This window comes from Centroberyx gerrardi, chromosome 5 (assembly GCF_048128805.1).
Source record: "Centroberyx gerrardi isolate f3 chromosome 5, fCenGer3.hap1.cur.20231027, whole genome shotgun sequence".
In the NCBI taxonomy this organism is placed as follows: domain Eukaryota; kingdom Metazoa; phylum Chordata; class Actinopteri; order Beryciformes; family Berycidae; genus Centroberyx; species Centroberyx gerrardi.
This window is the reverse complement of record NC_136001.1, coordinates 30,042,193-30,114,281: the sequence shown is the minus strand read 5'-3', so window position 1 is coordinate 30,114,281 and position 72,089 is coordinate 30,042,193. Positions and strand designations below refer to the sequence as shown.

The 72,089-nt window shown below is 41.2% G+C and overlaps 1 protein-coding gene across 1 annotated transcript; it reads right to left on the bottom strand.

The window, feature by feature from the left end:
- Positions 1–23,898: 23,898 nt before the first annotated feature.
- Positions 23,899–52,321, bottom strand: cntn6 (contactin 6). Its single transcript, XM_071919953.2, has 22 exons — positions 52,254–52,321; positions 51,405–51,409; positions 49,959–50,082; positions 49,486–49,661; positions 48,245–48,340; positions 46,252–46,455; positions 45,571–45,673; positions 45,206–45,390; positions 44,077–44,219; positions 43,611–43,740; positions 43,121–43,271; positions 37,336–37,463; positions 36,572–36,744; positions 35,268–35,385; positions 33,212–33,370; positions 32,420–32,569; positions 31,516–31,586; positions 30,880–31,114; positions 30,641–30,756; positions 26,316–26,496; positions 25,423–25,535; positions 23,899–24,150 (listed from the first exon to the last, which is right to left on the bottom strand). The coding sequence occupies exons 1-22, from the start codon at positions 52,319–52,321 to the stop codon at positions 23,899–23,901; spliced, it is 3,081 nt and encodes a 1,026-aa protein (XP_071776054.2).
- Between the last annotated feature and the right edge of the window lie 19,768 nt (positions 52,322–72,089).

Here is a 72,089-nt window from a genome sequence, read left to right as displayed (position 1 = left end):
TGGTTGGAAAACGTATTCTCTTTTTTCGTGCACGGAGCATTACTTGCATTTTACGACATCATGTTCATTTCACGAAATTTGGGCAAACCAGGCCCGCCACAGTGACAATTGATCTATTTTGGATAAATAAAGGATGTAAAAGATTTTTTCTACAGTATATGCAGATACCTGAAGAGCTCCTGTCACTACCTTTTTCAGAAGCCATATTTCTAGTTGTTAATTATCTTGATGTATTCATATTATAATTGATATTGTTTTCAGGGTGTTCTTGTCAAGAATTAAGCTACAGGCAATGATTACAGTGTCTGAGCTTGCTAAAACTTTTACTTAATTTACTGAGTTGACAAACAGGCAAGGCCAATTAACAAAATCCAAAAACTCCTTATAATATACAGTATGACTGCAAACTAAGCGGTCAGCTTATCTAGTAGCATACATCAGATATATAGACAAAATAAATACATCAAGCTTTGCTCTTAAAATTGAAGCAGATTGTAGGACAAGCCATGGAACCTTATGGAGTGTTTTATGTCTTTAATTGAAGTTTTCCATCTCCCCTGACCTTAATCAGATAATAAATGATATAACATAAAAATGATATAAAAACATGAAAAGGGGCGCCCCGGTGGCTCAGTCCTTCCCGCAGCGACCCGGGTTCGAATCCGGCCCGCGGTCATTTGCTGCATGTCCTCCCCTCTCTCTCCCATGCCTTCCTGTCTCTCTCTCACTAACTCTGTCGAATAAAGCATAAAATGCCAAAAAAACATGAAAAAAAATCATATAATAATGTTACCCATCACAGAATAGAAATACAGCTGCCAGTGCTGCTGATCCTTCAAATCTCCTGCTGTGTCAAGTTAAGAGCATCAAATGATGCATTTATTATGGCATACTGTGTGTTCAGGCCTTTAGAGCTGAACCGACTGTACTGTAATTCACAAACTGACTTCAAAAGGCATGTAACAAGAACGACACTGTTGGCTACATTAGAATGCAGCTCATGCAGCCAAGTCATTGGATAGACTTTCACACATTCATAAAAGTAAGGTAAAAAAAACAAAGAAATGAAGCTGGCCGTCAATTAGGGATGTGCATCTATATGGATTTTCAACGGTGATTTTCCATATTGCATTATGGAACGTCAATAGATGTCAATAAATAAATTTAAAAAAAAGATTTAGATTCATGTGTAGCCTCAGAACGCATTGCACATTTCAGTGTGTTTAGTTTGTAAGTTCAAGATACAGTAGGTTCCACTGTACAATATTTAAACACTTCAGTTACTCAGAGAACAACATATTCCAGTCACTTTATGTTTGACAAATCAAAGTGTTTATCTGTTCAACTTTCAAACGCATAAAACTTGTTTAGAAGACATTTAAAGACATGGCTATTTTTATCTAGGGCACATCATCCTTTATGTCTCAGAAGTTATATGATGAATAAGTGTCATTTTGATAAGAACATGTGACAGTATACTTTCCCATGCCACTGTAGATGCTAGAGCTTTTTCAAGAGAAATCTTGAGATTTTAGGGCCAAAATATTTATATAGTGTATTAAACTTTCACACTGATAGCTGCTATTGATGATAGGGGACATATTGATAGTGAACACTGACATACATGAAACCCATAGGTTGAAACAGCCCATCACTGGTGTTAGCCCCGTGCTGCCAGCAAAATAATACTGCCAAGCTTTAGATGTGGTGTGACAACTTTGTCCTAAAAATGTCAATTCTCTGCTGGTACCAGCTTGATCAGTAATGCTGGCCACAGATGACAAGACTTTTAAAATTCTAACAGACTGTAGAAATGGACATTTTACTCTAAATGACGGGTCTTAAGGGAATTTTTTGTAACGCTGTCTGAAAGATTTGTGCACTTGACAATGAGGCAAGGATCAAAGATTAAACGGCTAGATCCGTGGGGATTCCCAATACAGCCTCTACATACATACAATTCTGTTAGTACAAGGCAACCGAAAACAGGAAAAAGGATGTGGATAACCAATAATTATATATAATCATTTATTCTTGACTTACGTGCGAACACCCAACGCAACTTCACACACACACGTTCACACCTGTAGGCATGAAGACAAGTTTTCTTTGGTCTGAACTGTAGTGGAAAAGTTTTACTTTGTTGCATTTTTGTGTTTGGTTCGTTCAGGTTCGCACGGCACAATTACAAGTGAACCAGGGCTTAAACAGAAGTCACATGACCTCACTAGTTTATTGGACAGAGTTTTGGTAACCTGTCATCCCATGAGGCAAAACAAATTGGATTCCAGTTCCTGAAACTTTAGCTAAGCGCAATGGACTGCTCTGTGCTCTTTGCCATAATTTACCTTCTCTAGTGTTCATACATTGAAATACCAGAATATGAGCATTTGTCATGACTACATGTTTTGGGGTTATTTCCTGTGGTTGGTTTGGATTATGTTCTCACTTCTAATAAACCATTTGCTTGGAGGAGGACTGAGAGCCAAATTTCCAGGTGTTTCAGTGCAGTTATTTTGTGTCGCCTAAGTTCAAATGGTGTTGATCTCACCTGCCCTTGAACTGCACTAAAGGAGTAAACACTCCAGAGTTTGATTAAGCTGCTCCAAACACGCTTGGTACTGCTAGGAGCACTGGTGTAAACTGGGGGCAAGAATTGGTATGGGACCGCCCTATCCCGTAATGCCCCCTGTACCCCAACCTACCCACATCACAAAATGGACCGAATGCCATTCACTTTGGTGAATAATGAGTACCAATTTTACACTATTACACTTTCCGGTACATTACTACTAAAACAACACATATACTGAACAAAAATATAAACGCAACAGCTTTGTTTTTGCTCCCATTTTTCGCGAGTTGAAATAAAAGATTTAAGACTTTTTCTATGCACACAAAAGGCTTATTTCTCTCAAATTTTGTTTACAAATTTGTTTAAATCCGTGCTAGTGAGCACTTCTCCTTTGCCAAGATAATCCATCCACCTGACAGGTGTGGCATATCAAGATGCTGATTAAACAGCATGATTATTGCACAGGTGTGCCTTGGGCTGGTGACAATAAAAGGCCATAGAAGATGTCGGAGAAAAAAGAGGTAAAGTGAGGAACAGCCACATCTACAATGCCCTTAACACGTAAAGACGTTAACAAGTAAATCATGCATAACCAAAATGTAACATAGGCTATTTGTGATGTGGCTGTTCCTCACTTTACCTCTTTTTTCTCCGACATCTTCTTCTTGATGATTCTGCTGCCAAAAATTTATTTTCCTACCCCATTTTCTGGAAGACCCGCCCCTAGTCTGCCTCTGATTGGTTAGGTTTAGGCAAAGGAGTGAGATGTTATCCCCGCCTCCGAAGTCTCAAAAGTCAACTTGACGAGTGAGCGAGTGTTGAGCAGTTGCGAGCGCGTAGGGAGGGTCGAGCGAGCGCTCGTCACAGCCCCGTGCTCGCGGGACCGCATTTGTGCACGCGGAGCAGAAATGCTCCCTCGCGAGGATGCTTTTCCGCTCGCGGATACTGTTCTGTGCGCTCGTATCACATGCGCGCGCCTGGGTTTTATGTGCACGGGTTTTGAGACTAATTAAACGCCATACTTCTACCTCATGTCAGGCCGAGGGCTGGCAGTCAGTAAAGCATGTGGAGAGCTGATGCTAGCAGCCACAGCTAGCATTGTTAGCATCAACTTCAAAACGTCCCTCTGCTGCTCCTCCCAGGTGGAGCTGACGAGGAGCTCAGGTTTTTTTTTTTTTTTTTGGACACCGCTTTTGTGATGAGGCATCTTATAGCTAATATTTTCTTAAGACTTCCAAGCTAACACACACACAAGTTATGTTTTTTTTTTGTGAGTGAGTGAAATTGGCAATCGAATACTATCTGACCTGTTACCTCTGCCTAATTTCCTATCTTTCTTGCTGCTACATCATGGTGACAACAAAGAATCTCAATTCTGGTCAGTGCATTTATGCCGTGTAATTTTGCAATAAAGTTGAATAATCAAAATTGTCTTTTTCTTTTTTTAATTTCTACTAACAAACAGTACAGACAAAAAGCTACAATACAGAAATAAAGGACAACAAAGAATACAAAAGTATACACCCCCACATACAAGCTTATATACATACAACACTGAATATACACACGTAGCTACATAAACTTAACTTATAGGCTGTTTACCTACAGTACAAAGGCAGGATTTTACAAAGATTCATGAACTTTCAACTGCATCATTTCCCAGGTGCTTCACACCAAGTCAAGAAATCTCTGAAGCAGTAGACTAGTTGTCACTTCCTATAAGAGGTGTTGTTTCACCTCAGGATAAAAGGTGTTTTATTACTATGCACCTCTCGCTTTTTCCCCCTCACTTCTGACTCCCAGCCTTCAGCCTCAATAAACTTTTCCCATTTTTCAAGATGTCCCTGAGTATTATACTTGTTTGCCGTGTAGACATTTTAAAATCAGCTGATATTCAAAGATTCTAGTGAATGATCAAAATTTCCTTTATATAGTGCAGATACTTTACGAACTACGCTCATCAGTAATTCACATCTGAATGCCAGGAAGCTCCTTCTGTATTTAGGGGACCCGTAATGCAGCCCCCCCCCCCCCCCAAAAAAAAAAAATATATAGTATATATTTAAAATGTCATGGGATTTTAAAAGTGGAACTTTGGTAATTTATGAGGGTGCGCCAAACTTGATAGTTGACACTGTAACACATCTTTTTGAAGGTGTATTTACACTTAGACAAGTGTGACTGCGAGCGACTACTGTACGTGTCTATGAGTGACAGTTCCAGAGTGAAAGTGAAAGTGAATCCGTGCGAGCTTGCTAATAAACGCAACTAACAACCAACAGCATGTGTCAGTTACAATTTCGTATGGCCAAATATGCAGCACTGCCGGGTGAGGGCAACAGTTCAGTGGGAAAGAAATGCCACAGGCCTCTGTCAGTGTTAAACATGAAAAGATCTAGATCTTACAGTGGCTCAGACTGCGTAATGGCAATGATGTATTCCTCAAGTAGGTGGGCAGGAATCCTGTGATCCGGTCTACTAAATTGTAGTTTTGAAGTGCAGCTGCTGTATGTACCTTTCCTAAGAGAGACACACTTACCAGTCTCCACTTACCCATTCTCACCAGGGAATGAAAAAGTCCAAATCGGCTTATGCTGTAAATTTTGTGGTAAAAGCACACTAATGGCAGACTACATCCAAATCTTGTAAATTCATGGTAGATGTGCCACCTGCTGTACATGACAGACTCAAAGCAAGATATGCCCTATGCAAAAAATATGTTTATAAAAATAGCAGTAGTGTATGTATGTGTGTGTGTGTGTGTGTGTGTGTGTGTGTGTGTGTGTGTGACAGTGTGTCTAGGGGCTTGCACTTACAGTATAGGAGAGCATGTTAACGTCATGTTGTCATTATTTTCTATCATTATTTTAATACATTGGGATGGAATGGATGGGTCCTCTCTAGCATTTTAGCAGCGATCTCTGTGTGGATGCATCATCTATATTAAATAAAATAAAAAAAATTATATATCCCTATAATGGCCAACTACTGACAAATAGCCACTAAGACATATGTATGTACTATATGAACAGCATTACGCACAGTGTAAATGAAAGAAAGTTTGTTTTTCACAAGATACTTAAAATAATATAAATATAAATAATATAAAATAAGGCTCTTGTGGTCCTGGAAGGGCTTTCCTTGCGACAACAACACTATAGATCATTATGTCCTGACTTGCCATCCAGCACTGGTGAGAAATGTGCTGTGAGGGACTGAGGCAGTCACAGGCTGGACATTTTTTAGCTTGTGAAAAGATGGAATAACTTAATCCATGTACAGCTATATCCATATACATACATCTCGAGTCCACTTTGTGCCACGGTATAATTGGCCGATGCATTCTATAACAAACAGGTTCCCCAGTAATATGTCCGCACAACTTCCTGACGGCATAATCTTGGGTTGGTTCACTTTTTACCTTCCGTATAATCCCCAGGCTCGAGATCAGGAAGCAGCCACCTAATAACTGCTATTGTACCCCCACCTCCAAAAAAAAAAGAAAAAGTTCAGGCCATCAAGTTGTCATATTGTTAACGGTGCTTTTCCACATTCCTCCGAGTAGAAACGGCACTAACAGGTCAATGCTACATTGTGACATGGACTTAAAAAGTAGACTGCCTGGGAGATTCGCCCCAGGTGACAGGGCCGGATTCCTCCCAGCAGCAGGGGGCTGAAATCCATGATGGAGGACTTGTCAGAGCTGAAAAGGGGCTTCATAATGATGTCCCTGACAATAGACTGCCTGACAGCCAATGAGCCACCGCCTGTCAGTGGAGCACATCCAAGAGCGATGCCATGCAGGTGTTATGCACACCCTGCGTTCCTACTGTAGGGGGAAGAAATCTGAGGATGTTAAGCATTGTAAGATCAGGGTCCATATGCCCAGAAACCTCTGCCAACACCCAAATTCCAAGAGTTGACTAATTCACTCCTACTAATATAGCAAATTCCTCATCCATTCCTTAAATAGGGAAAAGTAGTATCACTGGGTTTTTGCATATGGGCTCAAACTGACTAAAGTAAGTCACTTAATGTCTTTGGCTTTCCCTCGCTTTCTTTCTTCGCCCCTGAGATGGATAATAACCCCGCGCTGCCGTTCCTGTGATAACACACCCCAAGTTCATGGCTCTTCCCTGACATTATTATTGCGCAGTGCCAAATTGGAAGTGTCTCAGGAGGTAGGGATGACATTCAAATATCCTGTCCAGTCCTATTCATTACAGCCTGTCTAAGTGTTCCCACACCTGGCGAGCAACTCTTCTGTCAACTCTCACCTAATCAGGTCTCTGGAGAGATCGGGCCTCTGAAGGGAGGATGCCGTTGTACGGACGACGCTCGGGTCCCGTTTCATTTTCATTTACTAAGGTCGAACCGGTTAAACCGAGTCCAACTAAGTTATTCGTCTAATTGCTCCACAACTCAGCCACAAGTAACAACCAGTCAGTTTTGGACAGAGACGTATCCTCTGGCCAGTATTTTGCTATGCTCTTTCCGTTATACTTTCTATAGAAATAGGAGCTAGTGACAGCAATTCAATAAATATCCACTTATGTTTTTTTTCAAGTGGTGTGATATTACCCCAAGGTGCCATGGCAGTTGTGCAAGTTATTGACTGTGTTTTAACAAAAGTGCTTTCTTCCTCTACTTATGTCCCCCAGAACTATATTCTATAACTTGCAAACATGGATGAAATTTCATTTTTGTTGAAAGAGTATACTTTTTATGCCTCTGTATTGTGTCAATCACATAAATGACCTAAGGTTTTGGATCCATTTTTAGGCTTTCAATTGCCTTGATGCAAAATCCCAAGCGGACGCGCTCAGCTCATATTTCCAAATTAGCGTGTCCTTTTTTTAACACAGAAAGGCACACTAAGAAACTAAGCGGAGGTGGTTAGAATGCAGAAGAATCGCCCGTTTCCTACTGAGGAATTATTGGAGCGTATCCCGTGGCTGGCAGTGTAATAAGTGGGCTGGGACACTATGTACTAATCAGTTGACAGTGAGCCCGAAAGAAAAAAGGGACACAGGAAATTTGCAAAGAGGAGGACTACTTTGACCTCTGGAGTCCCCGGGAAAGGGCCGGCATGTGTGAATGATTCAGACTGTGTGCGTCTTCAGCAGAGAGGGAATGGCTATGGCTATTACTGTATCTCTTGGGGGTTTTAACTTATATGTTGAACTTCTCTGTACTGGCCAGATTTCTAAACCTCATTCCCACTCAGCGTGCTGAAAAAAACCACAAGGAACCGATGTATAGAGTTTGAGATGTTTAAAAAACCAAACTCGATATGAGAATGTGGACATCTCTTCTACACAGTGTGTGCACCATGTGTTTTGAAGGTGATTTCAGTGTTGGATGTGGACACACTGAAGGATCTACATCTTTTTACTGCACTGTAGGCCTATTCATAATTGTCCTTATTTAGAGGCGTCTTTAGAAATGTGCTCAAATAAAGTTTCATGATGGTGATGCGTAAGGATGGAAATACATGTTGGTGTTAGTAGCGTGTGTCTTGATGCAGTAAATTTTTACATTAAAAATAGAAGGTACAAAATTGACTTAGAGAATGATTCATTACACGCCTGGCCTGTTGCTTCTACATTCACATACTTTCACTTCATGGGTGTGGTGCTGTTTTTCAGGCATCTCATTTGCCAAAACTTGCATTGAGAAGAGTTGAAAATGTGAAAGTTACAACTAAACCACAATTAATCGAGCACTAACATATGTGGCAATATTGAAATCACTGCCATTACGGTATGCTATGTTAATGCAAATGCACATTTCACACAGATTTTGGCGAGCCAGTGTATTTAGATGTTATTATGATTTGACCTTGATGATGTGCACACTTCCTTTATTACTACTTCCTTGCCATTTAAAGGATTTCCTATGATTAATAAAGCCAATGCCCGAATAACACACTCTTCTTTCTGGACTCAGAGCAAACTTTACCAACAATGATAAACTTTGGGGAAATTCATCTGGCATTTGAACAACCATTTATTGCCAGTCGTGGGAGTTGAGAGTGTATATAGCTTGTTCATGCTCCCAGTACTGCAGTGTTTGTGATTTATAAGGAGAACACTGTCATTGTCATGCAGATGTCACAGCAGGGCAGAAAAAAGCCGCGTTCAAGTTCAAAATAAAGGCTTAACTCTTAATGTTTTGGACTTATTGCAGCCAAGAGCAGAGAAATCTGACGTGATCCCTACACAGAGTAAACGGGCGACTCCAGGCATTGTTGTTGAAAAGAGGCAGCCGTGTCTGTCCTCTAAATATAGTTGAAATGTGCACCAGCAGCAGATTCACTCTGCATTTAATGAAACACACACAAACATTTCATATGGGGTCTCAAGGTGATAACAGAATTTGATAAGTATTGATTTACCCAAGTAATTTTCACCCCTCCTACTGTACATCAAAAGTCTTTGACATCACCGTTATTTGTCTGAGATAAGGTTATCCATCAAGAGACACCCGAAACTGAAAGCCGAAAAAGATTCGGCAGAGATTTTTAAATAAATAAGTGAATCCTATTATTTTCTCCTCCAGCATGGTTTTGTGACTCATCACGCTTTGATCCCGGCGTAATTCCCCGCTTTTTCAGTCTCAGCAGTCGTGCGAGTTTTCCTTCCCGTCGCCATTGTCTCCTTTTGTGGCGCGTTTCTGCTGAAGTTGAGTTCTGGCTTGAGGGAGCAAAATTAACTCCAAAATTCAGCATGTCTCCAACAATTGTGCCTGCCTGCGCCGCCCTCCTCCCCCCCGCCGCCGCCGCCTGCCGCCTGCCGCCACCTCCCCCGTTCCCGCCGCACACCTTTGACACAAACTACAACAACATCATGTAATTCCACAGAGTGCCCCTCCAATGGGACTACCCTATTTCATATTTATACCTAGTGAGGAGATGGTGTACTTGGCTGCGCTTTTGAGCTCCAGATTTCCCTGGCCTCTCACAAAAATGCTGCCACCCTTTAAACATTCAAGTCATGGTTCAGTAAGGTGCCTGCTGTCAATTTTATTTATAAACCTCCCTGGCCTAGTCTTTCATTCAGACAGGCGCACCACCACCCCCCATCCACCTCCCCGTATACAGCCATAAGAGATGCAGACACCACCTACTAGGCATCCTCAAAGGCAAAGGGTAAACATGGCTCACAACAGCACTTAATGCAATCACTAGGCAAAGAAACACATGGCTCAGCAACATCGCGGTGCAACACAATTCGGGGTGTTAAGGTGAATAAAAATGCCTCAGTACATCCCATGGCATAAGAAGTGTATATTTCTTCTGAGAGCCACATCCCAGAAATTACCCTCCGTTTCCTTTTGGCCGTTCCATCGCCACTCGTGCAGCAGACAGTGGGGCTGTGAGGCCGTGATCACTCCCTGGCTGCAAGTCAGGGCGCTCTGACAATAGGCTGTGATACTCACAAGCCCAAATGATAGTTCCCTGCGTGGGGATGCAAAGAGAGAAAGCCGTGATAAAACAGATGCCCTGGAGAACGCCAGAGGAACACTCAAACTGTGGGATTCCAGTGACATAATGAGGACAGTTGCATGCATTTGCTATTAATTTGCAGATTCGTTTTATGCAAGAAGAAGAAAATTTAGCATGCGCGTCCGTGATGCTCATACCGAAAGCAAGACATTGTCTGCTGCACAGAGGTAGCCGTCACAGAGGATGTTGTTCAGGTCTCATTTACATTTATTGGATTTTTTTCCACACAAAGTTCCCAACTGCACGGTTCCCAGTTGTACCTTGTTTTTACCGATACAACCGCAGTTGTTTTGCTCTCATTCCCTGCGTGTCACAAGGCTCACCTCTGCAAAATGTTACACCATGCCCTGGGTGAATACTCAGCTCTGATTGGCTGGAGGCGCTCTATAATTTTTTTTCTAACCTTTATGCTGCCGTAATGATTTGAATAAATGGGCTTCCAGTTGCTGTTTAAAAACAACCTTAGCTTTGTGAAGACAGTATTCCTTGGAAATGTTCGGTTGAGATGTTACAATGGAACCAGTCTGATCGATCGTAACGTAGGATACATAAACATAACGGTGCAGTCTACAGGAAGAGCTTTCTTAGGTTTTATAGGTAATCAAGTGTGATGGTAACAGTTCTGGTTCCCTCTGCTAGCAGTAGAATGTGTCATCACAACTAATTTCAAAGCAATGTATAGGAAATTCTGTCTTAGTTAGTTAGGCCCCTCACTAGTTAGCAAACAGGTGAGGTCTCGAAATCGAACCCTTATAACTACCATGCTGTTTGACTGATTAGCATGGCACTTGGTACATATCTATATCTCCTCAAGGTGAACAACTTTGCCAATAGGACCCATAAGCTCTGCATATATATATTTTTTTGGAAATAGCTTCGAAAAACTTATTTTCATAAACCATAAGTCAGATCGATACCCAAATTGGCATGCGTGGTCCTCGGACATGCCTGAACTTAATTGCAAAAAGCTAAGCGTTCGGGCAAAAAATGCCCCAATTATTCATTTTTAATTAGTGTGAGAAAGATGCTGTTTGTCTGCAGTCAATCCCTCAGTCTGTCTTTCTGTCCTTTGTTGACTGTTTGAATTTTTGAAAGTTTGAAGGATTTCATTACCCAGAATATAGAAGTCAGGTCAGTAAACTGCACACTCCTCAGACCTCAAATGCCTCTTCTTAGTGTCTGGTGGAGAAGAAGTTCAGCCGTTGTTGACGAGTTCTACTTTCTCTGGTCGGAGCGCTCACACACTGTTGTTTAGGAGGCAGCTGTGTATTTCAATTCGTCTTTTCCTGTGCGGCGAGAACTTTTCCCGCCAGTGTCCAGACGTCGGAATTTCATTCGGGCAAACAGGGTGAATCTGCAGGGTGTTAATTAGCCGGGATGAGATGCTTTCCTCTGTTGCAGCCCCAGTTTGTGATTTAGACTGATAACAATACTTCTACATAAACATGCTGCCTGGTGCAGCTTTAACAAGACGAGGACCGGGCGCACCTATGTTTGGATGGAAATGCACTCCCTCCCATCTGTTAAAAATGCCTAAAAACGCTGATCAGTCTGTGAGGGAGTTTGACATAGCGTCTCCTGAATGTGAAGCCCCTCTGGCAAGTGAGACTAATCCCCGGTTTCCTGGAAATTCAAAAGGAGGTGTAGCAGCAAACTGGGCACATATTATCATGGCTTGTGCGTCAGGACAGACCGCCCTGACTTGAATGAACTGTGCTGCTTACTCGGAGATGGGCACAGTCGGATTCTGAGATTGTGGAACGGGTCTTACTTGGCAAGCCCCTGGATTTGGAGTGTTGAATCACCATAATACGGGGCGTAATTAGAAATGTGCTTCTCTTTGCATGATAAAATCCACAGAAATGCATTTACTAAAAAACGGACACTTTTCTGCCACCGGTCTGACATACTCATTTCATCCTTAAATCTGAGGAAACAGCCAGAACAACATACACAGAGCACACTTCAATGTTATTTGTATGCGTTTCACAGATTCACCATCACAGGGCTATGTAAAAGTACTGGGAAAAAAAACATCTGCAAAGGTGGTTATTATTGAATTGTCCGATTGTCAGTCACACACTGAAATGATAACATATTCCCATTTTCAGATCTTGTTTGCAAATTTCATTCATTGCTAAAGCAGGAGAGTCTTCTTCTGCTGCATCAACACCCGTCCAGAATGAACGCCGATGGTTTCTTGTGTAGAACGGTTAAAGAGTGCAGTCTGACAGGCTGACAGGCTCGCCCACATTTTGAATGATTACTCACGGAATACAGTGAGATGGGACAACAGTAAGAGTCTGCCTCGCTCACGTTTGTTTCAACTCTTTCTATAAAAATACACGGGTCTCCGCTTCTATTACGAGAGACTGGAAGTATCACAAATCCAATTTTATCCAACCATTCCTCTGGATTTTCGGTGGAGCATAGACTGTATTTCCTTGAATAAAATAGCTGTGACTTGGTTGGATGTATTTGCTCAGTGATGCTTCAATAGCATTTACTGCCCTCGCAGATGGCTGCTCTCCTGTAGCCTGGAGGAACACGGGCAAGTCCGAGCCGCTTCTAATTGTAACCCAATAAGTTGGATTCAGTGGTGTTAGTATTACAAATGTCTCGGTAAACGGCCTCGCAATATTCGTAGGCAAATTTGAAAGAGGGAGTGCTCTGAATGCTTGAAAAATCAAAGTCCGCGGCAAAAGAGACAACGCATTCAAGGCACTACATAATAACGGCCTATTAATGTTCTTCCCCAGTTAATAAGACGTGAAAGATTGTTTTCAGCGTTTTGCATCCCAGATCTGTGCTCTCCTGTTTCAAGCCGGGAAGCTCAGTCGTGTGGCGACGCCGCGCGCTTCTCCACGAGCGAGATGATGAGACTAATCCAGAACTATTCAATCAAATGAAACTTTTCGTCCGAGCTATTTTTCAGTGTCACATTCCTTTATGTTTGATCCACGAGGTGAGCTCGTCCCACTGGCATCATCTATCATCATCACGTCATGCTAGCGGGGCTCTCCTGACCACTGAGCAGTCGCTCTCTGGAGGATGGATGCCTCCGAGGAACATCTGTCAATCAAAGGCACGCGCGGGCTTTCGCTGCATTTCCATCTTCAATCAACCACAATGAAACTCATGAATCTTATGAAGTGAAATATGCCAGTCTCGGCTCTTGTGCGCACGCATTCATGCAATGAATGCGTGCGGTGTTTAAGTGCATACGTGCGAGACGAACTGGCACGCACACGCATACCACACGCATCCCCCGCCCTCACACAGTATGCACTAGTGGCTCGAGGCTGTATTGGAACTGCAGGTAGTTTCCTTGTCATTCTAGTTAGCCATAGAACGGATTCCACATGCTAGTCACAGATGTGATGTCTTTGCCAGCTTTGCTAAACTACGGCTCCGAGCCAAGTTTGAAAATTGAGCCCCTTGGAAGAGACTGTCTTAAAGCCAGGAGTGTAAACATTAATTCTACTTAGTGTTGGCACCTGTGTGCGTGCCTGTGTGTGTGTGTGTGTGTGTGTCGGGTGAGAGGAGTGCTATAAAATATAACAGCATTTTCCATAAATCTACTTTTAAAAGGTTTGTAAGCTAATGGTTCACAAACCAAGACAAAATCAAACTACTTCAGTCTGTTGTAGGTGTGGGACTGGCAGTTCATGCTACGATACAAGAAGCATTTTTGAGTGGATTTGAAGGATAATCAATCTAAATACAAAGAGCACTCTGTTTTAAGCAGTCTAATTAGCAGAACATATCACAAAATGTCTGAGCTGCTTACCTACACGGAGCTGGCTGAGCCCTTGAAATATCAACACATTGAGCAGCTGATTATGAAGTGCTGGTGGAAAATCACAGAGTGAGAGAGTCCCCTAAAGAAAGGCAGACGAGACACACAACAGATTTCGGGATGTTTGGGGTCGCCAAAGGTCGAGCACTTTTCAGACACCGAAGATGACAACGTTAATTGGGGTCCCACCTCTGGGACGTACTCTCCTTTCAACGCAATTTTCTTTGGAAGATGATTTGCCCACAGGATCAGCAGAGAAATTGGAACAAATGAGCCCATTTTTCTTTAGAGATTTAACAGTGAATTGGGAAAACTGGGATCATTTCATCAAATCAGATCGGTGTTTACACACAGTATCCTCTCTTGCCAACAATAATAAGGACTAGTTGCCAAGTCGCAAAAACCATGTCATTAATCTGTTGTGTGCTACACTCAATTACTCCATTTTCTCCGAGGAGCAAAGAACATACTGGGGCCTTAAATGTGGTTTCACATCCATAATTAGAAAAACAATTATTCAATTCCACGATAATCATGGTTGCAGCGCTCTATAACACATGAATCACACCCTTTGTAGCTGCAATGTCAAACTGCTGTTAGCGCACTCTCTATCGCACTGTTCCCTCTCACCTTCAAAGTTCACTTGGGGCTAATGAACACAATTCATATAAGAGCTACATGCTCCCCGAGGTTTAAGAAGATATTTCACTTGTTTATGCTCACCATATGGTTGGTGCATCTTTTCAGCAGGGACCTGTGAATGGGGTTACCTTCACATAAGACCTCTACACACAAACTGCATGTTTAGAGGCAGCCTATCTCTTTGCAGATAGAACCAAGTATTTCAAATGGTATTGTTGAGGCTGTCACTGCTCTTTTCACTGATAAAAATTATCCTAAACAGTTGAAGACTCTTCAGTGGACCCTAGTTGTGCGATGCAACAAAATTGCCAGAGACCACACAGATAAAGTAATTACATAAAATGCTCACAAACACTGTAAAAGTGGCAATAAATGGTAACATGAATATCGTGAGACACAAAGCAGAGCAAAGGCTTCGATAATTCAAAGCATAAAGAGGAATCTCTGCATGCCAGTTCATCCTTAACTGTGTCAATCATATTGTTTTTATCAGCTTTCACAATCTGCATGCTTTTAAAGCTCCTTGCACGGTAGATGCAGACTTAAAAAATGCAGGCAATGAATGATGGAATATAAACTCATGTTTCCCTGATCAATAATTTACAATGGAGTGAATGTTCCTGATTGACAAGGCAGCATCCTGACCCCAGGGGATTCTAAGGTTAATGGCATACATGCATTAATGGGCTGAAATGCTAGAGGTCGCTTGACAGGGTATAACAGATAAGAAGGTATTATTGTCCTGTACTAAATGACTGAGAGCAAGCAATGCGCCCCCAGTATAGTAAGTTGATGAAGGTCAACTAAAAAGATAAACGTTCAAAGTGCAAAACATGTAACAATATCACTACAGGGGAGAGTGAGGCTAGTTGTCACATGGGTACGTTGTCTCAGTGGCTTTATTTCTGAAACTAAATATTTTACAGCCAAAAGTCCAATTACACAAATGTTAACTTTCTTAATAAGAGGTTACTTACGTTGAATACAGCAGTCTTTAATATATCATACTGCTAGAAATTGTATCAGAATTTGTGTTTGTCTGTGCATCCCAGGATGGGTGAGGGAGGGGTTATTTTACCTGGTGTGTGGTGGGTGTCGATTTCTGAGATGAAGTATGCTGTTTTCAATACAAGATTGTATATTTTTCATGTTATTATAGTATATAAATATATATACTTCAGAGGAAATTAAGTGCACGAACACAGTACACTTGTCTATGTGACAACATGCCCCGGTCTCCCCTACTATACTATACTATACTTACATAAACCATAAGTACTTTTTTAAGGTGGATTTGTCGGTTGTTTTGCTGCAACCGACAAATCCAGCCATGTTACAGCCATGCCGGTACAATGCAAGATTGACACACTAGGCACAGGATAAAATGTATCAGGACCTGATGCTCAGTGCAGTCAAGACATACTGCACTATATGACAGTAGACTAAACATAAATGCACTAGAAGAATACATTCAAAACCTAAGAATTGTATCACTGTTGCAGCATTGCCATCGTTGGTGGCAGCATTGGCACAGTTACAGATGTGCAAAACAGGCTACATTCACACCACAGGCCTTCATGCTCCATTCTGAATTGCTGCTCATATCTGATTTTGTGGATGACTGTTCATATCTATTCTAGGATGTCACCCATATCCAATACCAATGTGAACTGACAGCGATGTCAAAAAGACACGTGTGTGCAGAGTATCGGTAACAAAAGATGTCACACTTCTCCTGCTTGTTTTGAATACATTCTGGTTTCGGTATGTGCCTTCTAGTTTTGACTGAATTGAGGCGTCTCCGCAAAAAATACCAGTCAAGCTGGCAATTTCACTTTCTTTCAGTGGTTGTGTCTCGGTGTCCTCCATGCTAACGCTGGCTCGGCCGAGCTGACATGGCACCAAGATTATGACAATTGTCTCAGGTGAATGATGTAAGATTTTTATTGGGTCACACTTTATTTGGACACACAAAATCTAGAGTTTCAGGTGATACGATAGTGTGAAAGGTACAGTAGTTGATAGATATTTAATGTGTGGGTTAGGGTTAATCTTAAGGGTGGGGAATAGGGCCAAGTGATAACTGAGTATCAACACTGGACTGGCCCAATAAAGTGTTACCACTTATTGTCATGGCAATGCTGACAAAATCTGATTTGAGTGTTCAAATACAAGTTGCATGTAGGTCGCATGCCTCAGGATCCGATTTTGTAGCACATATCCCAAGAGGTCGAGATCAGAATTGAAAAAAATGTGAAATGAATTTCATGAAGCTTTTAGAAAACATCAGATCTGTGTCATATATGAGGGGAGAAAAATATCAGAATTGGCATACTTTCAGCTGCAGTGTGAACATAGCCATGCAGCAAGGTTACCAGACAGCCTGAGTAGCTTCTGTCAGTGAGAACGACCAGGCGTGACACTCTCTTCATTAAAAAGACTTTTCATTTTGGCAGTACATTAATGCAGCACTGATGCGCCGCTGTCTTCAACAGGGCAGGATGTCAAACAGTTGGATCCACAACAATCTTCTCTGTCCTTTTCCTTTCTCTGGCATCATGCAGAGAGATGGAGCTCTGCTGAGTGTGTATCACAGGAGGAGACGTCCCTTTCCAGCTTGTCCTTGTGTTTGGATCCGGTGAGTCTTATTGCCTTGTTGAGGTGGCGATACAGAGCTAGCAACAAAGCAAAGTCATTTTGAGATGCTGGCTGTTTGTGCATACAGTGTAAACTACAATGTAACTGTAAATTCCTAATCTTATCCCTATTATTTTTCTTCGCCAATGCGGGCAGATAATTCCACTTGTTTACAATTCAAATGAATTTCCTTTCCTCAAGTGACATTATCTTGAACTGCCTTATTCCAAGGTATTCTGAATAATGAAATGAAAAATGCAAAATGCAAGATAAAAAATGAAAAATACGTACCATGAGAAAGAAAAATGAATTGCGATATTTTATTCGGCTGTAGTAATCACAAATGAGACGGCTTGCCCATCACAATTTCACAAGCTCTCCATCCAAATTATATTATTTACACTTTAGAATGACAGTTTTAAATTGTTGTTTACATTCTAGTAAGCGAATACCATCGCTAGAAAGATCTGTCTCAGAAATAAACATAATTCTGCATAGTCAGACTTTGTTGTCAGTGAACTTTTATTTATTACATCGTATCGTGGTTGTACTGAATCGTGAACCCCATATTGCATATTGAATCGTGAACCCCATATTGCATATTGAATCGTATCATGATATAAACATATCGGCCCATCCCTAATAATAACGCTGACTTTGTAACAGTTACAGTCTCCTACATCTTTAGAAATGAGCTTTTTTCCATCTGATTTAGGATTTATTGACATTTTATGTGGCACTAATCAACTAGGTGTACATTAGAAACGGTGTCATCCTCAAGACGTTATTGTGTCATTTCCACTCCTAATGCTCTTGATAATTATGATTTCTTGATATTACATGGAAAAGGTTTTATGAAAGCCGATAACACCCCAGCCGGCGGAGTGGGAAGGCTCCTCCACACACCTCCTTTCAGAGCGGGGCTGTGTCGGTCCACGCCTCCAGCAGTGGTCTTCCACAGTGAACCTGGGAGGAAGAGCTCTGCAGGCTGCCTGTCAGCTGTCCCGTGGTGCTTGGAGAAGGCTCATGGTCTTTTTAATTCCCAGCCAATCTTCTGTCCATCACACCACTTTATCCCTACTTTAGAGCTCAGCTCAGGTCCACACACTGTCACTTTCTGACATATCTCGCAGCCTACACCTCGACAATACCAGAAAATATTGTCAGTTACCCCCCCGCACCACCTTCCCCCGCCCCCCTCCAACTCAGCTTCAATATGAACAACAAATAACATTTTCAAGCTGAATGTAGGAACATACCCCCCCCCCCCCCCCCTCCCTATTCCCCTCTATATTTAACTTTGCTCAGCAGCCTGCGTGCGCAATGTGGATGAAACCATAATGGGTCGAGGAAGAAAAGAGCTCCGGGTTTAGTTCATGATAGATCACCATGTGCTTATCAGGTGACCCGAGCAGTTTCTTAGGATGGCGCCGCATGAGGTGTCATGTGATGATAATGAGCCGAGGTGGATTCAGAGCGGCGCGGCGTGCGCGTGCCCGGCGAAGGTAAAGGAGCCGTTCCTTGAATGATACCGTTCTCAAGAGATTTCCATGAATAAAGGATTAGCTGCAAGCCGTGAGTCAAGCTCTGGTTCTTCCAATTGCTTTACATATTTAAGTCTGAGTTTTGCACTACCAGAACAGCCAGCTTAAAGTCAAAGGAGATTGTGCAGCAGTTTTGCAAAGTGGGAATGACTCTTGCAAGACTTTATTGATGTTCGTTGCTGAAACTCCAACAGTCATTGGCTTTATCGAGTCCTCATTTGAAATGACATGACAAACAAGGTGGGCTGTGGTATGGATGGCGTGCAAATGTGCTGATATAGTGCAATACATGTATATTTGCAAAACCAACTCATTTCATGAAATTAGAAGCTGATATAACACCGCAGTGTACCGCACATTTCAAAGTATAATTTACTTTGAAATGTGTCATAAACGATGTTTGCACATCGCCCAATTTAGCATATTTCTTATTACTCCAAAATGTCAACCCAAGGTCTAGATTTGCTTCAACACACCAAGCCAATTCCCCGAGGCTATTAATAGCAAGAATACTTGGAACACATCTTTGAGTTTCTCCTTGTAAATTCATAACCGGCAATGTTTGTTTGTAGTTTTCAAAAGCCTTAGTTGTATATACCGCAGTGTTGAACATATTTACAGTAAATCAATTTATTTTTGACATAGTGATTATGAGCCAAGATCAGAAAGGTTCCAGTGCGCTCTGAGGAAAGTCATATCTCGCCTGATAATATCTCCCAAGACTAATGCTGGGGATAAACTGCCTAATCCATCATACATTTAATTGGCTCAGCATAGAATCCTCTCTTCTGATATTAACTTTCTGAGTGTATACATAACTTTCATTAAAGGTCCCAACTCTCGAAATGCTGGCTGATATTGTGAGACTGAAAGTCACACTGACAACAGTCTCTTCAAATACCTGCGCTGCATTCAGCAAGATGATGGTTTACTTATGAATAATAATCCTGTTTACTTGAAAGATTATGCGTCTGACACAGCTCAGTCCGGAGACCGGCTTTATCAGCACAGAACCATGACTATTTATGCAATTTTACAGGCCAAGTAGCTCAAGGTGCTTCTTTGCAGATTAAGAGTGCTCCAACCTCTGTATCTGTAAGGTCTGCCTTAAAAACAAAAAGGAAGAAATAATAAATAAAAATCACATCTTGAGGTCAGCCAGTCTAACCAGTGGTTGTTCAAGATAGTCTGTGCATTTGTGGAGAATCTGGGCCAAATGTTGTCATGCATAAGATCTATAACACAGCCTCAGGAGGGACAGTTTAATCCACTTCATTCTGAAATACCTTATCTCCATCGAAAAGCTATTGAAGCGTTGTGAAAAAATGAAGCCCGTTATAAGTACACACTGCTTTATTTTACAGTAGGACCATCAGTGTGAGGGCTGTTAATTGCTTTTAACGGTTTTTGTGTGTGCCTGTGTGTGTGTGTGTGTGTGAGTGTGTGTGGTGGATAGTCTTTAAAGTCACAGTGAAATGAAAAATCACTTTTTCACCTTTTTAGCTCATTCTATCAAACTATACCTATTTGACAATTTATGCCAAAAAAAAAAAGAAAAGTTTACTTCTTGGAAACTTCTTTAGTGGTGACTTCATCGTGTACCAGGAGGCGGACATAAAAATTCCAATCAATAAAACCATCACAGATTTTTGAACAGTCCCTTCCCATCAAACTGCCTTTCTCTCCCTAACTGATATCTCATTGGTTTACACTTTTGACTGATCCTCCTCGCGTTATGTCCCGCCCCAATATCCTGTTTCAACAGGAAATACATCACATTAAGGAAGCTCTGAAAATGCTGTTTCACTGTGACTTTAAATTCTTCACAATCCCATACCAGTCGCAACCAATTGTGATTTACCTGCTAGAAGTAAGATATTTCTTCTCAAAAGGAAAAATCACAAGGCTTTGCTGAATTTAAGGAACATCTGAGATCCTTTATGTTTTGCCATCTGGTGCTTGTTTACTGTTCTGGTGATATTCTATTGATCCTGGGGGGGGGAATTCATCTTCTTGGCTGCTCCCCTCCACAGGGGGGGGTCAGAGGTCAGGGTCAGCCTCAGAACCGGAGCTGGTAGGGATTCAGTGTCTTACTCAAGGACGCTCCAGCAGCCTGGGACCCTTCAGTTAACAGGATGGTCTCTCTAACCACTAGTCCAGTCTGCAGTCCCACATCCTGGTGGATCAGCGAGCTAAGGAGCGCTCGATGTACTTACCGGCTCATATCCTAACTATATTTACTGTCATTCTCCTTCACACGCTATTTAGTAAAGCAGAAATGTCATAAAAACAACCTTGAAAAGCAGAAATCTGTTCAAAGCAATGCAGTCTTGAGTCAAATAAGCCAAATGTTGCTCGATTGAAGGGTTTCAATGTGAAATTTTATTGAGTCTCATTGTCATCTCACAGAGATATTTTGTATATTAATACAATGGTATTAAGATACTAAAGCAACAAAACAAGTACTTAAGGAAGGTACATTTATCATAAATAAAAGGGGAAGGACTTTCATTAATACAAATATACATTTTTTTTGACAAATTCTAATCACAAAACAGAAAATGAAAGAGTTTGGTGGAAATATTTAAGGTGATTTAAGGTTTAAGGTGATGGATTAATACAGACAAAACTTCCATGAGCAAGTATTGAGGTTGGATTGAGGTGGGTTCCATGTTAGCTGTAACATTCATAAAATGAATCCAGGAATGGAAGAATGTCTCAGAAATAATTTTCAGCGCTTCAGTCATCAAAATCATAAAGAGCAAACATGAAACAGGCATGAGGAAGAAACAATTCTATATAAAACTTGTAAAAAGGCATCGATTTATCTTAAATAAGCTCTATGGCAAAGAAATAGGGAACTTAAAATACTAGCACTGTCCTAACTCTTTACTTTCATGTATCAGACATATCATCAGTATAACTTTTCTTCTATACCTTAAATCCATTGGTACCACTTGTGCTGCATACCAAGTTGACAACAATAACTGCAAACACAGCAAGAAATATTGCAACTTTCATCGATGCACAATATACGTATTTTGAGAAAAAACTTCAAATGAGGTACTCTTACTGTATTTACTATTATGTACACGCTTTACAATTTCACACTTGCAAATTCAATTAACTAAACAAAATCTAGACAAAACGGATTCAGATTCCTGGCCAGATGCATAGGATCAGTTTGGCTGCGGTGGTCAGTCTGTCTGCATCTTCCCAAAATTTGAAGCCCATCAGCAAGCTTGAAACGAAGGCTTTCATTTCAAAATGTTATCTATGCAAATTAATCCGCTGGCTTTTATTTTGACAAATGTTGCTTCTTTGATCAACTTGCCGCTGTGTGACAAGATTAGTCGCCGTTTCACTTTTCGGCGCTCTGTGTTTATTTAGCTGGTTATGATGCAGATTTTTTTGGGACGTTTTGTGGATGGTACAAACCAGTTTAGCATCAGATCAAAAGCACACTGACTTTACTCGCTCCTCAAGAGAAAGGAAGGAAGAATTCTGAGATTAAAGTCGGAATTCTGAGAAAAAAATCATGACGGAATTCTGCAACATTCTGAGATTAAAGTCGGAATTCTGAGAAAAAAATCATGACGGAATTCTGCAACATTCTGAGATTAAAGTCAGAATTCTGAGATTAAAGTCATTCTGATTTTATTTTCAGAATCTGAGGTTAATCTCAGAACTCAAATACATTTTTTACATGTGGCCCTTATCTTCCACATTTAAGAGAGCTGTTTTTCTCACTTATTTTTCAGATTTGGGGAAGGGGGGGGGGGGGGGGGGGTTATAATTTTTCAGTATGAGCCTCCTTTGCTGTCATGTTGCACATCTAATCCACCCCCCACCCCACCCACAAAACACACACACACACACAGTGACATACGCACGCACACATTCCCAACTCCATCTATCCTTGGTTGTTAACATAACACAACATATTTGCAGATAATTTTTCACATAACTACATAAAATACAAATGAAGTAAATACAGATGTGTAAATGACATTCTACGCGTGATAAGCCTGCCCTTTTTGCAAAACAAATGTGTTTGTTTCACAGACTGGATGACAAATGAATAGAACACAGACTGGATGACAAATGAATAGAAGAATATGGACTTGGTAAGGCAAAGCAGCTTTGTTTCACACTCTTCAACGGTTCTTCTCAACTGCTTTTGCATCTGTTTCTAATTTGCAACCCATTTAATTAAGCAGCATAATATTATCCAAGTGTTTCTTGACAAAAGTGTTTAAAAAGCAGCATAATAAAGTGTTTTTTTTTGCATAAAATCAACAAGGAAAACGTGTAGGCCTAGGTCAAATCATGCTACGTCTGTGGATGATTTGAGGCTGGTGCTGAGTCAAAATGAGGCAGAAAAAGAAAATTGAAGATTAGTGAAAGTGTACTTTCAGATTTCAAGTTCCCAAAGCACCTGATATGAAATGTTGGGGTTCTGAGAGTATTCGACAGATGGAAGTTTTGGTCGGTAACATTCGTAGAGGTCACAGCAAGCCCAGAAAGAAAACGTAGTCGAGGCAAAACAGGTGAAAAAAGACATGGGAATGGGGACGTTGGGGACATGATCCTGCGCTCAGGTTCATTTCACACAGATGTAAATATGCTCAAATGAAAGATAAGGAATTCATCTTTCCAAGTACATCAAATGCATGCATCCTGGTGGATTGCAATGGTCCTGAAAATACAGATGTTTTGCAACAGTGCTGGTGGCGATTAGTAACAGTCCAGCCACTGTTTTTGTGGGCATCTGACTGAATATCATTATGGTCCTGTCGCCCATTTTGGGTTGCAAACCAGTGGTTGAGAAACGCTGCTCTAAATAGCTGTCTATTCCACAATCTGTGACACGTAGAAGCGACTCATAAAATATATTGCTCTAACATCCAGAGCTGAATATAAAGGCATTGTATGCTACAAAATTAACATGGAAAATATAAAAAACATAAAACAGCAAATCTTGCTTGGATCTGGACTGACATACCCTTTTGAGTTAAGACCTATGGAGGGAAAAAAATAAAGTTAATATGCATTGCACTAATAAATATACCTGAACTAATATGTTTTGTCGCTTTCTCCTAGTTGCATGGTGCAGTGTTATTGTGATTTATGTATTTGGAAGCCCTTGTTAAAGCTACGGTACGTTAATAAACAATATCAGTCACACAGCGGATTAGTGACACGTACCAATCCTTATGCTTCTCTGATCTAGTCCAGTTGTAATTATTTGCATGGTGTAAAGTATTGGAAACTTACTGGACATCTTCGGTATCCGGATGGGGCCGCTGCTGCCGCCGTCGCCCCCGTCGGTCAGAGCTTTGATCTCGATGAGGTAGTCCTCTCCAGAAGGGATTTGCAGCTCCACGCTGGTCTTATTGGTCTCCAGCACGCTGGTCCTGCCGTGCCAGTTCTGACGATACACCACCTGGAGGGAGGGGGGGGGGGGGGAGCGGAGACACAGCCAGGATCTGAGAGGGAACATCTCATTCTCTAATCCCGACAGTCATAAATGAACAAACCTTCAGAAAAATGAACTCCTAGCCGACAGCTGTGACTGCAGAAAACTACCTGAGAGTGGTGTGTGCAACCAAATAAACTGCAAACAATCTCCATCTTAACAAGTCATTTAGTCTATTATTGAGTCCTGTGATCGTCATTTTCTTAAAATAAGTGAAAAAATCTGCGAATGAGCTTAGATAATGTCACTTGTTCAATGCAAATCAACTTGTTTCAAGAATTTTGTAGAATCAAGTGTCATTTTCCTTGATAGTAGTGCAGTGATCTGCCTTATTCTGACTGGTTTCAACATACTGACACTCATTTCTAGAAAAATCATGAAACAAGTGAAACTGCATTGGAAACAAGTGGAGCTATCTCACCTCAAGGCTGAATATGAGACTTGATGAAATGACTTGTTAAGATGGATGTTTTTTGCAGTGTACGGTTGCACAAACTTGAATCTACACTACATACAGTCCCTCTCCAGAGGAGGTTATGAGTGCTGGTTTGGTCCCGATGACTCAGCATGCAGATGCAGGCCGGAAAGCACTTCAGCACAGGACTTCAGACATCCTTTTCACACGTTAATTTCAGCTCAATCAAAACACAAGATCAAGGGCTTCTCTTTCATAACAGCTCAAAAGACACATACACAGCAAAATATAAAGCCGTAAATGCAGTTTTAAAAAGCAGAAAAATAAATAAGGACATATTTGTTTAATTCACACTAATACCTTTGCCGAATTTTAAAACCTTTCTTGTCCGCATGCACTGCACGCCTCCTTAGAGCGGCGCTTTACAAAAGACTGTTCATTAAACGTGTCCACAAAAATGAGCGAGCTTACACATCTCTGGAGAATTTGAAAAAGCATAATAAGGAAAACAATACGTGAATAGCATGATCAAAAACAGTGTTTTTCTCTTCAGGAGTATGCAAAGTGGTTGAAAATATGATTCATTGTTGTACTGGTTGGAGGGAAGCTAAATTCCCTTTGTGGCACAATGCTTTTCATTTTATCACCTGGAACAGATCTTTTAATTTTGAAAGGCCAGACAGGGCCAATCCATAATGTGACACTGGAGTGCTGAGGTCTATCTTTCCACTGCAATGAGAAAGCCATTTATTGAGATGACAGCTGCTGAGGCTCTATTTGTTTCCCTACTTCTAGATTTTCTGCTATTACTCTGACAAACTCACCTTGTATCCTGTCACCTCAGACTCATTTTCCATTGCCTTGACATGTTCCCAATTTAGAAAGATCTTGGAGTTGGTCAAGTTCCACTCAATATTCCCCGGAGGCTGACTTGGAGCTGCAAGACATGTAATTATATAGACCCAAGTTGCACAAATGAACGCACAAATGAATGTCATCAGTACTTGAAATTCTCTAAGCCGACTCCGCAATCAGTCTTGATTTAATCATCCGGTGTTGTAGTTGAATGCGTTTCATAGCACATGCTCCTCAACCTTCAAGAACACACGGTAGAGGTCAACAAAAATGGAAACGATCTGTAATTTAAATCTCCTTTTTCATTTATGTGTGTGTAAATATAGCTAATGAGGATGAAATAAAAAAGTTTGCCCTCAAGCAGATCAAAAGAAGCATATGAAGCCGTCTCTGTACTATATTTTTTATACAGCATTGGTGGGTTGAAGTAGTCTTGGTTTAGTTCAGATATCTGATTTGGTCTCAGTTTTGGGAATTGCTTCATATTGGATTTACTGTAAATACAAACTGCCGACTGGGAAAAGCCGTTCACATCAGCCTCCTGGTGGTAATTACAAGTAGGACATGTGGGCTCCAATATCTCCCACCTGACATCACAAATTGCAGAAATGTGTAGCAGTAAACAGCGGGGAATCCATCGATACCGGCAGTCCAAGGTAATAAAAATCAAAATTAGGAGTTCTAAAAAGTGAGCAACATCTGCTGCAGTTTGTTTATTGTTGGATTTTAAATTCATAAGTAAAAAGGATTTTGGATGTGGGCGTTCCAACAAGTTAAACACGTGAATACATTCAAGTTGTAGCAAGGAGACGTATCCCGTTCTTCCGATATGACATGAATGCGGAGTTAAGTGTCTACTCACGTGGTTTCTTGGTGGTGACGTTCAAAGCCGGGCTGGAGGGTCCGAGTCCAGCGCTGTTTTGGGCTCTGACTGAGATCAGATAGACCGTGCTGCCCTTCAGGCCAGAGAGCAGAGCTGCTGTGTCTACAACCTTCACTCTCTCAGCTTCGCTCTCCTGAGAGCCCTCCTCCCAAAAGACGACCTAGACCAAAGGCATGAGGGTTACTGTAGACCTCCGGACATATTCCCACACATCTCTTGTCCTGCTTTTGTTGGTTTAAGTCTGAACCTGCATTTTTACAGAAAGTGTCCTCCAATCTGTGGTGTGGCGGCAACCGAGGCGCAACCAACTAAAAGGAGTCAAAACTCTGACATCGCCTGTGTTCACAGACCACACAGACTGTCCTTTAACGTATTCATTTGTGGCATTTTCACATAAAACATTTCCGTTTTACTACTCTCTATCGCTGATTGTTATAAAACAATAGTGACTCAACCTATATCCAGTTCATCAAAGCTTTTACATTTGCTTTGGAATAAACAGAAGAACTGGGTAGTCAGCAGTGATAGCCTCCAATGGCTGAACAGAGAAAGAAAAGAGCGCCACCTACAGAAACTCAAACTGCATCAACAGAAAATCCAAGGAAAAATTTTGGAAAAAAGTTTGATTGACAGCTGATCTCTGGGAAGAGCAGTGCAGAAACACCACAGCAATGAGCGCTGAGCAACAAAGATGGAGACAAAATAATATAAAAAAAAAATACAAGAATCTCGCAGATTACCACTTTAACTATGCAGGGTGAGTATTTTGAAACACATGCTGTGGGCCCTCTCTGTAGAGATTTGAGTACATGAGTTTCTTGTACTCCAATATGAATTTTCTGCATGAATGATTTGAGATATGAATTATCTGCATTTTCTTCATAGCTGGCTACCTACATTATAGATGTGTCTCAATTATCCACATAGAATCAGATTGCTGATTTTCTTTCCCTTGCAAAATGTCAACTTTCTCCCGCAGTTGTTTCAAGACTAATCTCACAGACTCTAGGGAAGCTGGGAAGCTGTATGCACCATCTCTTTTATTTCAAAACTTGCCTTTGCAAATTTGTATACTGCCTGGATCAGCTCATCCTGTGCATTTCAGTGCTCCGGTTCTGCCTTAAATTGGTTTTCTTCATATTTATCCAACAGATCTTTCAGTGTCTCTATTAGCGACTCATCTTCTTCCTCTGCCCCCATGTCCTGTGGTGTCCCCCAAGGTTCCATACTTGGTCCAATCCTCTTCTCCATCTATTTGCTTCCACTAGGCCACATTATTCAAAAACACAACATTTCTTTTCACTGTTATGCGGATGATACACAGATCTACCTCCCCCTAGAGCCTAATAACTACACCAAACTAACTGACCTCAATAACTGTCTTCAAGACATCAAGTCCTGGATGGCTGCAAACTTTCTTCAGCTCAATGAGAATAAAACTGAAGTTATCTTATTTGGACCACAGCATTTGACCAACATTATTTCTCCTCATCTTGGCCCATTGGCCCCCTCTGTTAAACCACATGCAAAAAATCTTGGAGTCGTATTCAATTCAGGATTGAAGTTTGACAAACAAATCAATCAGGTGGTAAAATGAAGCTTCATGCAGCTCCGCATCATCTCCAAACTCAGATCAATTCTCTGTACTTCTGACCTGGAGAAAGTCATCCATGCCTTCGTATCATCCCGCCTTGATTATTGCAACTCGTTATATTTTGGTATCACTCAGTCTTGTTTATCCCGTCTCCAACTAGTTCAAAATGCAGCAGCAAGAGTTTTGACAAGGTCAAAAAAGAGGGAGCACATTACTCCCATTCTTGCCTCCCTACACTGGCTGCCTGTTAGCTACAGAATTGATTTTAAAATCCTGATGTTTGTTTACAAGGTGTTAAATGGTCTCGCCCCCTCTTACATTACAGAACTCCTGTCCCCATATCACACTGTCAGAGTACTGAGATCGTCTGAACAAAGACTTCTGTCTGTCCCGAGATCCAGGACTAAGTGTTATGGGGACAAGGCCTTTTCTATCGCTGCCCCAAAACTATGGAATTCTCTTCCTCCCACCATCCGATTCTCCCCCACTATTGAGATCTTCAAGAGTCATCTTAAAACATACTTCTACTCACTAGCTTTTAACTGTGCCTAACTTAACTTAACCAGCTCAGGTATTTCTCCTGGAGTCTCTGTAGGTATGTGTTGTCACTTGGGCTCTGTGTGACCATGTGCCTTCACTATTTATTATTATCATCATTATTTATCATTCACTCTGATCTTTTCTCCTCTTCTATTGTGTTTGTCTCCTTCTTTTGTTTTGTTTTCCTCTGTGTGTGTTGTAAAGCACTTTGGATCAACTGTGTTGTGTGTAAAGTGCTATATAAATAAAGTTGAATTGAATTGAATTAATATTGAGAATCAAGAGCGATCACATTTATTGGAAGTTTGGATTTTTGAGAGACTGAAGAATCTGAAAAACTCCAACATTACATTATGTTAGTCTCTTAGTTAAATTACATATACCTCCCAGTCTATATACATATTTCCAAAAGAGGACAATACAAACTATAAGAATGTTGTGTGGTGGTTTGAAATTTTGAAAATGTTTAATACAGCGACAGCAAATCGTTTCCAATGTGTTACAGCTACGTTTGACATGCAAAGCAAATATATTAAAGGTTCTACTCCGACTGAAGCAACAGTTGCAGCTCCGCTTCCAGCAATCAAAGTCAGCGATGTTAATTTGACTGAGGCAGAAGGTCGTCTGTAAGGCTTATTCTTTACTCAGGCTCCTGCTTTCTAACACTTCAAACCCTCTGAAATGTTCGACTTCAAACTCCATCTCTACTTCAGATACACTGGCGGTGAAACTTAGTATCTGCTTTCAGCATTCCAACATACATGTATAGTATTTTCCACATTATGTTTCACGTTTTCTCATGCTCTTTCATCTCCCCACCTACATTTTACGCTATCACCATATTTAATAATGCAACATCTATTCATCTAAGCTTGGGATGCACCAGCAGAGTACAAACAGAGCACTGACCTGATCCATTGCTTTAACTAAACCATTAGTTTAGATTCATTAGACAAAAATGATTGTGATATGATGTATTTTTCTCTATTAGAGCGATCTAATGTCCTTTATGTGTGACAAAGGCAGACAATCAAGTCCATTTGCTTTGATTTCTGACATATTAAACATAACTCTTGGTATTAGCTTTCAGCACTGATGAAACTCTGAAACCAAATACTGATACTTAATTTAATCCGGTATTACCTGATATCTAAGAGCAGTATCGGTATCCATCCATCTCAAATAAAAACTAAAATCTTCACACTTGACAATTAATCTCGGATTTCAACGTCCTCATGCTTTGGGGCCAAGGTTATTTTCTATTTTCCAGTGGTGAATTGCTCCCATCAAATAAAACTGCCTTTTTCTCCCTAACTAATATCCCATTGGTTTACACTTGATCCCTCCCCGCATTATGTTCTGCCCCAACATCCTATAAAATGAAATACATTAAAATAAGGAAGCAAGATGCTCTCAAAATGCCACTTCATTGTGACTTTAACTAAATCCCAAATTTTAAAATGGCAAAATGTGGTTATACCACTATAGTCTTCTTATCAAGAATCTCATATTTAAGTGGAAATTACTTTTGTGGTCAAATAGTGGATGTTTTAGGCTGTAAAAACAGCGGGTCTAGTGGGTTAGCAAGATTGTTCGGTGTTTCAAAGCACTTAACCGCTTTGCCTGGCTGCAAAACACATGATCAAGGTGTTTCAAACCCCTGTGTTGTAACAGTGTGTGGACCAAATACTGGGAATGACCTCAAAGCTCCTCCGCACAGGTCAAGCCACCAGGGCCTTCCATACCTTGTAAAATACCATGGGTTCTGGAAAATAATGTTTTTTTCCTCTAAGTTTTCCACATCCAAATCCCAGGAGAGTGTTTGTTGTGGAGGATAGTGAAGTATGATGTTCACACTTTTTTTTTTTGTAGAGCAGCACTCCGGCAGCCCAGGGTATTGGACTCTTTTGGAGACTGGAACAGCTGTGAACAGACCTCTTCATCCCTTAGATTAGCCTGTGAAAAATCTGCCGCTCTAACACAAGCCGTTTTTTTTTTTTTTTTTTTTTTAGCGTCGAAATATTTCCACATCGTCGCCAGCGGCAGTTATACTCAAACGAACGACGGCTTATTGTACTGCCAATCATTCTGGGATTAATGTCTATTCCATTGTTTGAATTTTGCTTCCAGCGTTATTATTTTATTATTTTTAAGTTCTGCTTCTTCGTACCTCATATGCAACGATCCTCCCACTGCTGGACCCAGGGGGAACGGGCTCCCAGTACACCTCGATCTCAGACGCTGACACAGTGCGGGCCCACACTCTTGACGGAGCCTCGGAGGGCTCTAAACAGCAGATCATGAATTATGAATACAGTGTTGCAATTAACAGTGAAACGCATAGATTTGCTTGAATTAACGTTATTCACTGTATTGCCGTTTGCAGTGTGTGCAGGCGAACGCACCCACCTTCCTCTGCAGAAAACACTCTGACCACACGGCTGAACGGCCCTTCTCCAACGCCGTTATAGATGCCCACTTTCACTTCAAACTGGGACAGGGGCGCGACGCTGTCATTTCTGTAAATGTATCTGGATGCATCAGGTGACGCCAGCACCGTCTGGATCCAGGTGCTGCTGCCAAGTAGGCGGAAAGCCACAACATAGCCAAAGTCCTCTCCGTTCTGCTGCTCCTCTGGAATTGGCTGGGAAAGTGACAAGTTTACAGTTCTTAGTGCAAACTTAAGAGATGTAGAAATAGTGTTTTATGTCTAGCAAAACATTGTGTGGATGCACTGATGCAGCATCTTTCTGCACGTCGAACCGCATCCCAAAAAATGCTGTAAAGTCCTCGCATAACTCTCGATTTATGCACGTGAAATCTGCACCGGCTCTGTATCTTCGTTTTGATTTACACAACGGGGGGGGGGGGGGGGGGGGGAGTGAGCAGGCAGCAAATCAGGACAGCGCCGTGTTTAATTAAAACCCATTTCACCGAAGCCACGCCATTGCAGATAATTCTGCCAAAAGCCCATTCTCGTCAAAAGAACTGGAGAATGGCCTGTCACAATGAATGCCCGCTCAAATATGTCCGTGATCCTCTTACCTCCCATATGATAACAAGTTCTCCCCGACTCCCTCCGCCGCCGCTCACGTTAACCGGCGCGACCTCCGGAGCTGGATGGACAAGAAAGGGAAATGTAAGGACCGCAACGTCTGAGGCAGATGCAACGGATTCTGTTGAGGCAGACAGCTTTGAATAAGGTGATCACAGCCGCTCCGCAGAGCTTCTTATTTACACGAAACAGTTTAATCGCGCGGCTGAGGAATGGCGTTCGGGCTGGCAGTGGCATGAACCACCCGTGTACGCTGCCGTTAACAGCTGAGTACATTATGCCACCTCCATGTGCGAGGCACAACAGGGAACTTGTTCTCTTGTGATTCAACCAGCGGGATGGAATCACTTCTGCTAACCATGCTTAAAAAAAGACAGACACTTTCACGCCGCTGCTCGTGGCACACGCGCCGATGTTTCACATGTTTTCTGATGATGCAACCATTAATTAATCATGGCAAAAAGTTCCACAGCGCTGACACGCACATCCTCAGTGTGAATACTTAAATGATTAAAAGTATAATTCCACGTGCACTCGTGATTTTCATGTGACATAAGTAAAGAGTAGAATGTGAAAATATGGCTTCATAGACCTTGTCATCTCAATAGATGAATAAATCACAGTAGCTCGCCTATCTTGTCTCCCGAAATCATTAACATCTGTCCATATGCCACTCAGGCAAGTTAGGCTGATGTTGTCTTCATTAAGTAAGTTAGTGATGAGAAATGCACAATAACTAATAGATTGGCGTGAAAACTGGCAACAGATTTCAAATAGTGAGCGGCCTCACAGGACGCACCGAAGGAAAGTGAAATTAATCAGACAGTTTAATTACATTTCCTAAGTGGGACTGATTGATTTGTCAAGAAGGGAAACAAAGCGTCGGGAGGGTACCTGCTGCTTCGGTTCGAATCTGTTTTGATGGCGTGCTGGGTTCTCCCACGCCAACACTGTTGATTGCCACCACCCTGAATTCATAATCCACCCAGGGGTTCAAATCTTTCACCGTTGCATGCAACATCTGTCCAGGCACAGAATCAGGAACTAGGATTAAAGAATTTAGAATTGAGATGCGTTATGTCTTTTTGAGGTACATTTCAACAACAGAAATAGAAACGTTTCACAAGAGACGAAAACAGTGACATCTGTAAAATAAATAAATAAATAAATAAAATCTTATCTTAACACTATTCCAAATTATTTTCTGGTGTAACAGCAGGAACTCTACAGGACCTCTTTATTCTACTATGTTTATTCCATTACACCTGCAATTATTATGGATGCTGCACAGCAACATCTGCATGTCACCATGCTATTTTGCACATAAATAGAATTAATAAGCTGTCAAACAATGTTGCTTGAGTTAATGTGATTGACATTATTGGGCTGAACATCTTTCTGTGGCCTGCTTGTCATGTTTTAAGTCAACATCCCAAATAAAACTGTCCTCTCAGACAAACCAGGGGTCAGGTCAGAGGGAGGTGCAACTGCTTTAGGCCTACAGGAAAAATAGGAAACTGAATCGATATTTAAGCAATATTTATGGTAAATATTTAATAGAGTATAAGGAATGGTAATGGCAGGCTGATATTTTGGATATCTTGGCACTACATTACTGTCTCTATAATAAGTGAGTGTCATAATAAGTTAATAAGTAAGTGTTTGACGGCGGTGTTGGGTTTCTACCTGTTCTGACAGTCTGCCAGCCGATGGAGAAGGGGGTCCTGGCCTGCAGTGTGTATGTGGTGACGGGGCTGTGGTGGTCGGGTCCAGAGCCCCAGGACAGCTGGACGGTGGTGTCAGTAATCTCACTCACTACCAGGCCCTCCGGGGCACCAGGAGGCCCTGCCACGGCCGCAAACAAGGACAGACACCTTCATCAGCTTTATTGTGCCACAGCAGCCAAAACGAATGCAATCCATCAGAGTTAGCTTCATGCGTGGCAGACTCAAACCACACAAAACATGTTTTGTGCTTCATAACTCAGCTAATGATACCTCAAATGAGGGTTGGTGGAGATATAATGGGTTCTATTGGGAATAAGAGTCAAATTAATGCACTGATTAGTAGAGTTGGGTAGTAATGTGTTGGGTTAGATGATATCAGTTTTCCGATTTATCAGGCTGATATTGGTCTTTTATTAAAAATCAGGTAACGACCGTGCGGTTCGCTGCCGATATGATTAAGGTTCTTTTCTGACCACAGCTACATAAAAAGAGTCTGTAAAGCCTGCAATGAAATTTAATTTTCTATGCATGGTTCATTTAATCAGTTAATTCTTCAGTTATGTGTTGTATAAATTACAACAGCGTTAATGTATCAGCCTTAAAGAGCTGCAAAATCTAAAACAATTTCATTATTCTGGGGTTTCAGTGGAGACTCTGAGTGTGACATGGTCTAAATACTGTTTCAGAGGCTTTTCCACCCTGATAAAGAAAATTGTGGGCGAATCACTGAATACTTGCAATGTTTTAGCGTGAAAATGGTCAAATTTAAAGCTTTGAGTATCAGCACAAAATAGCAGCTATTGGCAGCTTTACTACAAAATTGGTATCGGCCTTCAAAAACCCTTATCCATCGAATCCTAGTAATGTATAATCTACCCCAGTATCAGGTAATGTAACAGAGTAGTATTTCAATTTCAGTAATGTTAACAGTTACCAACCAAAACAACAACAAAACGATAACAAAAACTTTTGTTATCGTCCCCTCTAAATATCAAATTGAGTTGAATTATCCAAAACCTACACCCCACCCCCATCCCCTGATTAACTGTCTGCATAATTAGTCATGATTAGTTGCTAATGTGGGAACACAATGCGCTAGACTAGATGAGAAATTTCAGAAAAGTTGACTTTCTCATGGTGGAAGTATTCCCACTACTTTGATTTTATCGAGCAAAAGGACGACAAGATCATTGGATATCGACACTGTTTGGTTACTGATCATTCAGACAGTCAGCGTACGGTCAACTTTGATTAATTTGTCACAATTTTTGAAGCTAAGAGAGGATGCAATAAATTTGGAGGTGTAACAGAAAAATAATAGAACGACTACTATAATGAATTACTGCTTCCAGGGAGTAATAAGTAATGTTACTTTTGCACAAGTAATAAGTCATTTATTAGCTTTTTCTGAGTAATGAGCCCAACACTGCTGATTAGTAACTGTCAAACTATAGTGGATGCTGCTAGTCTAAGATGCCATATTGCAAGTAAATCACTTGGGACACTTACAGTAAGAGACGATCCAAGAAATCACTGATGCTGATCACACCAACTTCATGTATGCATATTAAATGACTTAAAAGACTGAAGTTTCAGTATCAAGGAAGTCTTCCTCAGAGTCTATGACGTCAGTTATGTTCAGGTAAGTTTTTTTATCCATGCATGAAGTTGGTGTCTGATGTCTTGGATAGTCTCTGAAGCTTTCAGGGTGACTTACCTGTAAAAGTACATTTAATGATCATGGAGCCTTAAAAAATAATTCTATAATTTCAAACGTTCATCAAACGGTCGTCAATCTGAAAATACATCAAAGCTGTTTTTCCCAATCCCTGAAAACTGACTTTTTGGAGATACGGTTTTTATCTGACAGCAGTGAGATGTGTGTGTGTGTGTGTGTGTGTGTGTGTGTGTCATAATCTTCTGAAACACACCCGGAAAAATAAGCAGAAATGGAAAAGCTCCATAGAGGGGTGCTACAAAATGATAGCAATAGAAAGTAAGGAGTAAGGGCATACCTCTGACGATAAGGTCTGCTGCTGCCGAAACAGTGTCAACTGCAGTGTGCACCATACACACATACTTCCCAGAGTGCTTCAGCTGAATGTTCCTCACCATCAGGTCACCTGCAGATCCCTGATGATAAGAGCACATTTCATCAGCAATTTGCAGTGATTGACCACTTTGAAGCACCGGCACAACATAGCAGGCATCTGACAACATTTATGATTTTCAGCCTGTTTTAACAAAACGCCGGGAGAGTAACTGTGATTTCTTTAGCGCCTTTGTGTAAAAAGAATGGTTTCCTCAAGCTTAACAGCTGTTGTGATGACGCTCACTGTGAAAATGTCAGTGTTATACAAGCTACTTCAGTGGGCCTCATGTGTTCAACCACAGGGAGCATAAATCCTGTAATCAGACAGATTTGTGCTCCTTTGTTCAGGTAGCCGTCGACTGATCTACTCATACAGTAAGATCACCTCCAGGCTGGGGAAATTTCATCTCGGCTTTCCCCCAAGACACACAACATGGTAACAAATGATGGCATGTTGGCGTGACGCGGCACACGGGCTTAAAGGCAAATACCATCCTGAAGCAGAATCCCCATGGTGCTCTTATGATCTATGACAGTTCAATCCATATTTATGATTATTTACAACTCTCTTCCAGGGAAGAATTATTAGCAATGCCATCAAGAGACCATTTCTGGAGCTGAACTTCAACACCCAAACGAGCTTGTAATTTCATTCTCGTTAAAATGGATTTGAATGGAAAAAAAAAAAAAGAGTCATATTTTTCAGGGTTAGACTGATATATCAGGCCAATATTGGCTTTATATTAAATATCGGATATCAGCCAGTCAATGTTGTCCACCTCTGATATGATGGAAGTTCCTTTCTGACCACAGCTACATGAAAACAGCCTGTAAAGCCTGCAATGAAATTTGATTTTCTTTACACATTTATTTCAGTTCAGTAATGGTTTTTTTTGTAAATTCACTCTCTCTATTTAAAGGCAATAATGCATCCCAGTGTGGGGTCTGCCTTAAAGAGTTGCAAACCCTAAAGGAATTCCATTAGTCTGAGTTTCAGTGGAGAGTTTTGTGCTTCAGTGGCTTTGGGGGGAATTCTGGGGGGAAAGACTGAATCCTTGTAATTTTCTGCATGAAAATGGTCAAATTTAAAGCTATGGAAGTATCGGTATCAGCCTACAAAAACCTATATTGATCAAACCCTAATATTTTTTCTTGGCACTCATTTTCTCAGCATTTGCTTGAAATCTCAAAGCACAAGTGAGTTCACTGTCCTTTTACTATACATACCCCTCCAATCATCTCAAAATGGTCCTGCCTGTGGAAATCAATGGGTTTTCCATTAAAAAACCACTTGAAGATAGGATTCAGGGAGGAATCACTGGACACTTCGCATGGCAGCACAATGCTCTGTCCCACTGTGGCGTCCAGACTCAATGGTGGAACTACGATCTTGGTTGGCTCTGTTACATAATGGGGGAAAAAAACAAAACAGACATAATCATTTGTTACTGCATGCAGCACTGTTCCATATAAAAAAAAACGAGTTAAATGAAGAAAGTAATAAAGCTTAATTTGCCCAGAATAGTGAGACAGATTCTGCTCTATCAGTGTAATGAATTGACCTTAAATAACTTCATTTGGGAAGCGAATGCCTCCCACAACTCCGTAATGAATAATTAAACATACTGCAATCACAATGTCAACTTAAAAGAAGAAATAAAAAAATGAACTCTCTCGGTATAATTACCAGTTATTTAAACATCCAAATCCAAAAATGCTACAGCAGCTCTTTTTAAATTAAATGTTGGTGACAAAATATTCTTCACCCGCTACTATAGACGCCAGCGGTTTGCCCCACTCTGCTATGTGAACAATAACTCACAGCTGACAAAACCATGGATGACTTATACTTCTGTCAAAGCGGCAGGAACATAAAACGGCTATATATTTCATTATCAATTTCATGCTTGAGCTGGTATTTTTTTTTCCTTTAACAAAGGTTTAAACCCTCTGCTTAAAAGCTAGTAAAAACCTGTGGACAGAAAAAGTACCTTTGACCACCAGCGTTCCCGTGCTGCTCGCTGTCCCAAAAGGGTTTCTGGCCACACAAGTGTATCTGCCTCCGTCGGACTTGCTGACATTGGCGATACGCAGAGTCCCGTCCTCCATGATAGTCTGTCTGAGGAGAGGGAGAAAACTGACACAGCCCGTCATGATTTCAAATCTTCGGTTATCGATCAATCGGACATTCTCTGTTCTTCAATCGGAGGAATGAAGGATGAAATGAACCACTTCCCCGGATACAGTCTCATTTTTCAAGCCATTTTTTTCATTTTGAACGAAGGCCTCAGAATCTATTCTAAAAGCCCATTTGCACGCCTCAGAAGATAACAATTATCTTAGTTGAAGCAGAACAGATTTGTTGTAGGATCAGCATGGTATTGACAGCACAATAGCTTAAATGCACATATTAATTGGATACACAACAGGCCAGTAGGGCCAGGCAGGACAGCGATAGGCGGAGGAGAGCAACACTGGAGAGAGGCAATTTGAAGGGAATCTTTACCTGCAGCCTTATCACTCTACAACATGTGGAGATTCCATCAACACACTAGAAGCCATTTCTGAAAAGTAATAAACAGCAGATATGCATATAGAACCCGCTCGCTTGGAAAACGGCGGTCTGGTCTCGAGGGAGAAAAAGCTGGGAATCTCATGAGAAAGTGCTAAAACACCGAATACGGCGAGGAACACCGACCTCATTGTGGTGCCGATGTTACAAATTGTATGACTTTGTAACTTTCATGTGTTTCCCTAGGTCAAGCGATTCCTCCGGTGGAAATGTGGACCGCTAGATGAGATTTATTGAAGTGATTTCTATTCATAGTACTCCACATTCCGCAAACGGCGTGCTTACTTTGGCGTGTTGATTCCAAACAGACAAGTTGGAAAGCATGTAAACATATGCATAAATGAGGTAGATAATGCGTTGCTGTTGTGACCTTTAGTTTCAGTAAATCAAACAGGAACGCTGTGAGCAGCCAGCTCAGAAATCAAACAATTTCATTTTGGCTCCTAAGAATAAATATGTATTCACTCGGCCTGAGCTGAGACCCAGAGAGCATGTCTGACACAGGGTGCTTTGCGCTGATTTATTGACAAAAATATCAAACGCTGAGTGATGGAGGCGCGCTGAGAACATGACCTGAGGGGCAATGAGCTGCAAAACAAATAGAAACGTAAAGAACTATCTGCTTTGTAGACAAACTCCGTTCCATGCTGTGAATTTCTATTCTTGTCCCAACGCACTGCCTGGGTAATCACTTTTTTCCCCTTTTCCCCATGACCAACCCGTGGAAAATATGATAACTAATCAATCCCGCCGGTCACATGTTGAGGCGGGTCCAGTGAGTTACGGAAAGCCCATGGAGATGTGGCAGTACATATTGATTGGAGAAAGAGGCCCAAAACAGGAGACTAGGGAGAAGCAGCGAGGCGGCAGCTATGTGGTCTCAGTTCACACTTCACTTCACGCAAAAAAATCAGAACTACAAAATTAGAGTCAGCATATGCCAAGGTGTTAAATGAGCATAATAAACTGCACCCAGGTCAATGTGAGCGACATGACTCTCTCCCTCTCTTCGTCTCTTTTCTATTCGTTATGTCTGCATGTACGCCCCTTGATTAATAAGGGAAATTTTTGATTAAGGTCAGTAATGGCTTGTGGAACTCAAACCATAGATTCTTTCTTTTACATGAAAATACAAGTGATTTTATTTGCGGGTAATTTCCGTCAGAAGATGTACTGACAGAATCAATTTCCTGTGTGTATTTCCCCTGCATGAGTTTTTTTTTTTTGTTGTGATCTGAAGCCAGACCTTTAATTGAGACTCAATTGCTGGTTATATAAGAGATCAGCAGGCAGCAGACAAAAACAAGGCAGGCATGCGAAATCAAAAGGGGTCAGGGTTTTACAAAGAGAATGGACAGCTATTACAAAGCATAATAATTGATCAGAATTGGGCGAGTATGGTGCCCTGTTGATATCTGTCTGAAGGCATGTAAACTCACAAATGATGATTATTACACGTTTTTGGCTGATATTCATCATATCTGAGCACCTGCCCTTGTTCTACATCAGTGTTGAGGTTAAGATTAATAAGAAAGCTAATACAGCATTACCTATTAGTTCATTACATATGACCAATTTTGCTCTAGCATGTCTACGTGCCTAAACATGTATCAAGTGCCACCTTGTTGTTTTCCATAATTGGTTCATTTCACCATGAGTCATGTCAGACAGCAATATGGATACTAGATTTAGTATTTTTGAGATGTCTTCCCCATCCACTAAGAAAAAGTCACAGGTTCGATTAACCAACAGCCAAGTGTTGAAGATGCTGAACCCCTGTTCTCTCACTGTAATGCACTCTTGATAAGAGTTGCAGCTCAATATCACAAACAAATGGCTTATTGTGTTGTATGGCTCGAGGCAATGATTATTTTTGAATCACTACAGCTATAATGTTGGCAGTTTTGGACTTTGGACAGTTTTAATAATCAAACTTTGAAATTAATGTATCCAGTCTGGGGATGGTACAGGCGCTAAAATAAAACACAGTATGAAACATAACCATCTTAAAATAAAATAAAAATATTAGAGCCAACAGTGATTGAGGAGGACAAAATCAATGCAAGATATGCAAATGCACTTCGAATTCCAATGTTTGTCAAATATTGTCACTCTATTTGTGTATTTAGTGATTAAGCATTCTATTTACATCCAGAATTTGATTTTGGATGAAGTCCAACAGTTTCCATTGATATTATTTTATCAATAAGAGTCAATAAAATACAGCGCTACGTTTGAGGTGCGCTGTCTCTTTTAGAATCACTGCCAAAAAATTGGATAGGCTTATTGCAAATTAAAGTGAAGACTGGATAATGAGAATCACTTCAGTTATAATTTGGCATGTAATTACAAAAAAAAGTGGGTTATATTAGACAAGTCAGATGCATGTACACTTAGCCTTAAAGTTATATTTTGAAGCTAAAGTTGATCATTGCTTTTCAATGCAGCACGGCACTCACATGAATTTGGAAGTGATAGATGTTTGATAAGAGAAGAAGACAAATGTATGACAAAATCTATGGATTTTCTGAAGACAGAGGCTGGAGGCAGCCCTGTATTCTTGGACCATTTTAAATAAGCTATTGTGAAACAGCCAACAGGTACAGTACTTCAGTTTTTAGACACTAGAGATATTTATATATGTGAAATAACAGTTATCGGCTATCACTCCCAGTGCAGACTATATTGTTCCTGCTGCCCACTTTATTTAAGTGCTACTTCTCAGGGAAGTTGATTCAAGTTATCAAAGGTACTTCCTTAAGAGAACAAAGAAACTATGTTCTTGCAGAAAATTTATGCTATTAAGTTCATTATGGCTTAAGGTTGATAAGGACTTCTATAAGAAGGATAATTGATGGTGTTTTATATAATCGTTCAATTACATGTCTGATGACATGCTCATGGAACAGTGGTTTAAGTGAGCAATGCCAGTATTTATCTACTTAGTCATACTGTCCTGTTTTGCTAAAGAAAGAACTTTTTTTACCTGTGTAACCCAGTTGAAAATCATTGTGTATTAAATAACATTAAAAAGACTAAGATGTATAATTTATTTTTGTACTACTCTTATAGTTCATGGGATTTTATGACTGTTAAAAAAAAATAGTTTAGCTAGAAACATGCCCTGTACCTGTATTTCATTGGTGGATGTCTGTAAACACGTAGCCAGTGAGTGGTCGGTCCAGAAGGAAAGGGGTGACAGGAGAGGAGAGAGTGAGGCATGGTATCGAGAAGTTTTGTTTCACATTTTGAGCATTTATATAGGTTTTGTGCACACAAGTGTGTAATTTTGTATCTTTGATGGATTAACCAGATAGCGCTTTGAGCTACCAGGCCTACGCTCAAAGTTCCTCTGGCACCGCTGGATGAAAGAGAGAGACACTCCATGCTGTATTGTTCGGGGACAGACGCTGATGATCGCAGGTGTGAGTGATTGACAGCCCGTGCAACATTGAACTATCAGTTACCGCACTTTTCTTTTGTTGCTTTTGTTGCTCACAAGCAGCGAACCAGGCCTACAACGTTTGGGTTTCTATTAGATTATTTTTTGCCGGCTGTAAGAAAGTGCATAGTGCATTAGGTTTGTGCGTGGGCCCACAAATAGTATGGTAATTGAGTCTTGAGGTATAGACATTGTGTCTGGTAAAACATTTTTTTGTTTGTTTTATGTATGGAGAATATTGTGAAACAGATTCTTTTTTTAAAGAAACTTAAAGGCGAAATAGAACTGAAATATTTTATTTTTTACAATTAATTTACATAAGTAATTGAGAATAATTTTTCACTTACATGCTAGGAGAGAACACTATTTCTATTGTAGGAATTAAGCCTAGTTTAGGTGTATTCATCCTTTTGCTAAAGGTAAAACTAAATCAGTGGTGGTAAAGTATTTTGGTTTGCCTGTCACTGCCTAAGTCTTATGGTTAAAATATACTATGGAGGCCCAAGATAACAAACACTGAGTGTATCAGAGTTAATGAGAATAATATATTAAAAGAACTCAGGGCCCTGCCTATACTAAATACCATAGGGGCTACACTTTCAACATGGGTGGAGGTACACACACACCCCAATGCCCTAATATGCCATGAGGCCAACGGAGCACCTTCAGCAGCAGGGACAGCACCCTTTCTCCCAGCGTAGGCCACTGGGTCACTGGAGAGGGTAACTGATGGCAGGTTTTACCCCGATGCTCTGCTCTTCCTGCCTCCCAGCCTTCCTCCAGCTCTATAAGCAGAAGGAACCGGCAGAACAGGTCACATCTGCCTTCGGCTCCACGGTGCAGTAAGTGGCTTCATGCTGGACTGTGAGCATTTTCTTTGATTGTTGACAACTGGCATACTGCTGTGGATTTTCTGGGAACCGTTGGACTCCAGTCTGCTCCAGACATTGGATTTTGTTAACGTTTTTTTTTATTTTTGAGAGCACCGACCTGAATCCCAGTGCATGCGGCTACTCAGCCCAGATTCACCTCCCCTGTTTTTTCTGAGCCTACACAAGCATACCTTAGTTTCAGTTACCTCCCATACTCTTTTCCTGGACATTTAATGAAAGGAGCTTTCATACTGAGCTTGAAGTCTCTTGGTTCTCATCGTATCTATTAGGCTCTCCTAAGGCCGGGAAAACACAACACACACAAACACGGGTTCTTTGAGCTCATAGCTGCTGCCTCAGACCTTAAATCATGACATGGCGTGGCCTGTCATGTAGCCTGAGGTAGAGTGCTCCACTGAAGGATACAGTCAGATTGTTTTTCTCTGTGGTTTCCACACAGAGAAAGTCCCTACAGGATCTCTGTGCTACATCCAGCTCTTTGACCCACCTTGAAGAGCTGTGAAACTGTGGGACATCAGATGATGTGAAGCTTCAAACCACAGTATCATACTGTGCTCTTTATCTTATGCCATACAAGACTGACAGACTTGCGGTCATGGTTTGAACCTTATATCCAGCTATAAAGGCATTAGACCAAACTATGTCAACAGAAAACCTACATTTGCAGCCATGTGAAAAGCAAGGTTTCTATCTAAGAAAATCTCTTTAACTTGGACCAAGCGAGGCAGTTTATGCAACAGTGACTTCTAAAGTCCCCTTGAGCGGAGACATAAATAACAATGAGCCCTAGAGATGAACATGACCACAAGAGGAAGACCCTTTAACAGATGCCATCAATGGCTTGAGCAGCGATGCATACAATACCCTACCTCTTGCTGTCCTTCAGGAGTTCGCCCCCTCTCCGCCAGGAGATGGTGGCCCTGGGGGAAGCATGGGGACGACACTCCATGACCACCTCGCCCCCTCTCTGGATAAGTGTGGACTTCTTCACGGGACGCCGGGTGAAGTCAGGTGCGGAGGCTGAGGGAGAGACCCTTGTTAAGCCCATTTGTCTCGCTTGGCGGAGGGGCAACAGCTGTGCATCAGCCAAAATGTCAAGCGCATCACCGGCAATTAGAAAAATTGCATTTCATCACAAACGCCCGCCTGGCTTATTTTATGAAATAATTATGGAAATGAAACCAAGGCCAAGGCTCAGTGAGGAGCTAGTTCAGCTTTTTTTTTTTTTTTTTTTTTCGGTTTGTTTGTTTTTACTGATGAGAAGTGCTTTCATTCCACTGACAGCACGATGTACATATATCTCAGCCTTGCCTCTGGCTCGATTCTTTGTAAACGGTACAGAGCAAACAAATTGCTTACCCACAACCTTGAGCTCAGCGCTGGCATAGATGGCTCCATGTTCATTCTCCGCCACGCACTGATACATCCCAGAGTCCAAGAGACTAATCCTGGATATGGACAGTCTACCGCCTTCCACATGCACCCTCTCCTGCAAATCAGTCCAATTTTGATTACTGTTTGATAACATCTTGATTGATTTAATTTGTTTGCAGGAAATTGCTTTGAATACAGGTAAGTGGATTATCTTTTCTTTTATAGTTTGATCATCTATTTAACCAGAGCTTAAGTCAATCAGTATTAGCTAAGCCCCCATAAGGTGAATATTACCTCTGGAGTCCGTGTGAAATAGATTTTAATAAAAACTGTAAAATCTGAACTGGTGTCTTTGGCATGAAAAAGTGGGTTGAGACGAGCACATTGTGACAAATCACAATGATTGTCTCTAATTTTCTAAATATTCTCAATGTTATTTGGTGAGTCTTACCTCTGCTGCTAGTGGCTGCCCATTCTTCAGCCATCTGTATGTAGGCTTAGGCTTACCGCTGGCTCTACACTCCCACTGCAGATTAGCCTCAATAGCCATATGAGCATCTTTCAGTGTCTGGACCCAGTGCAGATGTTCAACATCTGGGGAAAAAAAATAAAAAAATGGCAATGAATATCTGAATATTTATTGACAGAAATGTCAAAACGTGTTGCACTTCATTTAAGGATTCACCAGTTGTTCTGGTGGCCTTCGAGATTAATTATGGATTTGAACAGGTCTCTCCAGAAGTTAAAAACCAGGGAACCAATACTCTGAATAGTGATTTAATACACCCACAAGCTGCTGCACTGACAATGAATGGCTTTGTGGACTCATACAATTTTGTCTGAATTTTCTCATCCAAATAAGAATCCTGACATAGCAGTGGCATTAGCTCCAAACCAGAAAATATACTGTTATTTCTGTCACTGACATGATATCCATCGTTTTCAGTTCCTTTTCAACAGAGCTGTACATCGGACAGGTAAGCTTCTCACTCCTGTTTCTCACTATGGAAGACAGTTGTGGCTATCCAGTGATAAAGGCAGTGCTTTCCTAGGACACACAAATAACTTATTTCAAAGCTGAGTTTGACTTCTTGTTCCTTCGGAGGTGGTAGACCTATCCTAATTTCCGAACGACCTTCTTATTTTCTACCTCACTCCGCTGGTTAACAGCACTATTCAAAATGCCAAGGGAGCGCTTAGCAACTTCACAATCACAAAACAGAGAGAGTAATTGGCACAAATTAATGCCAGATTATCCTGGCATAATAAGGCTGTTTCACGCTGTGGGGAGAAGGTTTTTACATTTTAACTTACTGTATAATGATGAGGTTCTTTGTAGCTCAGTGGTTAGAGCCTGGCGCTAACATTGCCAGATTTAGGGCTTGGAGTCCCACTGATGCCACCCATACTAAAAATGTATGCATTTATGGTATTATCAAGCACTTTGGAGAAGTGAGCAATGCTATTATTCTATTCTATTCTGAAAAAAATCGACTTTCATATATATTGTAGAAAGCATTGGATATGGAATGGGAACACATCAACATGGGAAAGGCAGCAAAAGAATTCATGGTTCTTACTGTGGAATACGAGTTGACCTCTGGCAACATTTCTTCCTCTGTTGTTTTCGGCTACACACTCGTACACACCCGTGTCCTCTGGGCGGAAATATGGAATTTCCAGAACCCCGTTGGAGTGGTTGATTTTGATCTTGCCAGGGAGCGGATTTCCATCGGCTCTTCTCCACGAGATGGAAGGCACTGGGCTGCAGAGGTCAGACACAAAAGGTCACCGCGGCCCACATGCTCCCGCTCACACTGACCAAGTGGTTGGCTGCCATGTGTGTCCGTCTGTTCAGTGTAATCGAAGACGGCTGGCCCCTTTACAAATGTGACCAGTGTGAAGGGAGCCACGCTGTAACCAAGCTAATGTTGTTGACACTTACTTTCCTAAGGCAAAGCATTCCAGCTTCACTGATGATCCTTTAGAGACGTGAAGGGTTTCAGGAAACTGAACCTCAATCTTTGGCTCGTATTCGCCCATCACCGCTGCGCGAGGGATAAAAGCAAATCACATCATTCAAAACACAAAACATGAACATGCCGCTTCCAGTAATTCATGTTAGATGTAAGAGCTGTGGCGCGACTGACACGGGCGGAGAGGGAACCTGCGTGTTGACGCCGTTTACAACAGCATTTGGCTTAGCGGATGGATGAGTTTGGATTACATATCTGCCTCAGCTCAAATCTTAAGTGGTACACATAACCGGTTGTGATGGGGTTTATGTGTGGCAAGCCCCGTGGTGTGTGTGTGTGTGCGTGAGTGTACGTGGGTGCGAGTGTGTGAGTGTGTGCGCGTGCATATTTATCAGAGGAGACTGCATTTCTGGATATGCAAATGTGTGTCTTCATGCAGATAGAGAGGGTTTTTCGCATACATAACCCTGTATAGTGCAGAGGCTCTTGAATAGTGCAGAACCGTGCTCGTAAGCAAAAGCAAAAACAAACAGTGTCACGCTCAAGACAAGCGATTTATCTCCTAAGCTTGCCCTCCCCTCCTACAGTATGTGTCAGTTCAATGCCTAACATAACCAGGAGGCAGCAGAGGGCCAGTGGAGGATGCTTACCGTCCCTCCGCAGCACCACAGGGGTCGGAGAGCTGAACACGGTGGCGTTGGTCATCATGTTTCTCACCGCACATGTGTAGTTCCCCACATCTGAGGCCTCAACTTTGGCTATGTACAAGTTCCCCGTCCTCTGGGAGATGAAGCGACGAGTGTCCTGTTGCAGGAAACTGCGTTGTCCATTGAAAACCCATGAATATTTGATCTCTGCAAAAAAAAATAAATAAAAATAAACAGGATAGGAAACCATGCCCACAGACTATTGTGGCTATTGAGAAATAAAAATAAAAGATGCTGCTGCTTCCAATGACATTCCCAAATCCACTAGCACAACGAGTCTAGGAATAGATATATGGGAAGAGATATTAATCGAAAGAAAGGACTACATATTCTATTTCTCGGCCAATAAATATACATATAAGGAGACTTCACAGTCTGGCATCAGAGTAAAATCAAACAAAGGGGAGGAGATTTGCAGCGGACACCATATACAAGGTTGCACATGTGGCTATTAGTCCTTCACTAGCCAATGTTACTGTGGTCAATGTGAGATATAGTCATATATTTTAAAGGAAATATGTATTTAGCTGACCTATGTCCCTGGTCACACAGATTAACAAGGGGGAATAGTGTCAAAGTAAATGAGAGAGGGAGAGAGAGAGAGAGAGAGAGAGAGAGAAAGAGAGAGAGAGAGATGCTTGTTAAGGGAGTGCAGAAGGAACTTGGCTATTAGAGCAACCCTCCCATATCAGACACATGACATCCTGCAGTCAACCCTTTTGACTGGGCAGACAGTAAAAAGTCCCACTTGCTTCCTTGAGGGAAAACAGTGAATTAAAATCATTACAGGGAAAGTCAGGGCAGAAACTGACAGACCTTTCATGATTAGGGACTATCAGAGACCGGGTCTGTTTAAGAGCTGCAGTCTCACAGCAACAGAGGACTTGCAGGCACATAATCTTATGTCCTCTGACAGAGTTTAACTCTCAGCACGGCTCCTTTTAGACCACTTACCTATTGATTGCTCAACGAAGCTTCAGACGATTCCTCTTTTAATGCGGTGCGTCACTGTATTTCTCAAGTGGTGCATCATCGAGCACCAAAGAGGTTTTGAAATAATTTAACCTTATGGTGTAAAAAAAAAAAAAAAAAAAAAAATGTTTTGCTGTTTTTCAATTTTTGAAATACACCTCAAGCCAGCATTATCGTATACTGAAAAATCCCATCAAATGTGTAGCAATGGTCTGTTTAAGAGGGAAAAAAAATCGCTTGGATTGAAAAATAAAGAGATGGAGGGTTTTGGGGTGGTGGGGGGGTGGAGGGGGGGGGGGGATTGCTAAAGTGTGGAATCCCTTGTGGCCGTAGGATTCAGTTGGAAACAGAGAGCGGAGAAAGGCTGGTACACTGGCGTGAAATTGTGCTGGTGGGCACCGAATGGCTGCAGGAGTGCAGACCACTTTGAGGGTCTGCTAATCAGCAGCACACAGACACATGAGCCGACTCACAGCTGTGCCACGGGATAAACGCTCCCCCGGCCGCCGCAGCCACCAGCAGCCTTTATTACCCGCAGATAACCTGCCCACACCGAGAAAAATGACAGTTGGGAAGTGGAAGCACTGGAGACTTTATAGTTGACAGCGTGGTCACAGATCATATGGGCGAGAAAAGTGAGCTCAAGGTTAAGAAGTGCCGGGCCGTGAACTATAGACGCGCAGGCATGGGGTTTGGCCAGGTTTCAGGTATAAGAGCAGTGGCTGATCATAAAAGTTTCCCCCGTCTGACAGATAAGGAGAAGTGAGTGCAAAACAGTGCATGAGAGTTTGAAACAAGAGCGAGCAGAAAAAAGGAAAAAAGGTCGGTATAAAAACAAAAGCGGCACAGCGGTGTTACAGGGAAATAGTGAGCAGCAGAGTGAGGAACAATAAAGATTGCTGAGGCAAGCAGGAGTGTGAAACTACAGGAGACAATGCGGAAGAGTTAGGGCAGAGCAGCGTACCTCCGTAATGGGGCGGAGGGCCGCAGAGCAGAACCACAGCCTGACCCTCTCTCACCGACACCGTGTTCCTCGGCTTGCTGCTGAAGTTCTGCAGAACTGTTGAATATAACATCAGAAACGACAACTTTCAGGGTCTGGCAGCTGAAATAACTGGACGTTAAGGTGACATCCTGGGGAGGGCATTTCATTCTGCAGAATATTTCCCCGTCTGTTCGCACTGCTTGCACGTCAAACCCTAGAGTTCCCTGCTAATATCGCAAGGTGCGCGAGAGATCTGGGAGAAGGTGGACCAAAAAATGCCCCCTCTCCAATCTAGCTTGAGAGATTACTTTCCCCTTTCATTAAATGCCGCTGCGTTGTGGGCGAAAATAAACAGCGCTGAGAAATATCAACCCCAAACGCTTGGAAATACCAACCGAATCCCAAGAGGGATGAAGCAAATATCAGCAGCGATCAAATCAGAATTCAGTTGATTAAAACAATCTTAATCAAGACATAAGTAGAGCTCATCCGTTCATGTATTCTAATTGCGCTACAAACTAGTATGAATTGGTAACACTTAACATGAACTCCAGTTTCAGTTTATGACACAAGATAACACCTGAACAAGTTTCATGACAGCTATATGACACATTGGTGGATACAGATTCAATCCATGTGTCAGTTTTGATAGTATCCATGTAATAGTTATGCCATCTCTGGCGTAGCAACGGAACAGTGTAAGTTTAACGAGTGGAAATTTCAAAATAAAAGACCTGGCATCGGAAAAAAACATGCAGTGAGGCTAGCGATGACAATCTGTGCTGTGAAGCCGTTTTCTGGCATTATGAATGTGTTTGTTAGCACATAAAAAGGTGAGTAATAAACAGGTTGTGAAAATAACAAGAAAAGCAAAATTCTCCAGAGTGTGATTTTGTCATGTTCCAAAGTTAAGCCGTAGGCAAAATAATGCTAAAATTCAGACTTATTCAGACTTAATTGCTAATAGAGCTGCAGGCTTACTTCATGACAGAATGACACTAAGCCCACTACTACCTGCTGACATCTGTTTTGTTCTTTTGTTGCTTTTAATTTAAGATGGGTTCTGGTTTCATAACCTGAATTATTTGCTTGTCGTCTAATCGATTGTGCATTAAATCACAGCAGGAGTCTCTTCATTGCGTGCCCTTTCAAGAAAAAACACAAAGATCCACGTCTCCAACAAAGCACATGTTCAAAAATCAGTATAAAAATCCACTCACATGCAAATTGGACTTTGGCCTCCCTGCTGACAATGGTCCCAAATGTGTTGGTGGCGATGCACTGGTAAACTCCTCCATGGTTGATGGCATGCGGGTTATTGATCAACAGGTTCCCTTCTATAAGGCTGTAGTTTAGATCCGACTTTGTACTAATTTCTCTCCCATCCACTTTCCACCTGGAAACAGTTCAGATAACAATAACAATCGTCATCATCATCATCATCATCATCACCACTGTTTCCACCCAACTCTGTCAATCCAGCTGCTGTGATGGTATCATCAGGGAACAAACATTTGAGAAGGGTGAACTCTTCTTTTTCTTCTGATGAATGACTTCAAATCAAATCCAGCCTATACGGTACCACAATCAGTTATCATAATCAGCTCAACAGAGCACTTTACAGCACACACACACCCTGATGCCACACACACTCCCACCTTATAGACAGTCAGAAGTGAGAACAAACACTTACCTGTAATGCGGAGGCGGGTTTCCCTTCGCTTTGCAATTGATGAACACCTGGTTATCATCGGCGCGCAATGGGAATACACTGTCACTGGGCTCCTGGGTGAAGACAGGACCATGGCCTGGGTTCTCTGTGTGAAAGACCACATTGGTTGTACCGTGGCACCAAGCCAATGGCACAGAATTAACACAAAAACAAATCACTCACTGCTCAGAAAACTGCATCTAAACCCTATACCCATATAATTAGCTGCCAGCATGCCTCTTTGAGTGGATTCTGGACTTATTAAACCTTCTTGTGCACATGTCACAGAGCAGATAATGCACTGACACAAGAGAGCAATTAACTGATTATAACCCCGTCGCTTTCCACACAAAGTAACTGTGGCGTATTCTATATAATTTACGATAAACACACAAGTCATGAGCTCGTCTTTTATTTTTCCGCCCTTGTTTGCACTCTCATCTACACACAGGTTGTTTTGGCTCGCGTGACTGACCAGTCAAGCCTGTTGTTTTGGTTAGCTCCAGCCAAAATATCAATACGCGAGAGTAATTAACCAATGTTGCACTAATTACTCCTGTGAAATCGTAACGTTTCTTCAATAGACGCCCACACACACACACACACACGCACACACACATGCACTTATCCGCCCACGCTTCCTTTCCTCGGACATCGCGTGTCTGATGCAAAGCGGAGCACACTGCACACTAGCAGCTCTCGCTCTTATGTTGCTCTTGGAAAACTGGCCATTTTTCTTTTTTTCTTTTTTTTCACTTTGAGGATGAGATGCTTTTTTACAAGTCTCTAACCTTGACTAGGACAAAGAGTGCTCCCTCCCTCCCTCATCATCATCATCATCATCCTAATGAGAGTGGGAGAGATCTTTGCCTCAGGTAAGGGCCTTCTTTCCCCAGCCTCGGAGGGAGGTGCTTCATTTTTACCCCGGTTGCTATGTCCTTTAAATTAAACAAATTAATGAACCTTTTATAGCCGGGGCTATTCCACCTGGGAAATGCTCGGGCGCTGGGTGTGAGCGTGTGCTTGAGAAGAGGCCTGCCCTGTAAACCTAAACATACCGACTGGACTGCCCGCTAACACACACACACACACACACACGCGCGCGCACACGCACACAAATTACTCTTAATTAGGTTTCATGTGGATGCATACAAATGTGAGCTCAATAATGGGTGTATGTATCTACAGACACTGCCAGAGTGTTTGACATGTGCGCAACCCTTCATTCTCCACTGTTGTGTTTGCAGTTACCGGCTGCAAAGATATACCCCCGTGAAACTGCTGACTTGAGATGAGATGCTAAATCAATGGAAATGGAAGCATAAATAACAATACAATAGACCCTCACTCCATATACTGTATAAATTTAAATGCATTTGTCTGATGACTTGTAAACTGTTGGCTTGACTTCAGTATATATCTGTCAACCGGGCCTGTTAAATCTCACTCCATAGGCTAGGCTGCACTGGTTACCATATCCAGACATAAAGTAAGAGCACTTTGTGAGATTTCAGCTCCTCAGCTGTAGCTCATACAGATATTTGGGGACCGAAGCCTAATGTTATTCTGGTTAGTCACCAGCGGGGAGGAGCAGCTTGCCGTTCCATGGCTTTATGCTGGTGAGAATAGAGTGGAGAATAAAGCAGCGTTGAAAATAGAGTTGGGTGTGAATTTTTATAGTGGTTGCCACATTTCTTGTAAGTGACGATGGCCGGACATAAAGCAAGAAAATTGCATAATAAAATGAGAAGGCATAAAAAGACCGGAGAGAGTGATTACTCTCCTGTACTGGCACAACTTTATTCTCACTTCAGATGTAAATCTAATAGTGAGACGCTGACATTAAAACTATTCAGATCAAAATGTCACATTTAAGTGTAAGAGGGTGGGGGGGGGTAAAGTGGCACATTTTTATTTAGAATGACAAGATGCAGTTTTACTTCACCCTGTTAAATAACAGAAATCAGTTCAAATATCTGGCTCAATGATGCTGCTCTGCCTTGACATGCCCAGCTAAGAAGTCTGTAAAAGGAATATGACGTGTAAATCTACTGTTAGAGAGGACTTCATAGATTTTCCAGAGATTAGGGAAGGTTTTGCCCATGATCTTCAGTTAAGATACTGAAGTCACTAGAATTATGATTCCTTTGGAGACTGGCGTCGTTCCTTTTAAGCAGATGAGGAACTGATATCTCAGACATGCATGGGGAAGAGGCAAACACTCCCTGAGAGAGATGTATGCAGATCAGGTGTGTCATCAAAGGCGACTTGAGGGACGTCTTACCAGCCAGGCACTCCTTGAGTGACAGAAGGATTAACAGTTCCCATGGCAACAACATCTTCATTTTCCAAGGTCAAAGATTCTCCTTCTTCCCATCCAGTTGCCAGTGGAGTGGAGAATATTTCCTGGGCAAACTCCCCTTCCTTTGGCTCTGGAAGAAAGGGAAGGCAAATGAGCAATGTGGAGATGCTCGGTCTACGCTGAGGCTTTTGGAAAACCGAGCTGGAACTTGAAGGAAAACCGGAGAGCCATTAATAATGCATTTATCCAAATAAGCGGAGCCAAGATCCCATGCCTGAGGGCCAGCTAGCAGCTGATCCTCGGGAGCTGATATTTAGTGTATACATTCTGCCGCTACACTATCTCCCAGGAGCAAGTCGAGGGAAGAGAGGAGCAAAAAAAAAAACAGATTTGAGGCTTACAGCAGCAACAGATGAACACGGCCTCCCGCCAAAGGCAATGTTAAGCTTTCCCTAAAACTGTTGGTTCAACATATTTACTCTGGGAAATGTGTGATGTACTTTACTGCATGTTATATATCACAGGGAATGCTAATGAATGAAGACAAAATGTGATTTGAAATGGACTTTTTAAAGAGCAGAGGGTATAACAGCATGACAAGACATATTAATTTAACTTGGCCTTTTTTAAGTGAAGCCGAGAGAGTAATCCATCTGTGGGCAAATCATTCAATCCACTTCAAAACATGCCAGACAGACAGTGAAATCTTTCATGGATTATGAAAGGCGAGAGCTGCTGGATGGATTTAGAAATAAAAACGGAAGCTTTTTAAAAAATATTCAAACAAGGTTATGGGTTAGATAACACATTTTGGTGCTCTATTGGTACTTTAAACAAAGATGTGTCAAGTTCAGCACATCTGTGTGTTGGGAAATTACTTTTCAACCCGACAAATGTTTAATGCATGTTAACAGCAACCCATGTTGACACAGTACATATTGCTGTGTAGTAAATGGTTGCCTAATATTTCAATTATTGAAATGTACTGAGTCAGAAAGTAAATAGATGAATTTCTGTTGAATTAATTGTGCAAACAATCTTGATCATACAGTGTTAATCTGCTATAAGCTTTAATATAAATAGAAAATGCTAACAAATATAAACTTTACATGACTGACATACTTTAAATGTATTTCTTCTTTGTCCTTTGCAGTCTCAATTCCTGAAGCGAATTGTTGAGAACAGATGGATGTAACGAAACAGTGCAAATCACTATTCATGAAGGGAAGATAGGAGACCATCGGATGAGAGTAGGGAGTGAAGTAGATTTATTCTACTCTCTATTATCTACTCTGAGAGGCTGAGAATTGTGAGCATCCACACTTCATCTTCTCAGTCATCATTATTGATTTGGTTTCCTTTTTTTAAAAACCTTCTGCCTCTTTGTTTGTCATCCTGCCCGAAGTCTTGTCATAAGTCTCAATCAAATATGGAAGGATTGGTCAATAATAGGAGATGTGGTTGATATCCTCCCTTATGAGACTCACTGGGTTGATATATTTGCCTCTTATAGAGAAAACCGATGAAGAAACTATATCCATCTAACAAGAGAAGCAGCTTTCTTTTGACCTACTTGGGGCTCTGAGATATGAATGTTTTCTTCTTTCAATGAACTGCTTTCCCCTCAAGCTTTTCTCAGTCTACTTTACAGTCACTAGCAATCGTATCTTGGTAACGGTGCTTGATAACTGGGTGCTAAATGAATGATGCAAAATTGTATAAGATAATTACATGCAAAACCATATTTTGTTGTTCTAAGAAACTTTAAATCGATATTAAATGTTGTCCAGACATTTCGTCAAAATGCCTATCTGTAATCGATACTGTTATAGGCCAGGACCTGTAAGTAATTCCGAATCAATATGTTTTAAAATTCAGACAAGCTTGCCAAGCACCATGCAAGCAAAGGAACTCAGAACAAGTAAAATTAGCCTCAGATGAAACTACTTATTGCAAGTTATGTCTTGCAAATAGTCTCATGATTTTGACTGACAACTAAGCTACCTTTTAAGTGTAAATAACTGTAGCTGCAGGCTGCAGTAAATATCTCAAAAGGGTGGCATTCTTCATACTGACCGAGCAGATTCGATCTTAATAATCATACCATGTGAGGCCTGAATTCCAGTTTCAATAATTTGCTAGCTTCTAATGAGAACCCATTACTCTTCACAACGGCAAGTGGTGGAGAGGTTGATCTAATTGCACTACTTGAAGTAAAACTTTTAGGTAATACTGCAATATCTACATTAATGCCCGCACATTTCATTCATGCATTAGTGAACTGAACAGAGAACATTTGCCAATACATGCAAGGATGCTCAATGACGAATTAAAGCTGTGGGTATTTAATGGATTGTGAGGATATGGGAACCATTACAGTCCATTGCAGAGGTTGTCTAACAAGCCCCTGAAGCCTTGAGTCATTAGCGTCCTCGCTCTGCCCAATGATCGATGCTAATTTATGTTCGCTGTAGTCAGCTGTCCAGCTTCACTTTCAAGCTGATCAACTTTATTTTGTCCGCTCACGCTGGCAAAGAAGTGTCCTTTTCCCTCGGCATTCAAAGTCAAACTCATGGACCCTGATTGCATTCGCCCATAGATAGTGGCTATTATGCATAGTGCGGAAATGCAGAGACCAGAATCCCATAAGGTGTAAGTGAGGGAGCTGGCACTGTTCCTCTGTCAGATAGCACAACTCTGTTTTAATGATGCATAGGTCCCCGGCATCCTTGGGGAGGATGTGTTTCTTGGTCACAGTCCAGAAATTTAAAGTAGTTGCTTGTGATCCCCATGATTAATTTATATACCCTAGAAAAAATACAATGGTAATAATTCTTGTGCCCAGCGGATGGTGGTCGCAGGTGTTGGAAATACCAAATGGGATGAAGCCAAGCTAATGGTGCCTGCAAGGGAAACTATCTGTCAGGGATAATCCCTAATAACACCGTGGCATAGATAATGCGCTTCCCCCTCCTCTCTCTCTCTCTCTCACTAGCCCATGATATTGAGATAGCTGTAGAGGAATGATTAAATGAGGTATGGATATTGACACAGCTAAATGTATGGATCGGGACTGAAGTATTGCCCGGTTTAATGTTTGGCAATAATTAGCTTCCCACTGTGGGCTCGCCAAACTAGGCTGAGGAGCAGGACGGGGGGATTTCTATGAACTTTGGTGAGCCACGTTCCACTTCATTAGGTCCTGAGTAATTGGCTGAACACGTGACTACAGAAATTAACATTAGCCGCCTTGTGATAGGTAATTAAGGCATGTTTTTTTGGAGCGTACCATGGTAAGCAAGACATTCAGCACCGCACAGGCCCTCGAAGGCTACAACTTGTCCTCTATCACGGCACAGAGCATCAACAGCCCGACAACATATATCCTCTAAAGTTTAAATACTAGATGTACTGGAAGATTATTTCATCAAACATTTTAGCAATTGTTCAAATTACCTAGAAACCAGTTTGAAATATGGCTTATGTAGGCTTCCATTATGGCTTAATTGCATCATAGCACGTGCCCGCTCTACACATTCAGATAAGCCTCCTGATCTCAGATTACTGTCCATCCAAATCCAGTCTGCCACAAGGGAACATGAGCAGTGCCGCAGACTCCGGCGGCAGAATGTCACTCATTGTGCGAGCGCATATTACACATTGATGGAGAGAAGGAGGAGAGTATTGATAGCTAACATCTTGTCATTTCCATTCAAACTCAGCATAGCGTGCATAAAGGTGGGAGTCGATGGAGTGGGGAGGACCTCAAATGAGAGATGGATACAGATAAATGCACAAAGAAATGAGATGCAACAAATCTAAGCTGTCTTTTGTGAGCTTTTGCCTTTAATGGGAGCGAATTAGGTCTTCCAGTCAGAGCATTTAATTAGGTCTTGCTGATTTGAGTTCATGCAGAATTTGAGAGTAGATAAAAAGAACACACTGAGAAGTTGCTTATCATCACACAAACTATACACTGCACATACACGGACTATGAAATCAAAGATGATTATATGGCAAGATTGACACTATTACAGCTAAGTCCACCATTTGTAAACCATATTTTCACTATAGGCTTAGTTCATTAAATTATTATGATCAGGTTCTGAGTTCATAATGTTTGATAGAATAGTAGATTGTTATTTTTCAATTTTCAGAAACAGATACATGTTTTCAGCTGACAAGCAAGGGCTTATCACAGCAAGCTTTTAGTTGCTGCCCCCCTCACCTGAAACTGCTTCCTATTTAGAGCCCATTTCTGCACATCACAGTACTGCAGTACACCTTATCTGTTTGGAGGCCGGAATGTAGATACAGTCCTGATGGTACGGATGCTACTGTTACAGTTACTGTTATCATTTTTTGAAAAGGTGGCAAAATATGATCAGTAATATCCTTATGCACTGATGCGGATCATAAAGGAGGCCAGCCCATACTGTGACCCCACATAACCAACAATCAACTGTAAAAGCAGTGAATTAATAGTATTTTCGAATTGTGTACACACACACAAACACGCAGATCTGAAGAAATGGGGGACTACTGTATGCTACCACAGCTCTTCTACCTGGAGAAACAGCCATGGTCGCACTCATTTATAGCATGTAATAAATCACGCAGCCCAACAGACAAGCATGTTTCCCACTGATTGAGTACTCACAGAGTAAGTGGAGTCAGCTCGCTCCTTCCTCAGCAGCCAAGACACAATCAGCCCCGTGGCCTGCTCAGAGAGAGGGAGAGAAGATAGAAAGAGAGAGAAAGGGAGAAGAGAAGGTATTGAGAGGCCTTGTAAACCTAATCTGAAGACAGGAAGGGACTGAAATGGTGAGTTTAGTTAGCGTGGTGTGTCGCTATCAGTCTGTAGCAGGGAGGATGCAGTTTGCAGCCAAACTGGTTTACGGGCTGCTCCTTCAACCCTTCATACAATTATGGCATGAGGTGGTATTGAATTAACAAACAATGCAAATATTTATGGAGGCAGAAATAATCATCTTTAGAGAGTTAAACCTCGATGGGCGGAGCCAAAGAACCATTTTTTTGGAACACAAGTTTGCATAGTGGCAAACTCGAATGCCGAAGAAGGAACTTAGCAAACAAAATAAAAATAAAAACTAGAAGACACTCGGTAGAGTGAAAACCTCCGCCAATACGAAACAGTTCTCCAACTTACAAAGCTGCAGCCTCTGAAACGGTTCGTTTGTTTATGGTTTGTCTTCTGGGTTTGACTTTATACAGCACATGCTGTTTATCAGTCGACTTGAAAGCTCCAGATATCGTGCTTTCCCACCAGTACATGAGCACAGCATAATAGTTAGGCTAAAAAACAATTTAATCAACTGATACCAAATCCATTTGTTACTTTTTAAGATATTTTGCTACGCAGACAAACAGACGGGGAGGAAAAACCTCTGTTTCAACTTGGTTAGCGGAGGCAATTACTTATTTTTTCTTTCACTCATGACCATGGCATTCATGATTTTGAAAAGTCAGCAGCTAGCTAACTAGCTTACCTACATAGGCTAGTAGGGCTAGTTTGAACTTGAAAGGTCAGCAAGGCTAACTAGCTAACCTACATAACAGTATGGCTAGATTGCATTTTTTCAGCAATAGCACTAGGTTTCATATTAGCTACCTCTTATCTTTTTCTTTTTTCACTGTAAATGGTACCATGTCCTCATAGGGCATATGCAAACTAACGTTTCTTTTTTTAAGCATGAAGCTGCACTTACAAGTGATGGCATATTTTAGGACACAAAAGTCAGATATCATAAACACGTACTTGCAGACACACAAAAACCAATCATAATGACCTGAATGTCTGCACTGGCACCACAGAGGCCATTTACTCAGTGTAATTTGGTTTCCAGCAAGACAGACTCCAGCAGAGCTATCACAAAAAGATTGATTGTTTTTGCAGGTGGATAGAGCCCTGCTTCCACTGGCCTTAATAAAAAGCACTCTACATAGTTTGCACTGTAAACATCACAGACAAAAGGAGCCTCTTTCCTTGAGTAAAGCAAATGACAAACATTTTTACAGGATTTTTGGAAAAGTGGGTAACAGGTATAAGGCATTATGCTATTATCAGAGAGTTGTTCTTGGGGGGAAAAAAAGATTGAATAAAAAGAGTATAACCTTGTTTGAAAAAGACTAAGCCTATTCATGCATGCACACATTCTGAAATGCTCTGTACAAGCTAGTGTGAGTTAGAATAGAATAGAATAGATTTATTTCGAACATGTTAAAAAAATAATATATATATATATATATATACGTAAGAAAACAAAACAAGAATAACCAATAAAATTAATAGTAAACATATACAACAAATTCTCAATAAACAACATAAATAAATAAATATTACATGTCCGAAATGGCGTAGGAAGAAGTAAAATACTTATTTGGTCCTACCCCTTTGCTAAGCTTAATCAATGAACTTAATGTTTATAGTCCAACTATCCACCCCAGTGTCCATCATACACAACTTAAATAATTACTTCTATGTTCATCCTCTTTATACATACCTAATCAACCTCTATGTTCATCCTCTGTATACATAATCAACTTGTAGGTGCCCATCCGGCATGTCCCAACACTCACAGAGAGAAAACAATAGGAAAAAAAACCCCAAAACAAAACAAAAAAACCCCAAAACAATAACAACATCATCATCAGCGAGCGTCACATTCTTGAGACAAACAAGGCCCCTTCCTCATCCCTGTTACGCGCGAAAATAGTTTTTTTTGTACATCGTCTTAAACTGTTTGATATTTTTACTCTTCTTGAGTTCTACATCAAGACCATTCCACAAAGTCACCCCACAAATTGTAACACACATACTTTTAAGATTGGTATGAACACAACGTTTTTTCAAATTCAGTTTTCCTCTTAAGTTATACCCCCCCCTCTCTGTCTAAGAACATTTTTTGTATGTTGCCAGGAAGTAAATTATTTCTTGCTTTGTACATTATTTGTGCAGTCTTAAATTCCACCAGATCCATGAATTTCAAAGCATGTGTCTTTAAAAACAGCATGTTAGTGTGTTCACGATATCCTACATTGTTTACTATCCTTATGGCTCTTTTTTGTAGTATACATAATGAGTGTAAAGTGCTTTTGTAGGTGTTACCCCACACCTCCACACAGTAATTCAGATACGGTAATACAAGTAAACAATACAGAGTGTGCAACGCTTTATGATCCAGAATGTGCCTTGTTTTTCCCAGAGCTGCAATGCTCCTTGCCAACTTTGCTCGCACATATTTTATATGAGGTTTCCAGCAGATTTTGTGGTCTAATATCACACCCAGAAATGTATTTTCTTACACTCTTTCTATATTAACATTATCTATCAGCACTTGTACGTGTGTGTTTATTTTACGATTTCCAAAAAGCATAAGTTTGGCTCTTATTACGCAATGAAATTCCCAAAATGACACACAATCCACAGACTATATTGTCACATTGTGCATGTTTTAGCTTCTTACACCCTGGCAGACCAGTTGGTTAAGGTGTGCAAGATTCAACTAAATGGGCTTCTACTGTATGTTGCATCAGTCTGGATACTAACATGCTGAGAAAAAGATGAAGTGGGAGAGAGGGAGGACGATGCACAGTATGGAGGAGGGGAGTGAATGAAAGGAATGCAATTGGTTACAACCTTGGAGTTAAAGTAATAATCATTGACATTTCCATATAAATATTTGTTAATTTTGCTACTTTCTATCGCTCATTGATAGAGCACAATAGTGATTCAACTCATATCCAGTTCATGAAAGCGTTTACATTTGCTGTTCTTAACACCCAGTGTCTGGTAGCTCTTTCCAATGTAGGGAAAAATCCTCTGACACACAGGAAGTGATGTATTTTATGTTTCCAGTTTGTACAGAATAAGATGTACACAGAAGAAGAACTGGGTAGTTAGCATGAGCAGTGATAGCCGCCATGGCTGAGCAGACAAAGAAAAGAGCGCCACCTACAGAAACTGCATCAACAGAAAATCCAAGGCAAAAAGCAGCAGATGTTGCCACATAAAAAAAAAAAAAATCAAGGTTGTCCAGATTTCCACTTGAATGTCTAAAATGAAAATGCATAATACATATCGGTGTGTGTTTGTGTGTCTGTGGGGAGGGGGTTGCCATTCTTTATTGAATTACTACGATTTAGCACAAATTCAGATCGCTGATCATGATGCATTATTCTGCTTCCACCACCATACATCAATGTCCTACCTAGCCTCCAGTAGGGAATGTATATGTTAAGCTGCACCTAGCAGTACCTGCAAATCTATGATTCCCTGTTCCTGAGCTCCGAGGCAGTGTTGAAGAATGCTGTTTCTCCACAGGCTACTGATATATTACTCATATTTTGGGGAGCAAGACAGCAAACCAGATGATTGTCTTAACGTCGGACAATTTTTTTTTTGCAGATATACAGCAGACTTGACAGTGTGTCTGTGGATATTTGCTTTAAAAGTTATTGCCCGCAGCTTAGGCTTCTTTGAACTCGTCCTGGAATCGTATTAGATATGTTGCTCGTCTTCCAGGTCTCTCTCTCTCAGCGTGCAGTTAACATTTCTCTGTTTCAAGCCCTTCCTTATATGCTCAGGTATCACATGGCCTGTTGGAAACCCCACTAAGTGCCTACAGCAAGAGAGTCACATTACTGCAGCTGTAGAGATTATGAATGATAGGGAAACTCTTTTCACATTCATTAAAGTGCCACAAATTAATAATTCATGGGATCAAATTACAGGCCTCAAAATATTCAACTGTGTTGTATCAGGCCTTTCCTCTCCAATTGATCACTTTGAATGCAAGTGATGTATTTGCCAGTCAGGGATCTGCAGCCCATTCACTATACCACGACAGGGAAAAGCTGTGTCCCCTCTGAAGGAAAGAAGTCTGAAATGAAGAAGCAAATAAAAAAATATAATCATTAGTAGAAACCATTTTATTTCTAGTCTTCAGATGAATATAACTTTTTCTGTATTAGGTGAAATGCATTCAGGATTTGAAAGATGTGATGTGTATGGCTTTTCTCATGCCAGAGTTAAGTTATTTGTACTGGCTGTGTCAATCACAATGACTGTGGTGTTCTAATTTTATGTCTACTGTCAAACATGTACTCACTGGACAGATTGCTTAGAGGAATATACCACCCACATGAAAATATTGCACTTAGTGTTTCACACCTTGAGGCAGCTGTAACACACGGTAGTATTATCATCCTCCTGACTATTCACCCTTGGTCTGCAGCTATGTGACATGCAAACCTTCCCTGCATTATCTGAAAAGAAAAAAAAAAAAAGAGTAATTCCCCTGTGGACCTGCATATTGATGTTTTGTTTTTATTTATGATATAAATAAATCATAGTCAGATCATATAATCTTATTCAATTTCTCAGTTATGTGAAGTGTAATGAATTAGCATTTCAACTGAAGTAATAATATTCAGTTATGGGCTAAAAATGAGTCACCTCTTCTGCCAAAATATCAGTTTTTATATGATCCAAAAACTGTAATTTGCTCTCCCGGCATGTTGTACAGACTGTGTTGAATAAACATTGTATGTATCTGCCAAAGAGACGCACTTATACGATTTGGCAGTTTTGAAAGGAAAAACAGCAATTATTATTGCTCAGCAACAGAGTCTTATAATAAGATAGCCTAGGTGTTTGAAGAGAAGGAGAAAGTGTGGACTTGGTTAAGTTTTTCTGTGCTTGTGTACTACATTTCTTTACCAAATAGTTGCACTTGAGAATGTGTGTCTGCCATTAAAGGAAAATTCCACCCTCCGATACTCTTACACTGTTTTATATGATCAATCTCTGATGTTCAATGCATTCCACAAGTTGTTTTGTAATGAAGTGCTGTAATTTTTTGGTGTATCCACTTTCCCTCAACCTGCCTCGAATACTTTTACTTCAGTACTACAGTCAGTGATTTCCTACATTTCCCAGAATGCCTTTCAACAACCCCCAGAGAATGGGTGTGAACCTGTTCCATCCAGATGTTGGTTTTATGTACAGGGAGGAGAGAGCAATAACGATAGCAGAGTAAAAGAGCAGTTTGCAGTCGAGAAAAAGTGAGTCACGCCCCCTACTCAAAACATGTCAGCTGTGTTGCCTTCTGGTCTACTGAGGTGGAGAAATTGGTATCTCTTCCTTTTCCATGTTGGATGTCTCCCTGTATGATTTTTGAACGTCGCAGCGAAATGAAAGAAAGAAACCCACTCGCTCTTTGATTCTGAGGGACTGACACCAAAACTTGATGTTTACTGTTGATGTTTTAGATCGCTGAAACATTTTCTCCTCTCAAACTCTGTATCAGTTAACAGGTTAGTATTGTTGATTTAGGCCATTGGTTCCCAAACTTCTTGGGATTCTCTTTTTGGTAAAACACTTTGCCTGGTTTAGCCAATCCCCTTACCCAAAAACAGGATTCTTACAGCAAATCAGACTAAAGAAAGTTTTGAATTCATATGCCGAGTCCGACATAGGTTAACTTAATGTTAGTGTTATGTCATCTTACTTTCATCTGAAGACTTCACTTATAACTACACTATACTATCAAACTAGCTTATTTAGGTAAAAACCTTCCACGTAGCACCTTTTGACTAGCTGATATGGAAATATATCAATACAATAATCCAAGGATGTCTATATTAATATTTCAACGGTTTTTATGACTAAAACTTTGGGAAGTTGAATTACTTTTACTGTTTTGAAATGTCACCCAATCAAAGGAAGAGAGTGATATGAGATTGCAATATCACCAAAACAAATCAACCAATATTTATTTTTTCCGCTAAGCACACCAGAATCCAAAGGGCGTTTTGGCGGCATATTTTATCTGAGGAAAGAGAAACATGACCGAAAATTACAGTTTTCACTGCAATGCGATGACAGCTCTGTGTGTGACTTAAAAAAAAAAAAAAAACACCAAAATAAATTTCGCTGAAGCAAAAAGGCTCAATCATAAATTGCTGATGCTGTAACACGCGCATCATCACACCATACAATATCATCACAGCTACTCAGGCTTCTGTCGACGCAGCCCGGCCGTCTTGCTGGCTGGGCAATTGTAGCTGTCACTCACCTGAATAATGTGGGAGACAGTGGTGGTATTTCAGACGAGGGAGAAAGATTTTTATCATCTTTTCTCCAGTAGGTCACAGAGCAAATGACTAATTTTAGTAAAGGTGGGGTATAAATGGCGACCGCTCTTCTTGACAAGGCTTTGACTGAGCATCGCCGTCCGAAAAAACAGGTCAACGCCTGTCCGACTATTCCCCCGACGTTGCGGGGGAGAGAGAGAGAGAGAGAGAGAGAGAGAGAGAGAGAGCCTACAAGGGGGCTGGGAGGCTCGCAGTGGAAGGACTTCAATGGGAAACGCAGCAGAACATAAGAAGGAGCCCCACAATGCAGTTACTACATAAAAAATTCATGTCATTTTGTTGCTTCCACGGTTGAATCTCTTCAGAGGTTCCGGTGGCAGCTTTTGGGAAGAGGCTTGATGAAGAGAGAGGACTGTTCCCAGCTCTCAGGAGATTTCACATGTCAGTCTCAGTGAAAGCCGGCGGGAGGGCGCTGCACCGCGTCTCCCCGCGACCGTGTCAATTTCAGCTTACATATACATTAACATTACTGTTGTGGAGTCTTTAACGACGGCTCATTCATGTTTTTCTTTACAGCATTCTAACTGGCCTGTATCAAAATATTAACTTCTTAGGTGAGAGATTATAGCGCTCTAACTGTGCAAAATGCTGAGGTCTACAGGTAATTTGTAAGGATGGAGAGGGAAGCTCCTTAAGACTAGAAAGGCCAATGGATTTTGGGGTCAACATCAATTGATGACAATCCTCCTTTTGCCCTTACACCCCCACCCCCCCTACCCCACCCCACCCCCCGCTGCAGTGCAAACACAAGCCTGTCTGGTACCTGAGGACAGTTGGCACCACCCACGCTAAAATCTATGGTTCACTCTCCATATGAAATGTAACACTTTGTTCAAATAAATAATTTCTAAAAAAAAAAGGTGATGAATTACACCATGGCCAAAGTGTCTTTAATGAGGCTAAATGAAAAATACATGGAAATAACAATAGGGCTGAGTTTATTTGATATAACATTAAAACTATAAGGAAGTTAAATACTACATGCAAGCCTAGTAAGGGCTGAAATAGTCTGTTTTCCAATGCAAGTAAATAAACAACTGGAGTTTCGATGCTGTAAGTCAAATTCAGAGGGTTTTCTCAGCACTCAGCGCAATGTGAATGGTGATGTGCATGAGTCTCGGTGTCTCTGCTGTGTTCGGATGAGAGAGAGAGAGAGAGAGCTTCCCGGGTTTGCAGCTTCCCTGACTGCCATGTAGTTTGTACACAGCTCCTCAGCCATCTGCAGGAAGACATCATACGAGCCGATCGTTTGCTTATTCATGCAACGTTGGTAGAAAACGTGCGCATGGAAGGCCGCAACGTCCAGAATGCTGAACGCAGAACGCAGCTCTCTCAGAGTTCTTGCACATCATCAGATCCATGATTATTAGTTAAGAAAGATAAGACGGTACTTTGTTTAATAGACTGATCTCTGTGGGGAAGTTAGGTAACGGTAATGGCGTGCGTTATTCTCCGTTTTCATTATTGCGGTGCTGAATCGTGCAGCAGACTTCTGTTTGTGCACACTGGGGGGCCAATTCGTTCCACTGCTTGTTCATCGTTCACAATATATTTGAATTCTCAACTTCACTCTTATCAATCCTGGAAGGCTAGTTGGCATAACGATGGCCCATTGACGATGCTCAATGGGCCAGTACACAAGGCTGAGTATAAAATATATACTTCAACAAAAACCAAGCCAGAAAAGTTTGGTATCAACATTAGAATGAGTGTGAAGCAAGGTGCTTCTGAGTCCATTTCCATGTGAACAACCTGTCAAATCCTGCCATCAATAGACAGCTGCTCTGGCAAAAGGGGGTAAATATAACTACTATTGCCTTGTGTGATACTGGAGGGATGGCATTGCACCTTTTTTGAAAGCTGAGACACTTCAATTTTAGAATTCAAAACAGCTGTCAGCTGACAAGGAGCATACACTGAAAATCAAGAATCACCACCCACAGTGGAAAAATATCCATGGTAAAAGGAAAGGGATGTGAATGCAGGTATGTGATTGGGGTTATTAAAAGAACATTTCCTATTTCAGATGTTTTCATTTGGTGCACAACATCTCAAGAAGGCTCCACAGAAACATCAACCATCCCAGAACCTCCTTCTGCAATCGCTCTCTCTGCACTATCCCATCATCAGCCTCCATATGAGCAACGATAACCAAAAAGCTCTCGAAAGGCTTATAAAAAATAGTACTGAAAACGCTAATTACCTATTTACAATTTCCCCCCTAAAGTATTCCTTTCCCCATGACTCTCTTACCCTTGCCCCTGAAACTCACATGCCCCCAGTCTCAGCGGTTTCAATTAAATTGTCTCTCAGCGAGCCTCAGCAGGAGAATATCGAGGAACATGGAACCCAAGAGACAAGACGCCCATTACTGCCAGGTCTCCAGCTCCATTTAGACTACGGCTGAAGAAGGAGCGGATGACAATACAAGGATAATAAAGCCATTCTCTACATGTGGAATGAGTTGTGTTCATTATTAAACATGTACATAGTTGAGAAATTGGAACTAGTGAGCACAGCGGGGGAAAACAGGTCACTGGAATTTGTGCATCATGTGTTTTTCCAGCACAGATGCATGAGCACACCATGAGCATGGAGGTGTGCTGAAGGTTGTATGAGCATGTCCTTGCACTTCTGGTTGATTGGTCTATATTTGGTCAGCGAGCCACCTGGATTTTTCCTCAGAATCTAACAAGCTAACTACCTGTCATTTTAAAAAAAAAAGGGGCACGCTACGAATCTGCCAAGCTGTGGAAATGAAGGTGAAAGTGAAAGCGTGGTTTCCACTGGAAAATACAGTAGATGTAAACAATGCAACAGCAAAGACAGTGGTAGATATGGAATTTAAAAAAAGGTTTCATGAGGTAACTGTGAGGTTGTAGTGTTCTGCAACTACAAAGTTCTGAGCAGGCAAATTATGGGTTTTTGCTGCTCTGATATTGCCTGTCAAAGTGTTGCATAAGTTAACATAGCCTGCTGGCAAGCACTAATTATGTAGCATTGATGATGAACATAAAATAATAAAATTTAAAACAGAAAAAAAAACAATACAATTATTTTCAAGCTTACCATTACGGAAGAGGATTAGGGCCACATGTGAAAAATGTATTTGAGTTCTGAGTTTAAAGTCAGAATTCTGAGAATAAAGTCAGAATTCTGAGTTTCAGAATTCTGAGTTTCAGAATTCTGAGTTTAATCTCAGAATTCTGACTTTAAACTCAGAACTCAAATACATTTTTCACATGTGGCCCTAATCCCCGTAGACCATCGACGCCAAGCATCCATTTTGAGATTTTCATTCCTGTAGTCTTGCAGATAAAAGTTGCAGAGAACTGAGAAGCTTTGACAGGCTGAAATCAACTCCTCGACACACTACTCAAGCTCTAATGACGCCACGCAATTCTCCAATGTGGTGAAAACACGAGTTCGTCCTACTACAACATGCAACCAAAACATTTCAAAAACCAAACCAGAGCATTTTTCTCTCTATAACCTGATTTGGCCACATTAGCTAGCTAGTAGCATAGAACATTAGCAACTGTAAGTGCAACTTTACATTTCAAATGTATGTTTAACCATTTACCACACATCCCTGGAACGCAATATTAGCCACTGAGCAGCTCCACTGGCGCAGAGGAGAGCTCAGTGTGCACTTGAACAATATATAGGCCTATGGGAGCCACAGGGGCCAGCAAGAAGTTTTAAATTTTGGACAAAACCTCCTCATTAGACATAAATCAGTCTTATTGCTGCTGATGAAATTTTACTATTATCACTGTTGTGAATAATGCATTCAAGATTCACCTGGTTGTTGGACGACTCTCAGACTAAACCGTCTAATTATCACATGAAAAAAACAGGACTAATCCTATAATGGTTGGTTATGTCAAATGAATTGTGTGCAAGAATAAGATGAAAAATAACCTTGCGCTTCTTGATGTTGTCCTTGAATACTGAAAATGAAATTGGGAAAACCAGGCTGTGATTGTCATGCCGCAATCATAAGAGCGAAGACTACTGAACTCATGCAACACATTTCATCATACATCATACATAATTTGAAACCCCGGCGAAGTAAAACAGTGCAGCTTCTGGGCCTGTGCTGTTGTTGAGCATGGTGATTGAGAGTCTGTGTGAGAAATGGATTGTTTCTATGGCAAACGGCCATGAACTGAAAGCCCAATGTTTGACACTCCTCTAGGCTTCTCCCCTGAATGGCTGTGCTCTTTATCCATGCTAAAGTCCTGTGACTTTGATCTGCAAGCCATCACTTAAGACAAGGTTTACTCTGACTAAGTGTATTTGAGGCCCGAAGCAGCCCACAAGCCTTCACAGCTTAGAGTGTCGAGCCCTTCACACTGGTGGCCTCCACATATTCTTCATGTTGCTGCCCCATTAGACAAGCCCCTCTCTTAATTGCAGCGGCACTATCTGGCATGTACAGGGGGATGGTGTTGCTGCAGTCAGCAGTCCACAAGGCTCATTTTCACTTCCCTGTCGCTGCATAACACCGTAGCAGAGAGACTTCCTCTGGAGACACCTTTAACATCCTCTTGTCACTTTAATTGATGGCAAAATTGCCAGTGGTGATCATTAACAACGTGGAGCACTTCTGACTGCAGGTGGCTCTGTGTTGAGAGGACTCAACTCGTTTGTCATCCAGTGAGCTTTTCCTTTTGGGTTAATCTTCTTACCTCAATTAATGGTAATGCATGCAGGATTTTCTCTAAATATATCATTAATTGTGATATCGGTCACCGGTTCAAGAATATTCTACTACTACTACTACTATTACTACTACTATTATTACTACTATTACTACTACTACTACTACTACTGCTACTGATACTGCTACAACTACTACTACTGCTACTACTACTACTAATACTACTGCTACTACTTCTACTACTGCTACTACTAGTACTGTTACTACTACTACTACTGCTACTACTATTACTACTACTGCTACTAGCTCTACTACTAGTAGTACTGCTACTACTACTATTACTACTGCTACTACTGTTACTGCTACTACTACTACTACTACTACTACTACTACTACTACTACTACTACTAATACTGCTACTGCTGTTACTACTACTACTGCTACTACTACTACTACTACTACTAATACTGCTACTACTACTACTACTACTGCTGCTACTACTGCTACTACTACTACTACTGTTACTGTTACTACTACTACTACTACTACTACTACTACTACTACTACTAATACTGCTACTGCTGTTACTACTACTACTGCTACTACTACTACTACTACTACTACTAATACTGCTACTACTACTACTACTACTACTACTGCTACTACTACTACTGTTACTGTTACTACTACTGCTGCTACTACTACTAATAATAATATATCATTGTTATTATCACCATCATCTTCATCATATTCTATACATCATATCTAACAAAAGAATAAAACAACCAATAGAAATGTAATAGCCATGAGCCTGTTTGTGAAAATTGAAAAGATTTAAAAGATGACAATGATTTTGCACTGATAACACAGGCCCTGCCCTGCACTAGCTCATAGAGGGTCAGATCTGAGATGTAGCCAGGAGCAAGGCCTGGCCAAGTCTTAAAACATAAAATCAGTTCTAACAGTCAACAGTCAAGGGTAATATGACCTGTGGCATGCATTGTCTTTGTCAGTAACCTGGCTACAGAAATCTTCACAATCCGGAGCAAAGCCGCTGCTTGTTGATTGAGGTATAATTGTCAAGGTGAGGTGATGTAGAATGTAGAATTTTCTCAGGATCATTAAAAACTGATTTAATATTTGCAATGTTTCTAACCAGATACGTCAGAAAGATATCTGCAGCAGCTTTTGTATGTTGATCAGGGTTTATATGCACCCTGTGGAAAGAGATATTCTACAGCCCTCATGATCTCTTTGAGGAATTCAGTGGGGATAATATCAAGGGAACTGGAGGATAGTCTCATATGTGATACATCATGCATAAGGTCTGGCAGTGAAACTGGTGCAAAGTGGCCTAACGATTTCAGACAGGGGCAGGGCTTTCCAGCGAATGAAACGGGAGGAACGATCCTGGACCTGATACCATCAGTCTTCTCAACAAAAAAGTTAAAAATGTCTCACACAGCAGTAACAGAAACAGGAACACCAGGAAAGGCTATAAGGCAGATGCTAGCATTTTTCCAAGGGGGCGATCTAGTTGTAGATTTGAACTTGGTTTTGCAATCCAATGATGAGCATAGCTGGTTAAAACAATTTTAAAAATCAATTTGTTTTGGAAAACAGAGATGTTCACAGTTAAATTGTTGTAAAAGGAGGAGAATTTTGAACCTAATTATTGACTGAAGACACAACAGCACATATGTGTTTCTGTAACAGCTGCATCTAAAATAGTATCATAAACAAAGCAAAAAATGTCCTCCATAGAGAGAGCGGTGAGACTCAAACCAAGGGGGGGAAACTAAAGCAAGTGTGTGGCCAAGGCTGTGAGTTGAACCAGCCACAAGACTCTTACAGCACCACACATGGACACACTTCAGCTGCGGGACACGGGCACCGGTCCCCGCCTCTGCAGCCAGGTCGACACGTAGGCTGGTGGCAGGTCACACAGGCCCCGCGTCTCTCCAAGGCATCAAGCAGCTTCAAAGCAGCCGCGAATCAGCCAACTGCACATCAGCCTTGACCAGAGGTGTCAGAAATCGGTCTTTCTCTGCGGCAGAGCAAGACTGGAAGCAAGGAGAGTCAACTAGCCAAAAAAGCGCTGTATCCCCACATGGGCAAAATATTCAGTTTGCAGTTTAAAGTTCATTCTACATTCTGATACACTGACTCCAGTCGAAATGCTACAGTGGTTACACAAAAGCAGCAGAGTACCTTTTTACAACATCTCTGTAAATGAGTTTGTTTAAAAAAACTAGATCCATAATAGAGGCTGAAAATGCTGAAAGTTTGATTAAACTCACTTAGACGACTAGATTTATTATTTTCTCTTCTTACTGCTTGTGATGCATAACTTACCAGCCTGTTAGAAACAACTTCAAAGATTTCATGAAAAATTGAGTACTAGAATGGATCCTACTAATTACCACAAAGGACCCTGATATGGACCACAAAACACCTGTGCTATAAAGTGTTCTCCAAATGCTCCAAAGTACCTTAAAGCATGCCAAAGTATACTAGAAAGCACCAAAACGTACCCCAAAGCACTCAAAGAGGACACAAAAGTAACCCAAAGTATCCCAAAGTATACCAGAAAATATCACGCATAAAAATGACCATAAAGTCCTCAAAAGCATAGCAAAAGGTACTTCAAAGTGTACCACAGACTACTCCAAAATAGCACAAAGTGTGTTTGGCATTTCAGTGCCATTTCAGTTTTATGAGAGGCAAAGGACTGACGAAACCCGCAGGAAAAGGCATGATCATATGCACAGGGTTTCCAGCAAAGCAGCAGAGCAGCAAAGCACATAAGGAGAAACTCCAGCTGTGGGAGCAAAAATGCAGCTTGCAAGCAGACAAACATACTTGAGCTGGCATAACCTGAACCAAGTCTATTGTGCGAGCCACTTTAATCTTTTTTGAGCGGATATACCGGATGTTTTCCCCCTACATTGATGTAGCCGGTGTGCTCTCAAAGCGTTTGTGCTCTTCATAGTCATTGGGCCATAGTGTCCATGCCTTTTGGATCAAGTTGCTTGAAGGGTGCGATCAGTTCATTTTCTTTGGTCCGAACTATAGTGGAAAAGTTTAGGGAGTCAAAATAAATCTGATTCCAGTCTCTGTAACTTTAGCTAAGCATGATGGACTTATCTAATTCACCTTCTCTGGTCTTCATACCAGTTAAGAACACCTGACGAAACAGCTGAATGTGAGCATCAGTCCAGACTGCGGTTTGCTCTCAGTTCATTTTGTACCAGGATAATACCAGGACTGTTTGCTCAGTAAATTTAAAGCACTGTTCCACTGCCATGTCACAAATTACATGTATAGTATTACACAAACACCTTATGAAATCTGACACGAGGACTGCATCAGTATTCATGAATGTGCCACCGTGCTGTTATGAAGCTCTTGTTCAGGTATTCTGAATTTGTCTGTGTAAAGTGTTGAGCTACTTTTTGTGTTGCCATTCAAAAATATTCATTGCTCTTTTTATTCTCTTTCTCTTTCTGTCGCTAAATAAGTCTCTAATGAGTTTTTATTTGATATATCGATTTCACTTTCACTCAACGTGCCCGTCTGGCTCCTCGTTTTGATCCCGACGGGAATAGATCTGAAGCGCGCTGCCACCCCCTGCTCATGTGCGCTTTAATTCAAGCTGTCCCGTTTGATCTTAACAACCAATTAAACGGCGTGTTTCACTTCCATGTGGGGAGGAACACTTAACAGTAATGAGGGAGTTGGGGTGTGATGCGTACCTGGGAAATGGAGCTGCGGTTATAGCGGAGGAGTTTAACTACAGGACAGCGGCGGATGCTTTGGTGAGACTCTCTTGAAGGGCTCCGGGACTTGACCACACCTGGCTGCCGCTGCCTGGAAATTTACTGGCGCCGAAATTAGTATGCAAAGCTTTTGTCCACTGAACATGGTGTTTGCAGCCTGTGACAAACTGTAATGAACTGAGCAGTGC

Excerpts from the sequence above, each read along its gene's own strand:
- cntn6 (XM_071919953.2), bottom strand. The coding sequence starts at position 52,321 with ATGAAGATGTTGTTGCCATGGGAACTGTTAATCCTTCTGTCACTCAAG. Across the intron at positions 43,741-44,076 it reads GGCAGCCACTAGCAGCAGAG|GAGAGGGTGCATGTGGAAGG; the intron begins GTAAGACTCACC and ends ACTGATTTGCAG. Across the intron at positions 24,151-25,422 it reads CTGAGGTGACAGGATACAAG|GTGGTGTATCGTCAGAACTG; the intron begins GTGAGTTTGTCA and ends CCCTCCCTCCAG.